This window comes from Lynx canadensis, chromosome B2 (assembly GCF_007474595.2).
Source record: "Lynx canadensis isolate LIC74 chromosome B2, mLynCan4.pri.v2, whole genome shotgun sequence".
Taxonomy (NCBI): domain Eukaryota; kingdom Metazoa; phylum Chordata; class Mammalia; order Carnivora; family Felidae; genus Lynx; species Lynx canadensis.
Window position 1 is genome coordinate 152,154,812 of NC_044307.1, and position 70,157 is coordinate 152,224,968.

Here is a 70,157-nt window from a genome sequence, read left to right on the forward strand (position 1 = left end):
AGCAGCACCACCACCAGCAGCACCAGCAGCACCACCGCACCACCAGCACCACCAGCAGCACACACCAGCACCAGCAGCACCAGCAGCAGACACACCAGCAGCACCAGCAGCACCAGCACCCCAGCAGCACCAGCACCAGCACCACCACCACCAGAAGCAGCAGCACCAGCCGCACAGCAGCAGCGCCAGCAACACCAGCAGCACCAGCACCGCAGCACAGCAGCAGCAGCACCCAGCACCACCACAGCAGCACACCAGCCCCAGGAGCACCAGCCCACACAGCAGCACCGCAGCAGAAACAGCAGCACCAGCAGCACAGCACCCCACCCCCAGCAGCACAGCACCAGCAGCACAGCACCCGCACACCACCAGCAGCAACAGCACCACCAGCAGCACCAGCAGCAGCGCCACCAGGAGCACCAGCAGCACCAGCAACACCAGCAGCAGCACCAACCAGCAGCAGCAGCAGCACAGCAGCACCAGCAGCAGCGCAGCAACACAGCAGCACCAGAAACCAAGCACCAGCAGCAGCAGCACCACCAGCCGCACCAGCAGCAGCACCAGCACCAGAGCACCAGCACCAGCACCAGCAGCACCCAGCAGCACCACCAGCGCACCAGCAGCACCAGCACCCCACCCCAGCAGCACCAGCACACGACAGCACCACACCAGCACACCACCAGCAGCAGCAGCCACCACAGCAGCAAAGCAGCAGCGCCACAGGCGCACCAGCAGCACCAGCAACACCAGCAGCACCAGCACCACCAGCAGCATACAGCAGCAGCGCACACCAGAGCAGCACCAGCAACACCATCACCACCATCACCATCATCACCATCATCATCATCACCACCATCTCACCATCATCATCACCATCAACACCATCATCATCACTACCATCATCACCATCATCACCATCACCCCCATCATCACCATGATCATGACCATGAATCATTGTCATCATCATCTTCATCATCACTACCATCATCACCACCATCATCACCATCACCACCACCATCATCACATTATTATCATCATAAAGGCTAAGAGTTTTGAGCATGTAAATTAAGTTCTTTGGGGAGCGCCTGGGTGTCTCAGTCAGTGAGCATCTGACTCTTGATTCAGCTCAGGTCATGATTTCACAGTTCATGAGTTCAAGCCCCACATTGGGCTCTGCACTGACAGTGCAGAGCCTGCTTTGGATTCTCTCTCTTCCTTTCTGTCTCTGCCCCCTCCCCCACTTGTGTGCGCTCTCCCTCTCTCTCAGGATAAATAAGTAAACTTAAAAAAACTACTTTATAGGTCAGGTTCTGTGTTAAGAACATCACATGCACAATGTATTCAATCCTCCACAACTCCATGGCAAAGATTCTGTATGTTGTTTCCATTTTAGATGCTGGCACTTGAGTTCAGATAGGCCATGTGACTTACCCACAAGTGTATCAGTAGTAGGTGGGGAGTGGGATTGACGCCACACTGTCCTATGTGATACTGTCTTTCTCAAAGTGCTATTGTCACAATCTCACCGTTTGAGGACTGAATCCCAGGTAAGTTAGGCACCTTGCTGGCTGGTTGCACAGCTGTGAGGTGATGCAGCTGGGATGAAGGGCAGCTTGGTCTGACCACAGCACCCACAGTCTTTCTCCCTGACCTCCTGTCTCATGCAGCTCTCATGAACTCCCTGAAGCACCCGTCTTGCCTCTTAGAGCTCTCATGAGCTCTACTCCTCTCTGGCTCACACCGGCCCAAAGAGGAACAAAGCCTGGACCGGCCCGATGTGGAGATGCCTGGGGTGGTACCAGGGCTCTGGGAAGGGACTATAAGGACCATGCTAGTGACAGCTGCCGTCAGAGCTGTGAGTCTGGCTCTGCATAAGGGTAGTTATGCGTATGTCTCACCAAACCATCCATTCCTTTGAGGTAGATTTTTAATTTTATATATGAGAAAGTGAAAAAAAAGCCATCCTATAGCAGGGCTGGGATGCAAACCCAGATCTCTCTGATTTCAACGCCTGTGCTCTTAGCTTCCAGTTCTGCATTTTTAACCCGCTGGTAAGTACCACCACTGGGTCCTCTAGAGGCCAGGCCTCCTGTTTGGAACCATCCTCATGGAAGGGGGAAGCAGGACTGCATCTTGCTGTTAATTTCCCAGAGAGGTGTCTGGGGTAAACCTCGTGTTGCCCTGTGACGTCTGAATTGGGCATTTCTTATATCCGCCATATTGTCTCAGTCCGCAGGAGGACCCTTTGGGTCCTATTTGTCCAACCAAGAATCTGAGATTTTGAAGTGAAGACTGAGTCCAGCCCGGATTTTGGATCCTTATCTGGGAACTGATACCCCACCACCTCGCCCAAATCTGGACCCCGTCCCCTGATCCTTACAGCTGCTGTTGTCTGGCATTTGGCAAAGAGGACAACAGGTCACTCAGAGCTTTGCTGTCACTGCCCTCCAGACACACCACTATTTCCCACTAATCGCCTCTCCCATTGCCTGCCCGTGGTCTCCACAAACTCTCCCTGCAGCCTGACAGAACCATGCCTGAGCTGGCGACAGCAAGCCACTTAACACACACCCTTCAGAGCCAATCCCGCCCTGTCCTGGCTTCCTCCTCCCCCACACGCCCACGTACTTTCACGTGCACGTATCACCTCTCACACACGGCCACTCACACGTCCACACACGGCACTCATTCACACACACGCAATCGTATCATACCCACTCACCACATACGCTCATGCACACAAATGCACAGATGCCCACGCACATACATGCACACGCGTACGCACACTTCTCTAGAGCACACACCCCTAGAGGGGAAAGCGGTGCGTCTTAGCCATATCCCCCAGTGGTTAGACTCAATGCCAGGCATATCACAGGTGCTTAGGAAGCATTGTTAGCCAAAATGGCTGAAGTCCTGAGATTGTATCAAACATTTATAAAGTTAGATGTTCCCACGAGTATCTTTCAAAATACTGTCTTTGTGAAGTGTCAGTTGTTTGGCTCAGTGATGGACAAAACGCTTTTGGAATTCAGGAAGGGCGTGATTGCTATACGTGCTGGGCTAGCTATCGATGGCTGCCTCACCAAGTCACAAACGTAGGCTGAAAAAGCCGTGTCGTTGTCTTATAGGGTCTGTGGTCAGGAATCTGGTCCCGGCTCAGCTGGGCCATCCGCGGGGCTGCCGTCGAGGGCTGGGCTCTCCTCTGGCAGCTCCTCGGGCTCCTGGCAGGATTCAGATGCTTGAGAGATAGCAGACAAGGGCCTCACGCTCTCGCGGTTGTCGGCCACAGGCCGCCTTCAGCGCTTGGCCATCTGGACCTCCCCTCTCGGCTGCTGTGGTTAGAATCAACAGAGAAGAGAATATCTTAGCAGGAAGGACATTAAGGTGTCACAGGGGACTGTCACATTCAAGGAGATTGTGTCCAAGAGAGCCAGAGCGGTTGACCTTTGAGTCCCCACCCTACGTAGCCTGGTACCAGGAAGGAATTCAGGAATGATGCCAGATGTGCTTCTGTGAACAGGCTGCTTCCCACTGGCTGGGTGACCTCAGATGAGGTCAGTGGCCTTTCTGCCCTTAACCCTGAAATCAGGACAGTGACACCTGGTTTGGGGTCAAGCCACGTCTAGGCCGGAGTCCCCACCTTCAGTGGGGTGGGTGGTCCCCAGGATATCTTCCCGGCGCCTCTGGGTCTGTCTCTGTCCCAGCCCCTGTAGGGGGCTGCTGCCCCCTCAGGCACCCTACAGGGACTGAGAGTCAGGGGTGACCTCCATCGGTCACCTGCTGTATGCTCAGTGGTGATAGCTGTCACAGGCTCTGCGAGGGCTTTGGTGACCTGAAGCCGCCCCCTTGGTTCTCTCACAGGGCATCTTGTTTATTTAGCAGACACTTAACTCATCAACGGTGTGACTTCTATTTTTTAATTAATTCATTTTTGTGTCCATTTTTTTTTAAGGTTTGTTTATTGAAGTCATCTCCAGGCCCAACATGGGTCCTTGAACTCGCAACCCTCAGATCAAGAGTCCCGCGCTGTCCTCACTGAGCCGGTCAGGCGCCCCAAGAGTGTGACTTTTAAAACAATTTTCTTAAACTTGTCAGTGTGACTTACACATTTTATTTATAAATATAGTAATTTCACGTTAGGATTAAAAGTGCTCTTTTTCTCTGGGTAACACTTAGCTCTACGGTTTGAAGATAAAGTTCAAATAAGTGTTCTATCGCAGTTGACTGAGTACATTTCTCCAGATGCTACATTCCAGACCATCACAAGTTTGACATATCTGATTTTCTTGGGTACCTCAAACACCTTATAAGGAAAACTTAGAAATCTCACAAAATATTCCTAATTAAACCATATTTGTAACCTGCTTGATTTAGCAAAGCTGATTCCTTAAACTGGAGGTTTTCAAGCACAGTACTACCGTTTTGGGTGCGTGACAGTCTGCGGGGGGGGGCGTCTGTCCATCGGGGGCCATTTGTCTGTCATGGGATGTTCAGCAGCATCCCCAACCTCCACCCTTAGATGCCAGTAACACTCCGGGTTGTAACAATAGGAAATGTCTCCAGACATCACCAAAAGTTCTGCCTTAAACATTTAAACACGATTAAAATCTATTAGCTAGCCCCAAGTATTTTCTTAAAATCACAAGTTTACTACTTCAAATGCTTTCAACAATCAAAATATCAACCCCCTATGATTGCAAAGTTTTGCTGCCGCTCATCCAGGCGGGGAGACTGAGGTCGTGATGCTCTGTATCTGGGCTCCATCCGGCTGGGGTCCTGCCGACCAGCGGTGGCTGGTGGCGTCCCCTGTAACCGAGGACCTTCGCGGGCTTCTGGTCAGTCTCGGGTCTGATGGGAATTCAGGGTAGAGGTGAGAGATCAAGCCGAGACAGGACGGCCCTGGGCTCCTGTGGGGACGACCACGCCCCCGACGCCCCCAGGGCTGTGCGTGCCTATCGCCTGGGCCGACCCCACCCAGAGTCCTGTTTCCTCCTTAGTCCTCTCACCGCCCATTTGACCTGGCAGGTTTGCAACCTTCTGAGCCACATTTGTGCTGCCGGGTCCACAACATCCCAGGAGAACGTCCCCGAAACCCCTCGTCATGACCCCTTGCTCCTTCTGGTGCCATTGGGGGTGGGTGACTCTGCATGGCTCCGTGTGGCCCGGCTGTTTTCCCTGTAGTGTCACGTTGGCCACCTGCTGGAGGCGGCCCTCTCCAGCTGGACGCCTGCTCTCCACCCCAGTCCCCTGGAGGCCTCTTCCCTTCTGGGACAACATGCTATTCTAGGCACACTCTCGGGAGCCTGGTGGCTTTAGGGGACGCCAGAGGAGAGGCTCATGTCTGAGATCCGGGCCCACGTGGCTTGTCTTGAGTGAGGACTCATGCAAGGCATCTCCGGTGTAAACCAAATCAGATACCTACTTCTTCTCAGATCATGTGTTTATTCTGATATTTTACTTTGACCCCAATTGCACCACCTTTCTTCATAAAATACTGTTCCAGTGCAAGATACTTTATGCCAATTCCCTCCCTTGTGAAGTACGAGCTTCCCTGCAACGTTCTTTTTACTCCAGTTGGCATCGAGTGTAGATTACGCTGTCGCCTGGCTTCTCTGTCATAGTTAGACCGTCACTGACCATCACTCCAGAGCCGCCTTGTCCCAGGTCCCTCGTGACGGCGGCCTCTCTCCCCTCTGCTGCAGGTCTGGGATTCACAGAGCACGGGCGCACGTGCTTGCTGGAATCAAGCCTGGTGTGCGGGGCTCCAGGCAGGGAGGGGGCGGGGGAGGAGCCACGGAATCCAGGGTCGCTCCTCGCCCGTTGCTGGGGTCCACGTCCAGCAGCAACAACCTGGTCCTGTTCCAGCAGCCTGAGCTTAGCTCCTCAAGTCCCGATCTTCTACCGTGACCAAAACCAGGGTCCCTGCCCCCAGACCCTGCATTTCCCGTGTGAATCTGCAGAAGCCAGCAAGACAGGAGGAAGCAAGTGCCCAGCTCTGTAGCAATGCAGACCCACTGGTCTTGGAGAACTTTACACTGATGACCGTGGCTGTCCGTGGGACATGCGCCCCATCAGGGCCACGGCAACGGCCAGAAAAGCCTGGTGTGAGCAAAGAAGACGTCAAAAGGAAGTCTCTGTTCACGGCTGCTACAGACTGAATTGGACCCCCCCTACCCATCCCCCAGAATTCATGGGCAGTAGCTCTTGGCCCTGGCGGGACAGTGTCTGGAGATCTGGGGAGGTGATCAGGAGTATGTCCCAGTCCTTCTGCGATAACACGGTACAGAACACACTGGTGACTTCTCTTCTCCGTTCCGGGGACTGGAAGTCCCAGATGGAGGTGGCGGCCGGGCCGGGGCCTGCCGAGACCCCCTTCCGCTGTCATACTTGGTCATCTTCCCGCTGGGGCCTCACACGGTGGAGGGGCGGAGGTTGTCTCTCTGGGGCGCCTTTGCAGGGACACCAGACTCGTTCCTGAGGGCTTCTCCTCACGGCCTAATGGCCTCCCCGTGCCCCGCCTCAATCACCTCGGGGTTAGGGCCTCCACATGAGAAGGTGGGGGGCACTGGCCTTCAGTCTGCGGCAGTTCAGATGAGGCCATGAGGCTCGGCCCCTGATGGGACCCAGGTCCCTGTTAGATTTTCCGGAGAGCTTGCATCTGTCCCTCTGCCCTGGAGGACCAGCAAGAAAGCAGGGTCTGCAAGCCAGAAGCAGGTTCTCCCCAGAACCCACCATGCCAGCCCCTGACCTTGCACTTCCAGCTTCCAAACTGTGAGAAACAGGTGCCTGGCTTCTTTTAAGTTTGTTTGTTTGTTTTTGAGAGAGACAATGTGAGAGTGGGAGGGGGACGGGGTGGGGGGGGTGCATGCAGGGGAGGGGACAGGAAGAGGGGGAGAGAGAACCACAAGCAGGCTCCGGGCACAGTGAGGGTCCCACCGTGTGGCTGGATGCCACGTCTGTGAGATCATGACCTGGGCCGAAGTCAAGAGTCAAACGTTTAACTGACTGAGCCCCCCCAGGCGCCCCCACGAATGCCTGTTGTTTAAGCAGCCAGCCCGTGCTATTCTGTTACGGCAGCTGAGCTCATGGAGACCACGGTTCTCATCAGCCTGGAGAAAAGCCGGAAAGCCAAGAACCCACTGAGCCCACGATGCCTTAATGCGCGTGGTTCTGCTCGGAGCATGTGACCTCTTCCCCGGTCAGCAGAGACCTTGCTTCAGGACAGCTGAGAAACCCGTGCAGACATTCAAGAATAAAGACAAGGGTGAGCTCTCTGTGCTGAGGGGAAGGGCATGACCAGGGCTGGGGGGAAGAGTTGACTTCCTCCCGTACCTGGCTGGGAGTCAGGCTCCGCCCCCCCAGCAAAAAGCCCGGTAATCCTGACAGGGTCAGACTTAGGAAGCACTTCCATAGCTGCTGCCGTGGTCCACAGTCCTGGTAAATCCCATTGACACGGCACAGAGCCGCCTATAGCCACACGGCGTCTTCGTGATGCGCAGTCACACGGCGGTCGCGGGGGGTGCGGGAATCTCCTTTCCTTCTAGGAAGAAGTCCGTTGTCTGGGCGCCCCGGCTCCCAGGAGTGGCCTCCAGAGACAGTCACGGTCACCATCATCGCGAATGCCAACTGGGAGGGAGGCCCTGCTCTCGTGCCGCACATGAGAACAGCACGGAGTAAAGTGTTAAGTAAATTCTGATACATTATGTGTGAACCAACAACCCCTGAAAACATAAAAACCATGGCAATGAATTTCTGAAGTGTGTGAACACCAAAAGCCATACTGTAAAGACAGTTTTTCTTGTTTTTTTTAAAAATTTTTTTAAATGTTTATTTATTTTTTAGAGAGAGACAGAGCGCAAGCAGGGGAGAGGCAGAGAGAGAGGGAGACACAGAATCCGAAGCAGGCTCCAGGCTGCGAGCTGTCGGCACAGAGCCCGACGCGGGGCTCCAACTCACAAATTGCGAGATCACGACCCGAACTGAAGTCAAGAGTCAGAGGCTTAACTGACTGAGCCCCCCAGGCGCCCCAGGTTTTTCTTCGTGTCTGAAACACAGTGGGTCTGAGCGGAAACGTACCCACTGCTAGCTGTACGCACCCCTGCCCACAGCCAACGGGGGCGTCGAGGTGGCACGGCCGGAACCACGCGGGAGGGATCACCGGATGCAGTTGTTCTCCTGAGGGCAGCAGAGCGTGAGGGCGGAGGGTGCTCCAGCGTCACTGTGGCAGCTCCAAGCTGTGGACGCCATCCATCGAGCTTCCCAGCCCGCCTTCCTTGGCCGAGGTGGGTGTTTGGGTGCCGACAGTAACACTCCGCGGCGTCCGCGAGGCTGAGACGCAGGCCGTGGTCTGGGCCCAGCAGGGCTGTCTGACCCCGTGCGAGCGGGAAAGGAGGAGGTGCACCGCGGCTTGGATGCCGAGAGCCTCCGGCCTCTGGGTCCCACCCTCCGCACCGCCTCCCCGCCGGGCTGGGAGGCCCCGCTGGCATCTCCACCGACTGGCCCCCCGAGCAGATGAGTTTCCAGGGCGGGGAGGGAGGGCAGGATGCGAGACTTCCCGCCGGCCAGTGACCGGCCAGGCCCAGGCTCCAGGAAGCTGGGACCGAGCAGACCTGCGACTGGGGGGCTCGGGCACAGGCTGGAGGCTGACCCTGACTCTGGTTTGCAGGCCTGCTTTCCGTGTGAGCACTGGTCTAACGAGTTAGCGGCGGAGCGGGGGACGCGTTAAGAAGCGTCTGGCAGGAGCTGTCAATACTGTGCACCGTGTCCCCGTGGACTTGATCGTGACTTTGGGGAGCATCTACGGAGAGTGTAGCGTGTTCTTCGGGCCGCCCCTCGACCCCAAGCCTGGGTCCTGGCCCTGCTCATTCTGCCCCTTCCCTGACCTTGCGGCCCGTGGATGTGTGACGACTACCTAGTGGAGAGGAAAGTGGGCGGGACGGGGGCGGAACCGGGCGCAGGGCCTGGGCAGGCTGAGCGTGGCCGCATCGCAGGAACACCCTGCAGGAGCACCCTGGAAGTCCAGGGACGTGTCTCCAGCAGCTGGGCTGCGTAGCACACGTGGGGACGGGTGCAGGAGGGTCGTGGGCAGACAATCCACAGCCGAAAAACGCGAGTAAATGGGGCGTTCTGAGCCTAGGAAGCTGGAGGTGTCCACCTGCACGGCAAGCGGGCGCTGACCAGCGAGGCCGGTGCACAGAGGGCAGGGAGCAGAGACAAGGAAGGGAGCTGGGCCTCCAGCATGAGGGAACAGGAGAGGCGCCAGGCGGTGAGGCCGTGCCGGGTTTGGAGGCCTGGGGCCCGGGGCAGGTGCCGTGGCTCTGGGCACAGGTCTGTTTCCTCATCTGCAACTGTCCTCACTCGTGCCCCGCTCACCAAACGCCGGCGCGGACCCCACTCTTCCTGGCAGGGGCTCCGGGCTGTGGGCTCCGCTGGGGGCGGGGAGGGGGGCCGCCAGCCCGCCGAGGGGGCCGAGCTCCGTGCAGCACAGACCCTGCTTCCTTCTGGGGGCGCCGGGAGCCGAGGCCTCTCCTCCAGGGTCTCCGGGTGCACATTCGCGGTACATGGAGCCAGGCACTTCCCTGAGCGCCAACCCCATCCCCAGGCTCCGAGGGGCAGCGAGCGGTGGAAAGGGGGCCTCCAGAGGAGGGACGAGGTGATGAGGAGCAGCCGAGGGAGGCAGGGCGGCCCCCCCGCACCCCCCGGTCACATGGAAGCAAAAACCTTCCCAATCCGCACCGGGCCGACCCTGAGAGGGCCTTTGGGCGTCACACACGGGGGTCTCTTCCAGCACCTCTGGCCCCTCCTTCCCGTATCTTCTCTGGGTCCCATCCGGGGTGCAGGGTTACTCAGGGGCACGCGGGTGACATCCAGGGGCATCAGACACATTTATTTTTATCTGGTCACTTACTCGTCCACGGCCCGGGCAAGCGTCCTGGCTGACACAGCCCCACCCCGGCCGGGTCTCTGGTATGGGGAGGTGGTGGCCGAGCCGGCCGCCCCAGCCACGTGCTCTCGGCGCTCGAGGCCGGAGGGGACAGCAGAGATGTGCTCTGGGCTGGCCTCAGCTCCCCGCTTCTGGCGTGACGGGCAAGTGCCCTGCCTTCTCTGAGCGCAGAGTCTCCTCTGCAGAGGGAGGAGGGCGGTGGGGCCATCTTCAGCGGTTCTGGGACTGAGTGGGTGAGCGCTGGGGGTGGCCCCGTGAGGCCTGATGCACGTGTGTCTCTCCACGAAGGCAGGACGTGTGCCTGGTCCAACGGAGTCCGTGGGGTCCGACCCCATTTGTGAGGGGGGCGCCGTGCACCCCGGGCCTGGCCGGCCCCCAGCAGCCCCTCTTCTGGGCCCCAAGCGCTCTCCCCTGGGAGCTTCTGCTCTGGGTCCCGGCCCCTCCCCTGGGCGTCTGGGGAGCAGGCTCACCTCAAGAAAGCAGGAAATGAGGCTGTAATGAGGAAGGCACAGCCTCTTCCCTTGCCGGCCACGGCCCCGGGGCCGTTTTCCGAGGGTTCTTCGGGGCCAGCAAGAGTGGGCCTTCCTCCCTCTACTATGTCACCGTCACCTCCAGAACCGAAGGCTTTGCCAAGGAAGCCCCTTCCCTGCTCTGGCCCCATCACCAGCCCCGGGTCTTGAGTGGGTCCGGGGTCTCGGGGAGCACCTGCTCTGGCCTCCCCTGGCCTCCCCGACCCCATCTCCTGACGGCTCCTCTGACGATGTGTGTGCTGTGGAGACGTAGGCCTCCAGCCTTCCGGTGAGTGAATTCTCATTATCCCGCTCTTGCCAAGCGCTGGCCCCCAGAGTGGGGGGGTGCAGCTAGGAAGCGCCCAGCTCTGTCTCACAAACACTGCCCTCCGGGGAGACACCGGTGCAGGCATCTGGGAGGCTGAGGGCTCTGGGTGGGTGCCCAGAGAGGAGGGGACAGCAGGGTCATGGGGTCAATTCTATCTGGCTTTTCGATCTCATGGCACTGTGTCCCCACCACTGTAGGGGATCCGGGGATGTCTGTCACATCTGTAGGGTGTGGAAGAGCCTCCCAGGACCAGAGAACATCATGTCACAAGTGCAGGTGCAGAAAATAGGGAAATGTGGTGAACAAGCGGGAACCAGGCAGAAGTGAGGCTCTTGGGGAGACAGGGAGACAGGCCGGACCCGCCCCCGTGGACAGTTCCCTGTGGGCGGCTCCCCCGTGGGCGGCTCCCCATGGACAGTTCCCTCGTGGGCAGTTCCCATGGGCAGTTCCCCGGGCGTGGCTGTGGCGGGCGCTTGCTGGTGTTTCTAGTCCGTGCCCTGGGGGGGTGGACGTCCACCCGGCCTCTTGGGCGACACAGAGAGACGTCTCTCTCAGGCTTGCTGTAGCGCCCAGTGCGGGTGCCTCTCCCTGCACAGGGGTGCGTGGTGGCTGTGCTGCTGGGTGCACCCATCCTGCAGGCGGGGCCCCGGGTCCCGGGAGCCCGTGTGGAAGCGGGCTGCTCTCGGAGCTTGGGGGGGGGGCCGCGAGGAAAGAAAGGCGAGCCCCGAGAAGTGTGCACCGGGGGGCAGAAGGGGTGGGCGGGGATCGGCAAGCAGGCCTGGGGCCACGGACACAAGCATGACACGGACCCAGGGCGCAGACACATGTGCGAAGAGCCCAGAGCTTCACGGAACGACACCGGCCCCGACCAGGGGGGCACGTTCTGGCGTGTTCTCCCCTGTTTTATTTCATAAAAACACAAGATAAAACCGAATGTCCACTGGTCCCAACTGCTCAATTCATTGCACGACTTACCAGTGGGTGGCAGCCACTGTTGGAGTCGGTGGCCTAGATGTCCTCTCGGAGGACGCGACGTGGGTGCTGATGGGTGGGGCGTCACGGGAGCCCTGCCCCTGCGGACGTGTGTACAAGAGCAGGCAGGTGTGTCTGAGGTTCGGGCGGCTGGTGCGGGCAGGCAGAGTGGCTGGGAGGTGCCGGCCTCCCCAGGGAAGGGGTCACCTTCCTTTCAGTCCCCACAGGTTACCGAGTGCTTTCTCATGGTAGGTGCAGCTCCAGGGACTCGGGCAGTGGGCCGGTCAGCCGGCCCCCTGGGAAGCGGACAGCCTCATGGGGGACAGAGACATTACAGAAGCAACGTAAGGAGGATGTCGGGCCTGGTACATGGGGATGAAAGAAGAGAGCAGGGGGGACGGGCACGCACACACTGGGGGGTCTGCCGGGGGGGCCGGGAGGTTCTGGCGGAGGGCATGGCATCGTCGTCCCCTGCACGGTGACCCTCCCCACCCTGGAAATCGGGAAGGTGCAGGCTTCGCTGCCCTCAACTTCACTTGCTCTCTGGGTGACTGACCTGCTAACCCGGTGGAGCCCTGCCTGGGAGCCTCCTGATTCTCCCCATCCTGTGGGCCGGGACCCTCCCATGGGTGTTGGGTGGCTCCCCTGCTCGTGCCCCACAAGCCGCTCTGGGCCGTCCCGGCGGCTGTGGCTCTTTGCTCCGAGCCCCAGTGGCTACGGCACCTGTCGTGGTCCGGCGGGCGGCCCAGATCCGGCGGGACCCGCAGCGGCCTGTCCGCATCACCACTACGGATGCCCTCCTGGGCTGGGCACGAGTCTCTGCGGGGCACCCCCACCCCCCCTCCCTGGGGGACGACCTGGGGGTCTGAGGAGGGAACCTCCCCCGGATGCCCGCTGTCCCCGTAGCGCTCCCAGCACAGAGGAAGGAATCTGGGGTCCTTGGTCGTGGCCGCTGTGAGCCTGGGAGCGAGGGTGCCCCGCCACGCTGGGCTCTGCCCTCCCGGCCTCCCCAGGATGTGAGCTGCTGGGGGCACTTGCTGATTCTTGGGCTGCTGGCATTTATGTCTCCCTCCGGGGTCTCCCATAGCCAGTGTGGGTAGAAGGAACACGGGAGTCATGAGCGAGACCCGTTCGAGGGTTTTCTTGTGGCCTTGCTTCTCACACTTGAGACTAACGGCGCTGGGCTTATCCTGGCGTCTCGGTGAAGGTGGCCGAACGGCCCGTCCCCGGGATGGCGGTCCTCTGGAGCAAGGGTGAGATCGCCTTCATGACACATCTTTAAATTATTCATGCTCAACTGCACAGAGGGCCCTGTATGTTTTCTCTCTCGTGTAGTTTCCAGGAAATGGGAATCCCTTTGTTCTTCCCCATAATAAAGACGTACACAGACGTCTGTCAGTGGCCTCTAAGACACCGGTGCAATCCCTTTGCCGAGGCCCTGGAAGTCTCCGGATGCTGAGGCAGCCAGACTGCGTTTGACGGTCGTGTGAGGTCACGTGGAAGGTCATGCACGGTGGTCCTGAGTGGCGCACAGAAGTCTGGGCCAGGCTGGCTTGCGGTCGCTCCCCCCAGCGCTGCCTTCCCCGCGGGGTCCACTCACTGTTGTGTGGAGTTTGGCCGTGGTTACCTCCACTCACGGCAGCTTTCAGGGTGGTGGCCACAGGGCGTGAGGTGGCTCCGGGGGACAGCCTGCCACGAGACACCCAGCTGGGGATGTCTTCTCCAGACCCGTCTACCTGATTTGTTTTCCCAAGAGAAAGCCAAAGGGAAAAAAAGAGTGGGGGAGGCAGGGCTGAGACCACAGAAGATGCAGGCACTGGGTGGAGGCCATCGGGTGTGACCTTGCCAGCCAGCCTCCTGTAGGGCGATCGCACCAAGAAAAGAAAGCCGGTGAGTCTGCAAATCACAGTGTGTGATGACAAGAAGGGCCTCATAGAGGTCGGCGCCCTGTGCCTCTAGAGGGCAGAGCAGGGGCTGGGACGGGGCTGGGAACGGGGCGGGGGGAAGGTGAGTTACGGCTGGGGTGCGCGCGGCAAGCTTTCTCTGGAATGGCCTTGGCTCGCCGACAGCACAGGGAGGGCGCTGCGGGGACGGCACAGAGGAGGGACACTCAAGGCAGGAAGTCTGGGCTTCCTGGTTGCTACCGTGTTGGAGACCAACGCTCAGCGAGCCGGGGTCCTGAGCTGTGTTGGGGAGTGTCGCTCTCATAACCTCGCAACTGCAGTCTCTGGAAGGTGCCTCCCAAGTGCTGATCCGTGGGACCTCGGTGCCCCGGCTGGACTACTGAGGGTCCCCAAAACAGGTGTCAGAGGTCAGGAACTGCTGTGCCCTGGATGCATTAAGACGTTAAACCGGGAGAAGAAAGTAGCTAGAGGTCCAGGTGCAGTAAAACCTCAGCTTGCGAGTGACACTCGCGCGAGCGTTCCACAAGACAAGCGAACGTTCCTGGTAAACCTAACCTGATAAACGAGCGATGTCTTGCAATACGAGTCGTACCTGACGCCAAACATCACGTGATCACAGCTGAGCCGATGGTGCTTCCGTCTCTTCTCTCGCTGCGGGACGGTGGGTGATCGTCCCCCACACTCGGACGCTCGGTCTCAGGCCACCGGGTCTGGCAGAAATCGGTGATTTTTCGGAACGTGGGAAGGTGCCCGCAACTGGCACTAGTGTGTTTTTTGTCACTTCGAGGCACCTGTGAACAGTCCTTTGCTTTTCCGGACAAGAGTGAGCTTAGGAGCACTTTGCCTCATTCCGCGTCAGGCTTCCCGCAGACACACACCCTTTCCTCTGCTGCCTTGTTGCCGCTTACATTAAATACCGTAGATGACGAGAGTTTATTCATACTGTACTGAGTCAACATCCGTGTGAGCGTATACAGCGGCCCCCATGCAGAAAAACGTGGAAAAGAGAGGCGGTGGGAAGGAGATGCTTACTGTGGAAGTTGAGACGGAAATCACCGAGAAGTACGAACGAGGTATGCGAGCGGCCGAAATTGCAAGAGTTTACAAGACGTCTACGTCTGCGTCTCGTCTGCAGAGGAGGAGGAGAAAAGGGCGGGGGAATCCCTCACTTCAAATGAGGTCAGGGAGATGTGTAAAATGTGGGAAACGGTGCAAAATATTGTAGAAAAGCACCACCCGAATACGGCTGTAGCAGTGAGAGTGATGGATCTGTTTAACGACGATGCAATGTCACATTTCTGCGAAATCCTCAAAAGGAGGCAAAAGCAAACGTCACCCGATAGGTTCCTTGTTAAAGTTGTGGGAAAAGAAAAAGATTCCTTTGAGCCAACAGACGGCAGTGATTCCGTGAGTGATAGTGAGAGTCGTCCTACGCAGTAACCCTCCTCTCTCTTGTCTCCCTCGCACCAGCCACAAAGGTTTTCAAAGGGAAGTGCAGGTTCACTTGTTTTTCTTTATATTTTGTATTTTCTTATTCTTTTGTATTATATTACAGTATAATCATTTTTATCCAAATATTTTTGGGTTGTGGAACAAATCATCTGAGTTTCCCTTATTTCTTACGGGGAAATTCACTTTGACAGGCAAAAGTGCTTTGGGTCACAAGCATGTTTTCAGGACGAGTGATGTTTGCAAGCCAAGGTTTTACTGTACTTTACTGTCTGGTGATCTAACCGGTTTGGTCTAGAATTTGCTCAACTGTCCTGACCCTCCACTTTTCTCAAAGGATAGTCACAAACGTCCTACACATCAATTTAGGACCATCAACCCTAGTGCAAACATACTATCCTGCTACTTAAAATGCTACACAATTTTTAAAACTCTTTTTCAGTTTGAAAGTAAAACTTAAATTACTCAACATACATTTTTGAGATGGAATTAGCATATAAAATTATATTAGTTTCAGGTGTACAATGTAATTTACTTTACACTTTAAATTCACACTTTTAATTAAATTTAAAATTAGTTCAATATTAACTCAACTTTAAGGAATGAAAAAGTAGGAAGGACCTAAATTGCACCCTGTGGTCAGAGAAGCCAATAGGAGGGGTGTGTGTAAAGACGAAGAGAGACAGAGAATTTGAAGAAATAATGCCGTAAATTTCCCAAATACAATGCAAACAAAAACTTACAGATCCAAATCATTCAACAAACTCCAGGTAGACTCCAAGAGAAGAAGACCACAGCAAAGCACATCACCATCGGATCGCTGGGAATGGCGGCTGGAGAGCAGGACGGGCACGTCTTGAAGAATGAGGGCAGGGCAGGCAGAGGCCGTTTAACTATAAATCTTTATCCAAAAACAAAAAGCAAAAAGCCTTCCAGAAGAATAAGTGAAATAAAGAATTTTTTTCAGAAAAATCAAAGCTGAGAAAACTCCACAGACCTGTGCCCCCCTGAGTGTTAATGGAAGTGCTTTGGTCAGAAGGAGCATGATGCCAGCTGGGGTCTTGGGTCTTTGCAAAGGATTCCAGAAATAGCAGACATGGGGGTAGATAGGAAAGGTATCCCTCTCAGTGTTACTCTTTTTAAAAAGGTCATTGGTATTAATATGATTGCGGTGGTTCTACCTTTAACAGAGTCAACGAAAATAAGTTATAGATAAGATTTAAAAGATAATTGACTGCTTAAAGCAATGATAACTGTATTGCGGCATTTACAGAATTTATGGAGATATAGCATAAGAAAACAGTAGCACGAAGGGCAGGAGGTGTAAGAGGGAAGAACGCTCTTGTGAGTTTCTAACTCCTAACATGAAGAGTTTTGTTCTCTTTGGAAAGCAGACTGGGATACATTAAAGATTCATGTCATAAGCCTTAGAGCCACCACCAAAAAGTAAAACGAAAATGTATACCTAATAAGAAAACAGTGGATAAAAAAGGAATGATTATTTTTAATAAAGTCTCAGCTAAAGAAGAGGCAGAAAGAAAAAAGGGCAAAAAACAGTTGGAACACACGGCAGATTTAAACCTAACCATAGTGATAGTTATGTTAAGGTGGAGCGACACAGGCACATCAGACAAAAGTCAAACCTTTTCCGATTGCATAGAAAAATAAGACCCAAAACAAGACGCCAAAATTTAAATGGAAGCCTAGGAAAGTAGAATGATTGTTGAAAAAGGGTTTTTACACTACCTGGTTTCAAAATGTTCTGTAAAGCTATTGAAACAAGACGGCATGGTGCTGGCATGGTACTTACTGGCATAAGCCAACGGAGCAGAATAAAAAGTCCACAAATGACCCTTACGTCTATGGTTCATTGAATTTAGACAAAGATGCCAACCCAATCCAATGAGGAAGGATAGTGTTAGGGACAAACGGATCTGGGGTAACTGGGTGGCCACATGCACACAAACAAACTGAGACCTTTACCTCACACCGTATAGAAAAGTCAATTCAAAATATGTGAAGAACTTAAATGCAGGAACTAAATGTACAAAACTTCTAGAAGAAAACAGAAAACAATCGTTGTGACCTAGGCTTAGACCCAGATTTCTCATATACGCCAGCAAAAGCATGATCCGTAAAAGAAAAGATGGATAAATTCGGGTTCATCAAAATTAAAAACTACTGCTCTCTGAAAGACAACGTCAAGAAAATAAGAGAAAAAGAAGCTGTAAGTTGGTAGAAAATATTTGAAAGATACGTATCTCAAAAAATAAGAATTTTATCCATAACACGTAAAGAGCTCTTACTACTTACTAATAAGATAAACAGCCTTTTTACTGATTTTATAAAAATGAGTGAAAGATTTTTTTTTTTAATTTTTTTTTCAACGTTTTTTATTTATTTTTGGGACAGAGAGAGACAGAGCATGAACGGGGGAGGGGCAGAGAGAGAGGGAGACACAGAATCGGAAACAGGCTCCAGGCTCCGAGCCATCAGCCCAGAGCCTGACGCGGGGCTCGAACTCACGGACCGCGAGATCGTGACCTGGCTGAAGTCGGACGCTTAACCGACTGCGCCACCCAGGCGCCCCGAAAGATTTTAATAGAAACTTCACCTAAGTAGATCAATAGACATAAGCATATGAAAACATGCTTAACATCATTAGTGGTTAGGAAAATTCAAATTCGAGCCATGAGATTCCATGTTCACTAGGAAAAGGCAATTTAAAAAGAGATATGACAATAGAATTTTCATATATTGCTGATGAAAATGCAAAAGGTGCATCTATACCAAGACGCAGACACTTTGGAAAACACTAGCAGTTTTTTGTAACGTTAGGCATGCATGCCCAACCCAGCAATCTCACTCCCACATATTTACAGGAAGCAAGTGAAAACGTATGTTCACGCGTGTCTTGTACTCAAATGTTCACAGTGAATGGATCATCACATGCGGTATATTCAGTGAAGGGAGTACTACTCAGCAAAACACAGGACAAAACAGGAAAGAAATGGGGGCCCCTGGATGGCTCACTCAGTTAAGCGTCTGACTTTGGCTCAGGTCACAATCTCAAGATTTGTGAGTTCGAGCCCCGCGTCGGGCTCTGTGCTGACAGCTCGGAGCCTGGAACCTGCTTCGGATTCTCTGTCTCTCTCTCTGCTCTTCCCCCCACTCACACTCTGTGTTTCTCTCTCTCAAAAATAAACATTAAAAAATTTTTAAAAACACAAGAAAGAAATGAAGGAATGAACTGATACATGCAACACTATTAACACATCCTGAAAACGTTATTCTAGACACAAAGGACCCCTTCCTGTTTGACTCCATTTGTGTCACATTTACCGGAGAAGCAGGTGCCCTCGGTCGGGGAGGGAATTAACTGCAGAGGGCGGAAGGAGACGGGGTGACAGAAATGTTCCGTGTATTGGTTGTGGAGCTGATTCCTTTGCCGTGTGGTTGCATGTCCTGAAACTCTTCCAATGCTTCAGTGAAACTTCTGAATCTCCTTGTATGTGAGTTACACTCAGTAAAGTGGGTTGTTTAAGCAGTGAGTCATTTGTGTGAGTTTAGCTTAGTTCTGGGTTCTGCATCAGCTCTTTTACTACTCACTTCCTTCCGGACCTGCCACAATTTCTGAGAAAACCCACAGACAGCCATCAGGCCTGAGCTCCAGTGGGATTTCGGCCCTCCCATCCAGAGACCTGGCAGAAGGGCCGAGAGTTGGCACCCAGCAGTTAGCAGCGACATGATAGAGTACATGCATAAACGTCTTCCTGTCTCTCCACGTATATGTCTGTGTGCATGCATGCATGCATGTTATGTGGGTGTGTGTACATATGTGTGCTTGCACATGCATATGTGTGAGTGTATATGTGTGTATATCAGTGTGCATGCATGTGCTTGTACATGCACGTGTATGTGTATGCATGTGTGTAGGTGTTGTATGTGCACACGTGTATACATGTGGATGGACATGTGGGTGTGCACACGTGTGTACATCCACATATGCATATATGTGTGTAAATGCACGCACATTCATATATGTATGTGTGCATGCATATGTGTATGTGTACACACGAGTATACGTGTGTATACATGTGTGTATGTGTATATGTGGATATATGGGGATAGACACATGCGTGCACATGCATGTGTGCATGTGTGAATACATGTGCACATGTGTGGAACATGTGTATACATGTGTGCATATACACATATGTGTACATGTGTGCTTGTATGCATATGCACAAATGTATATGTGTATACATACGTGTATGTGTCGCATGTGTATGTGTGGATATATGTGGATAGACACGTGCATATACATATATGTATGTGTATGTGTGCAACGTATGTGTGTATATGCACTAGTATGTGTGTGTGTATGTTGCATGTGTATGTGCGCATGTATATGTGTATGTATATGCACGAGTATACACTGGTGTATGTGTTTTATGTGTATGTGTGGATATATGGGGATAGACACATGCGCGCACACATGTGTGCATGCATGTGCATGCACGTGTGTATGTATGGACACAGGTGTATACATGTGTGCATATACACACATGTGTACATGTATGCTTGCATGTATATGCACAAATGTACACATGTATACATGTGTATGTGTTGTATATATGTGTGGATATATGTGGATAGACACATGTGCATATATATGTATGTGTATGCATGCATGTATGTGTGTATATGCACTAGTATACATGTGTGTATGTGTTGCATGTGTATGTGCGGATATATGTGGATAGACACGTGTGCATATACATTTATATGTGTGTCTCTACACTGCACATATTCCATAGAACTGCTGAATAAATACTGAATGCCTAGTGCAAGTTACTCATCGAACCTCTCCTTGCAGGCTGCCCAGTGCACTGAGGCCCGCCCATCTTCAGTCACCAGAGAATCACCTTGTGTGTGGACCCGTTCCTGTAACCCTTCGAGTACTGTGTAGTGACTGGCCATTACCCCTGTAGCCTCAAGGTCAAGGAAATGCCAGATGGACTGAATCAGCTTCACCAGCAGGAACTGGCAACGTGAAGTGACGGACAGAGATGGGGTGACTCAAAGGACTTCTTGGAGCTTCTGGGTGAGGCCATTCGGCTGTGAGCACACACTCTTCTTTAAGACGGGGGAGAGAGGCTCCGAGGATGCATTCCAGATCACAGGGCTCCCTCCCCATTTCAGTGGGTGGGGGCGTTGTCTCATTCCGGTTAGGCAGTGGCCACTTGCAGCCCTGGGGACTCAACCCCTCAGACGAGCCGCGGGGGCAGCGCTGGAGCCACAGAGTCTCACTCACAGGCTTTCGGATCTAACAGAGTTTTCCTTCCCAGGTTTGCACTTGCTTGGGACCCAGCGGCCCTTTTCCCCTTCTGGAATGGCAGCGTGTACCCCATGTGTGTCCCGCCACTGTATTTTGGACACATGTAACATGCTGGCTTCACAGGGTCACTGCTGGAGAGGAGTTGGCCTCAGGATGAACCTGCCCCCAGCGTTACCCACGGCTGACATGGATGGTGTTCAGACAAGACCTTGGAGTTGGATGCTAGAAGGAGCTCAGGCTTTGGACTGCTGGGCTGGAGTGAACGTGTTTGGAAAAAAGGCCGTGAATCTGGGGGGCAGCGGTGGAATGTTGTGAACTGGATATTTATGTCCCCTTGGATTCAGACGCTGAAGCCTCAGCTCCCAGCGTGACTGTGTTTGGAGGCAGGGTCTTTGGGATGTGATGGGGCGAATCTGAGGCCCTGACGGCAAGACCTCGTGAGGACCTCAGTGCCTGTAAGAGGAGGAGCGAGGTCTCCTTCTCTCTCCACGTGCCCAGGAAGAGAAGGCCTCTGCCTGCCGGACAGTAAGAGAGCCACCAACAATCAATTCTGCCAGGACCTCCACCACAGACGGCCTCCACACTGTGAGAAACGCATGTGTGTTGTTTGAACCATTTGTGATGGCAGCCGGAGATGTTGGAGACACAACCCAAGGGCTCGCCACGATGGGCGGATGAGTGAAATGTGGCTCGTCCACACGAGGCAGCACTACTCGTCCACATGGGGGGGCAGGGCACCGTCACACATGACGACAGAGTCCTACCGTGAAAACACGATGCTCAGGGAGGGAAGCCAGCCACAAAAAAGCACACGGGGTGTGATTCCATTTACAAGAAATGTCCAGGCAACTCCTCAGAAAGATAGATTAGTGGTTTCTGGGGCTGGGGGAGTTGAGAGGGAGAAAAGTCATGGGGTTTCCTCCAAGATGATGGGAATGTTCTGGAATCAGACAGAGGTGGTGGTTTACACAGCATTGTGGATGTGTGCTTATGAATTTCATCTCAAAAAATTATTTAAAAAATTTTAATACATGGGTCCGTAAATCCCGCAAATCCCGGATTTGCTGTCCGCTGACCACGATCTTTGGCCATTACGACATCTGACCGTGCTCGTCCCTCTGCAGTTGGACGCTCCGGACACTGGAGCAGAGTGTGAAAACGCCTGCGCATAAAAGACCTTCAAGAATGTTCCCTCTGTTCCCGGTTTCACCCCTGGCTTGGCTATTTCCTACAGGGAGAAGACGCTGTGCACACCTACAGCCCGACAAGCAGGTCAACCAACAGCAAAGGCAGTGTCTCAAGTCAGACCTAGAGGGAGAAATACGCCTTCGTAAATCCAAGGCGTCTGGGAGCACTGACTCCCTGCAGGGAGATCATCTTGCGGCCATCAGTGGGTTTTAGTGCAAACCTCACCTACACGTGGTCAATCTCTTCCTGCCTCCCTGCACCCCTGCCTGAGCTCCCCCTCCACTGCTGCCCCTGCCCTACCTCTCTGCACCCCTGCCTGAGCTCCCCCTCCACTGCGGCCCCTGCCCACCTCCCTGCACCCCTCCTGAGCCCCCCCACCACTGCTGCCCCTGCCCCGCCTCCCTGCACCCCTGCTTGAGCTCCCCCACCACTGCTGCCCCTGCCCGCCTCCTTGCACCCCTCCTGAGCCCCCCCACCACTGCTGCCCCTGCCCGCCTCATTGCACCCCTCCTGAGCCCCCCCACCACTGCTGCCCCTGCCCCGCCTCCTTGCAACCCTGCCCGAGCTCCCCCCCCACTGCTGCCCCTGCCCCGCCTCCCTGCACCCCTGCCCGAGCCCCCCCCCCCCCTGCTGCCCCTGCCCCGCCTCCCTGCACCCCTGCCCGAGCCCCCCCCACCACTGCTGCCCCTGCCCCGCCTCCCTGCACCCCTGCCCGAGCCCCCCCCCCACTGCTGCCCCTGCCCCGCCTCCCTGCACCCCTGCTTGATCAAGCTCCCCCACCACTGCTGCCCCTGCTCCACTTCCCTGCACCCCTTCCTGCGCTCTCCCACCACTGCTGCCCCTGCCCCGCCTCCCTGCACCCCTGCTTGATCAAGCTCCCCCACCACTGCTGCCCCTGCTCCACTTCCCTGCACCCCTTCCTGCACTCTCCCACCACTGCTGCCCCTGCCCCGCCTCCCTGCACCCCTGCCCGAGCTCCCCCATCACTGCTGCCCCTGCCCCGCCTCCCTGCACCCCTGCCTGAGCCCCCCCTCCACTGCTGCCCCTGCCCGCCTCCTTGCACCCCTCCTGAGCCCCCCCACCACTGCTGCCCCTGCCCCGCCTCCCTGCACCCCTTCCTGCGCTCTCCCACCACTGCCCCGCCTCCCTGCAGCCCTCCTCCCCTTCAGAGCCTGCTCCATACTGGTGCGCAGTTGGAGGTTAATGCCGGATCGAGTGGACTATTTGGCAACGTCTGATGATCCTGTGTTCGTGGTAACCCTCGGGCACCCTCCAAGCTGCAAAGCCCCTTGGATCCACAGAGCTATTTAGGGAGGTCTGGGAGAGAAGGGAAAACAGCTGTGCCCAGTCTCAAAAAAGACATTTCTATGAAAATCGAGTACAAAGGCAAGGCTGGGCAAGTCAGGCTGGCGAGAGGCAGAAAGGGGAGGAGCTGGCTTGGGGCCTCCTTGTAGCCTCATGAGGTGGCCCAGACACCCCGAACCCAGACGACCTCGGGGCCCGGCGAGTCCAGGCCGCATCTCCATCCAGCACTGGAGGTGGTTCAAATGTCACGTGAGTCGGTCACTTGGAGGGAGGGACGCACCATCAGTCTTCAAGCCCAATCATTGACTAACCTCTGTGACCTCGAGGGAGAGTTCAAGATGCAGGCTCCGGATGTGAATCTTTAGGCCATTCTGAGCTCATCACCCGGGGCTGGTGGAGTCGCTAGCCTGTGGGCCAAAGCTCTGTGCTGGATTCTGTGAGGAGCGTCACCAAACACAGAAGAAGGGGCTGGCCTCAGAAATGGAGGGTTGGGATGAAGGCTGCCCGACGGTGGGCCAGGGCGAGCCTGTGTCCCGCTCAGGAGACTTTCCGGGAGCGTCTGAGAACATCTGCTAAATGGAGGGATGTCTCAGAGCGCGTTAATTGCGTGCGTCTTGTGTGTGTGTCCTAAAACACTATCAGCTGAGTGCAATTAAAGGGAATTCAATTTAAATCAATTTGGCAAAACTTTACCGAGTGCCCACTCCAAATGAGGTTCTGAAAAGGCCACGATTGGTTTGGTATTAGGAACAATGGAAATTCTGTTATCGCTCATCCAAATAATCAGAACTAATTTAGGGTTTGATGGCAAATAGTCAATTGGTAAGCAGGAAACAGGGAGAAATAATTAACCATGACAAGAAATGCAGTTACATTTAACTTGTGCTGGTTTTTTGTTTGTTTGTTTGTTTGTTTTGAAGTAAGCTTTATCTGGAAGGCTCGGTAATTCTAAATTGTCAGTCAAAAACAGTGCCTTCCCATGGTCCTGAAGAGCCTTCCTGCCACTCCCCACCCGCATGGTCGTGCCCGAGCCCCTTCCCCAGAGGGAAGCCGGGCGGTGCCCGAGAAGGGAGCAGAGGGCGTCCTGGTGACTGACGGGGGACAAAGGGGCCACGACCCGCCTCTGGAGGAAGGCCACGCGGAAGCGGGACGGAGCGCGTCATCCACAGCTGCTCTCGCCCGTGCTCGTCTGAGATTCATTTTTAAAAATAAGCTTGAGTGAAAAACGTTTCTTTGTCCATTCAGTTTTAAATACCAGGAATTTTTCCTCCTAGAGGTAGTGAAGGTGGGGAAACTTCAAGGTTTACCTGCTATGTTGACCGGGGAAGGGGAGGCCAGACGGGCAGCGACGAGCTCGCTGTAGGAGCAGGAGGCCTGTGGGCACAGACATGCGGTCCTCGGTGGCGGCATCCGTGACCATCTTCCCAGCGGCACCTGGGCTCCCACCTGGGATGGTCCAGCCGGGGCTCGGGCCCCGCCTCACCACCGGCCGGCCGATGGTGCCATCCCAGGACTCGAGCATGGGACTCGGGGCACCCCAGGCTCCTGTCTCAGGGTTCCCGAGCCTTCCTAGAGGAGCCCACCCACGCGATCCCCTCGTCTCCTCGGTGTCCCAGGTGCACGGTGGAGTCTGTCGCACCTCGGAGCCACATTCTGCTCCACACTCACCCCTCCACCCACCTGCACCCCAAATACGCACCCCGTGGTTTCTGCAGCTGCAGCGTTTTCCTCCGGGAGGCCCCGTTTCTGACCTCGGTTCCGCGAACTGTCTGAGACCCGTGCTCAGCCGCCATCTCCAGGATGGCTACCTTGCGTGTGCCTGTGTGGGTGCCCATAAAAGCGGGTGCACACGTGCCCGAGTGTGCGTGAGCACGTGCACGTGCAAGCATGTGCGCACGTGTAGGATTCCTAGCCGGGGTGAGGCATCGGGCCGAGCAGGAAGCTGACGGAGCAGCCGTGTGACCAAAGGCTGGTGGCTCTGCGGGCGTTGCCTTGTGCCACCAGGGCACACGTGGAGCCCGGTCCTCTGGATGCCCGCCCTGCCCAGACTCCAGCTGCCCTCCGTCCGTTCTCCCCGGGGCCCGTTTGCTGCCTTCACCAGTGCTCTTTCTACGATGCCTCGGCCTGTCCACGGCCTCCTGTGTGGCCTCCGTGTGCGCTGGGCTCGGCGCGTGTCTGAGGGGCCCCAAGGGGAGGGCGGGACACAGCCTGGGCCCCGACCCCACTGACGGTTGTGGCGGTGGAGGGGGGGGGGGTCCGCGGCTCCCCTAGGGCTCTCTGCCCCAGCTCATCTTGCCTGATTGTTTCTGAAAGGCATTTTGTGGACTTTATTTTGGGAATTATAAAACAATAAGCTAATCTAGCACAGAAAAGCTAAACCCTCAGGGTGGAAGAAACTGGCTCGCTTCAAGGTGCAGAAACACAGACACCTCAACATACAAGCGGGTCAGTGAGACGGGGGTGCCCTTCTGGGCCAGCCTCCCTCCCTCTGAATGAGGGCAGGCACTGGGAACGTGTGCCCCGAGCATCAGCGCCAACATAGCGGGGGCAGAAGGCCCCACAGGCGGCAGGACCTGGGGGAGGGGGAGGCCAGGCAGGGTGCTGTGTTGGTGTCTGTGTCCCGGGCCCTGCGGCTCTCTGGGGGAGGCCTTGGCTCACTGCCCACAGAGCGCGGAGGCCAGAGGCTCCACCAAAGCCCAAGCCCTGGACACAAGCCTGTCGTAGGAGGAGAAACGTAACTGCTTCTCCCTACATGGACGCACGAGCTTGAGCAGAGCCGGCCGCACGGCGGTCAGACACCCACTCACTTGCCCGATGGAGGTCGCCGCAGGCACGGGGCCAGGGGCACAGCCCGGCCCGCCGGGGGCCCGCAGGCAGGGCAGGCTGGTGAGCCAGCCTAAGAATGGGGCGTCTGCACAAGAGTCAGAGTCGAGGCGAGGCACCAGAACTCAAAGGCCGTCTCTCCCCGACGGCTGTGAGACCTCCCAACTTGGAAGACACCACGTCTTCTCAGGCCACGTCCGCCTCCCCTCCCCTCTCACCAACTTTTCCAGGACTGGGCAGGGAAACGCAGGGACAAAGGGGTGTGGAAGGGGCCTGGCCGGCTGGAGGCCGGGGCTTAGGAGGAATCCCCCAGGCCTGGAAAATAAGGCCCTTCCGGACACGCAGGGCCCGGGGAAGGAGTCTCGTCTCAGGGCTCAAAGTCCACACAGGGTGTTCCTGGTCCTCAGACACAAGGGGAGACGGGGGCTGGGGCTGGGTGTGCAGAGGGCTGGCCCCCAAGGACCCTGGTGGGGTGTTTCCTCCGCGTGTGGTGGTGTTTCTGCTCAGCGTGAGCCGCCAGGATGTTCTGTCATCGGGTCCCCAGCTGCCACGTCACAAGGACACCGGGGTGGCCTTAGACAGGCCCTCGTGGTGAGGACCAAAGGCCACTGGAGCCACGTGAGTGAGCCCAGAAGTGGATTTCCTGCCCCGTGTGAAACTTGAGGGGCGGAAGAGACTCTTGGGTGATGGCTCCTCGAGCTGGTCCATCGCCTCACTTGGGCTCACAGGTCAGTGACCCCCAAGGGGGCTGTCGGCCCGGGGTGGTGGGATCAAGGGGGAGAAGATCACCTCCCCCGCCCCCGCCGCAGGGACTCCACGGGCGGGGTCCAGGTGACGCGACACACAGGAGTTAAACTCCGCAGGGCGCACGAGGCGGTCCTCTCCCCCATGGGACTCAGGGTGGGGCAGGGGGACCCCGCTTGCGGACGCGGCCTGCATGCAGAGTCAGCGGCTGGACTGGAGCAGCGAGGTTTGCCTTTTGGAGGATGGAAAGGAGCCAGATTCCCAGATGGGACACTTGGCTGTGAGCGGCGAGAAGAGACAGAGAGGCAGAGGGCAGAGAACATGCTGGGGGCAGTGTCTGGGGCCCGGGGCTGAGAGCTCACGGACAGGGTGGGCGGGGTCACGGCCGGCAGACCCAGCAGGGGAACGCGGGTCGCACCCTGCACCTGCCTGTCTGTCCTCGGGCTTGGCCAGCGAGCCTCACCGGGGACAGCAGCCTCCCGGAGAGGGGGCCGCCGTGCAGCCGAGAGCAGACCCACCTGTCCGTCTTCTGCACCGATCCCCGTGCACGAAGGCTCTGTCCCCGAGTCTTTCGTGTAGCCGGGCCTGTGGTCTCTGCTCACTTTCGCCTTCCTGCTGGTCTGTGACCCCTTGGGACCCATATCAATCACCCCCCAGAGGGCCCAGCACAGGAGCGTGTAGGAGCCATTGGTACCAATACTGAGGATGTCTCTGGGGGCGAACGATCTCTTCGCCTGGAAATCTGTCCCGCTACCGTTCAGGTCGTGGAATATTGCGTTTATCGTCACTACGATTTCTCACTTGCACACAGGTGAAGGTTTGAACTCTGTTGCACCAGAACACAAGCGTGAAAAATGTAGAGAAGTGTCGCAGCTCCTGAAATAAAGCCAGAGGCACCACTCGCTTCGAAAAAGTTTAGTCACGGCTAAAAGCCCGTTTTTGAAAATCCGTGGCTTCTCAGGTTGTTTGAAAGGAAGCTGGTCTCGGGAGACACTTTACTTGCCTGTTGGGAGGGGAACGTTGTGGAGGAGAGGGAGGTCCGGGCCTGACTCCCGCTCTCTGGGTCCAGCTCCCCATCCAGTCCGGCCTCCCGCTGAGGCCTCCTGCCCTCTGGGGCCTCCAGGCCCACGTCCCCCTGGCCCGGCCGTTCATTCCACAACCTCTGACCTCCCACCCGCACACGCGTGCCTTTCCTCTTGCTGTGCACGCCCACGGGGCCGTAAGCTGTAGGGGAGAGGGTCAGTGGTGCCGACAGGCAGCTGCTGGCTTTGGGAGGCCTGAGCAGGCGTGAGGCTGCGTGGAAGTCTCTGGACAAGCAAGAGGCGGCGAGCGGAAGGGACGCGGGGAACCCGCGAGCCTCAGAACCTGGTCACTGGAGGTGCTTGCTGGGGAGGGAGGGCTGTGTGCACCCTGGCGTCAACGCCGCCTGGAGCCCCTGACTTTGCTCTGTCTTTGCTGAGACTGGAGAAGAGGCGTTCGTTGGGCCCGTGGGACGGGCTCAGTGTCAGTGAGACACTTGTCTGAGCTCCCGACACATCAACAGATGCTTTATTCTCAACACCCGGGAGATTCTCTCCACGAATCCGTCATCCTGCTAACAAAACGAGACGCCGTGGCCACGTTGCTGGGGACCCCTGGCATAGGACACGCTCCCAGACGGGGGTCCTCGAGCCGCGGAGGTGGGCCAGCCGCCCTCACTCATGCACAGCGCACCCGTCCTGCCTCGACAGGCCTTCCTGAGCTTGTGTCCCCATCTCTCCTCCTTCAGCCCCCGGTTTGTGCCGTGCGCCCTGAAGGAGGCTGTGTGGGGCTGGTGGTGTCCACGTGCTGGGTGCTGAGGCCCCCAGGAAGGCAGGCAGGGGTCGAGCGGGCGTCTGTGTCCAGGACGCAGGGGACCCTCAGGCACAGCCATCCCAGCACGGCCCCCACCTTTGGGGAGGGCATCTGGAAAGGACCCTCAGGGGTGCCCTTTGGGAGAGGCTGACGGCCCCAAGTTGCCCACTTTCCACAGGGGAAGGCGAGCACAGCAGGGGCATGACCGTGACCACACTGGGCCACCAGCCACCTTGCTGTGCAGGCTGGTTGTTGTGTGTGTGTCGTTACACGGCCCCCAAGGAGCCACTGCGCGCGAACCTCAGCCGGCAAAGTTAGGGCGAGGCGGGCTTCGCAGCCTGGACGGCAGGCCAGGGCTGATCTGTGAGCGGCTGTTTGGTGGGGCATTGACCGTGTGTCTGCGGGAAGAAGGGTCTCACCGGGAGCTGGACCCTCCCCCCCCCCCCCCCCCCCCAGACTCCAGCGGTGTTTCGGGACATTTCTGTCGGGCTGTCTGCAAGCAGGTGGAAACCTGCTGCCTGCACATCGGACGGGGCTGTGCCGGGGTCCCCGACAGCCCACTTCCTGCTGCTGTGGCTGGCGTCGGCCGCCGCACACCCGCCCGTGGCCCTGACACACTGGTGTGAACCCCTGTCCTGGGGGGACACGGCGAAGCCACCTTCTCCGGGGGCTGGGCGCGACGGGGGTGGGGCTGTGGACCCCGGAACGGCCTCTACTGATGCCGCCACGGGCCTGCTGTTCTCCTGTTGTTCTTCTTTCAAGTTTACTTGCTTATTTTGAGAGAGAAAGAGGGCACGGGAGGGGCAGAGAGAGCGAGAATCCCAAGCAGGCTCTGCACTGTCAGCTCAGAGCCCGACTGGGGGCTCGGACTCATGGCCACAAGATCACGACCTGAGCTGAAACCGAGTCTGACGCTTAACCGACTGGGCCACCCAGGCGCCCCCCGGTTTTCTCTTGTTCTTGACGCTTTCGTCCTGTGTCCAAGTCTGAGGACAAATCTTGAGATTCCAGGGGACTACGATTTCTGTGCTTTATCTCCGAACTTCCGACTCGTCCTGCTTCACCGAGCACCCTGCCCCCGTCCGTGCTGAGGCTGCCACTCCCCGTCTGTTGCGGCAGAGGCCCTGCCCCCTGGGGGGCAACGATGGCGCATCATTGTCTGGCAGCTCGGGCCCCGGACCCACGTCCACGCCGCACCTGCCGGAGCCCCCATGACCCTCAGTGTGGGGCCGCCCCCGCCGCTCGCTGACCCGACGGCCGGACGTGAGCAGGCTGGTGAGTGGCCTGCACCCTGTGCTGAGCTGCCCTTCGGTGACCCTTCCTCCCACCGGCCAGCGTGGGCACCGGCGCTTGGCCTGGAGCGGCCACCCTCCGCTGTCGGGGCAGGGCGGTGCGGCTCTGGGCTCTGTCAGAGGGAAGCCTACCTCTCCCCGGTTCTCACGGGGACGCGCGGTCTGATTTGTACTTGACCTGGAGGGGAGTGTGGCAGGTCTACGGTGAGCACCGGTAGGAGGGCCGCGAGCGAGTCCCAGACGGCTGCCCGGAGCAGCTGCCTCTCTTCGCAAAGTCTGAGGCCTCGTGCAAAGACCGGGCGTGTCGGGGCCCCGTCCACGTGAGAAGGCCGCCCGAGGAAGCGCGGGGCCACAGACGGACCCGCGGCAACTGGCGACGTCCTGGATCCTGGGTTCGGTGGGGGGCACACGGCTGTCCGTGTGCCACTGGCACAAACGTGTGGAGGGGCCGTGGAGGCCACGACCCCAGCTGCTGGGCTGAGCCCGGCCCCAGCCTGGAGATTCCCAACAGGAAACACCTGCGTTCACCCCCGGCCTGGGGGCGGTTGGGGCAAAGGCACACGTGGGGTCCAAGGAGCAGGCTGGACTCTGGAGGACACGGGGACGGGCGTCCAGGTGGCTGGCCCCGTGCAGTCTCCCCGCCTCCCCACCGTGTGGTGCCCCCGCTGGCTGGTCGGCCAGCGCATCCCAGGGCGTGAGCTCGGGGGCAGAGCAGGGGTCTGCCTGCGGCAGGCGGGGGCTGGGATCGGCGCCCTCGGAAGGAGCACATCACATTTACTCTGCCGGGAGCTGTGTGCTAGGGGGCTCTGGGGAGCAGGTGTGGTTGGGGGGCAGGTCTGTGCCTCTGGAGGTGACAGGTGGCAGCACTCAGCCCGCCTGCGGACCTTGCTCAGGAGCCTGGCGCCGGGTCTGGGTGCGGCGCTGGCCCAGCTCTCAGGGAGGGCGTCTGGAGCCCGCGATGCCACCCCGCCTGCTGTGCCAGGGAAGAGGGGCCACCATCGTGGTCTGCAGCCCTCTCTGGGAGAGGAGGGCTCCTTGCGCTCTCCCGCCCAAGGCCAGGGCCTCTCGCTTCAGCCAGCCCTTCCCCCAGCCCTGTCACCAACCCCCCGCGTCCCCTCCTGGCTCTTCGGGTTCCTGACCTCCTTCTGGAAGCCGCTGTCTGTCTGAGTGACAGAACTGGGGAGATTATTCAAGGAAGGGAGGGCAAGAGAGGAGCTCCCGGGGCGAACTACTGACCTCGAGGGCAGTGTCCCCGGTCCCCTGCCCACCCACGGCACGCCTGCTCCCAGGAAGGAGCCAGGTTCCTTCGGGGGCCCAGGGCCACGCCGCAGCGCTGCTGGGGCGCCGGGTGTCTCGGGGTGAGCCCCGCCCTGTCAGGTGCAGAGGCCTCTGCTGCCACCCGAGGGCTCCTCTGCACTTTCTGTGCTGATGGCGGTAAAATAGCACCTGGGGAGGGGGTGGCCGCTCACAGACCTGCCCTCACTGTTGTTAGGCTTTTCCAGACTCCTTGACTGGGTCATCATTTCTCTTCTCAGGGTTGATTTTTTCTTCATCAAATATGATGATGGTGTAGCACCTGGAGTGTGATGACTGGACAATGGACAAGACACTAAATCAATACACCCGGGGCCCGGGGGCAGGTACCATCTCGGTTCCAGGGCGGTGAGGTCGACGCCACCCTCGGGGTCCCCAGCGTTCCTGCAGGTGGCCTCCCCCTGCTGCACGGAGCCCGGGGCCTCATGGCTTCAGCTGCGTCTCCGGGGCTCAGTTCTCGGCCGTGGGGTCGTTGCCAAGTCACCTTCCCTGCCCTGACACCCACCACTCAGGGCCAGGTCCCAGGTCCCAGGCTTTCTACCAGGCAGCTGACCCTTCATCTCATTCAGCCCTCAGTGTCCCCACGCGGGGAGACTGGCGTGACCTGGTTTGCACGTGGGCATCCAGGCAGTGGCGCCTGGCGTCCTGCCCCCGCAGGGCGGCGTTGCTGAGCTGCCTGTCCAGCTCCCACGGACTGAGTCGCCGACAAGCCACCGCGGCCCTTCCACCGCTGTCGTTGCCACGTCACCGCCTTTATGGCTGAGAGGCAACTGGACGGTGGCCGCCCGCACGGAGGTCAGCCCAGCTGCTCACGTGGACGCCAGCAGCCAAGGGCTGGCTCCCTACCCGGGCCTTGGCTTTCTACCTTCAAAGAAAAAGATATTTTAAGAAGGAAAAGACATGAATCTATGGCGTCTTTGTCTTCTGGAAACTCATAGGTGGTTGTAAGCGTGAGACAGTGAGAGGATGCGCTTTGGAGAAGAGACAGACACGAAACACTCATGCCCCCTGGGGAAAACCCAGGGAGCAAAGGAGCCTGCTGCCTGCATGCTGGTCTCAGGGACGGGGTCCAGGAGGGTGACAGAGGAGGTGAGCCAGCCTGGCCCGCATGGCAGGGCGGCCCCTCCCTCAGGCTGAGTAGAGCCAACGCCTTGGGCGGGGGGGGGGGGGGGTGGCCCAGGTGTCCAGGTCCTCCAGTGGGCCAGGACAACCAGTACCTGGATGTGGGTTGTGTGGGAGGGCAGGTTGTGTGGGAGGCCACAACCAGGTGGCCAGACAAAGGCCACAGGCGCTGGGGCACCACCCATGGGCGGGCCCACAGGACAAGCCCGACTTAGGACTGGTGAGTGCATGCCAAGTGGCCCAGTGTCTGCACACTGCTGGGGACCGCCAGTGCCCAGAGCCACCTAGATGTGAGTCCTCCCTATGTGGGCACCCAAATGTCTCTGAGCCACACCCACCTAACAGGTTCATGCCATTGATTCCACACCCAAGGAGCTGGTGCCAAGATGCCTACTTCACTCCCAGGGCTACTGGGGAAGGCTGTGCCCAAGATCCACTGTGACTGTGCAGAGAGGGTGTGTCCTGTGTGATTGTGTAGGGCGAGCGTGTCCTGTGTGACTGTAGTGCATGTGCTCTGCTGGGACCGCGTTGTGCTCGTAGAGAATCTGCAATTGGTCTTTCTGCTTGTCACCTGTGTCCTGCTGTTCTCCCATCAAGGTCCCAGTCTTCTTGGGGTGCACCCACATCTAGGAGGAATGTCGGACGGGGACGTGGGAACCTGGCCTGAAATTACTGAATCGTGTCCCTTCAGACTTGCCTGCCTCACGGCTGCGCCCGTGTCCCTCCAGCGTGTTTCCGAGCATCGGATGCTGGTCCCTGGAGGAGTCTGAAATGCTTTGGTTCCGAAAGTGTCTCTCACCGATTCGTGGCCCTGGCGTAGATCGTGTTTGAATCACGTCATGAGGATGTGTTTCCTTTTTCTCATTCTCCGTGCTGGCGAGGAAGAAAGTCACCGTCAGCGATATAGGGTCATCTTAATCTCTTATGTGGCTTCAGCAGGTCCTGTAGGCTGCTGGGTCTTGCTCATAATTAGTAGCCGGCTTATGTTTACGGTTGCTTTCTGTTTGTGGAAAGATGAACTTTTGTGGTGATAATGTACGATCAGTTCTTAGCATGCTTTGATTTAAGCAACATACGTGCGGTGATGAACATGTACCAGTTGGGGATGATGGTGGACGTGCCGGTGGGGGGTCAGTGAGGACAAGAAAGTGTCCCGGGACAGCCTCAGGGGTGTGTGGGTGCGGCCCCTCCCATCCACCTGCTGCTGTCCTGGCCACCAGCGATCGTGAAGTGCTTCCTTTGGGGTCCCCGCGAGTGTGTGGACATCCTCGGAGAGCACAGTCCTTCCATCAGTCTCCCGTGTGGAGGCTCTGAGGGCCCAGGCATCTAGATTCGAGGCCGTGGCCTGGAAGAACGTGGGTTCTGTCTGAAGACGCCCACACTGGCGGTTGTGTGCGCTCAGTGCCACAGACACAGACATAAGCAGTTACTCTTGACCTAAGAGAAGCCGACACGAAAATGCTCTTGGGGGAAGCGCTGACGGCAGAGCAGACCCTGCGACTGCGGGGCCCTCCGGGAGGCCCCTGGCTTCTGGTCTGTGTCCACACTTGGATGACTCGGGGGGGAGGGGGAAACGGGGAGCATTGGGGAGGGCACATGAGGTGGCCAGGGCGGGAAGGGGCAGTCTCCCGATGTCCTGCGCCCACGCCTGAGCCCCGACCGTGACCGAGGGTCCCCAACTTGCCAACAGCGTGAGGCTCGGTCCAGTGGGGTCACACTGAGCCGTGTGGCCTGGACTCCAGGTGTTTCCGAGGCTTGCACGTTGTGGTGCCGCCCCCTAATTTCTACTTATTACAAGAGGAATATCAGACACTTTGGTGAATTAATAGAAATTTGAATTTGCAAAGAAGCAGTGGAGATTCTCGCTGAAGTTGTGTTTCCATTGAACTCTGTTGCATCTTTAGGAAAAACTGAAAGGAGTCGTGCGGCCTCTCTCCTAGGGCTGCCCCGGAGTCCTTAGTCAGTGAGCAGAGGAAGCTCGGGCCGGGGTCGCCCCCAGCCCTGGCCTGGCCCTGTCGCACCCTCACATGTCACGAGGCTTCCGGCTACCTTGACTCACAGAGGCATGACCGACAGCCTTCCCACACACAGGCTCCCCCTCATCCTGGCCCGGATGCCTGGGCCTTGTGGGAGGCTCCCCTCCCGGGTGGGCGATCCTCAGGGCCCACAGGTCCGCATCCAGCCTCCCCAGACCCCCTTCCGAGGCCCCGAGGCGCCGAGCTGGGGGCTGTTCTGGTCTGTCCTCACCCTGCCGCCTCGTTTCTTCCGAACGCCTCCACGTGGCCTCCAGCCACACCCACGTCTTCCTGAGCCCTCTGCACAAGCCAGTGGCGACAGCCAGTCCCTCCGTCCGAGTGCCCCCACATACCGCCGTGGAACAGGTTCCAGAACATCATGTGGGATGTCTAGCTGACACACAGGCTGGGACGCCAGAGCAAGGGTCAGTGAGGAGAGGAAGTCCGCACGGGCCCCACACTCACTGCTCCCATGCCAGGCGTGTGGGGCGGGGCCCTTGCTGGACCGGCCCTGGACGCTTGCCCAGGAGGCCCAGGCTGCCGACCGGTCTTCCTAGGGGTCTCGACCTGGATGGCGTGTTCTCGGAAGGGTCTTGCCCGGCACGCGGGGACACTTGGGGCCCCGGAGAGGCTCCACCTCTGCTGGGACCAGGGGCCACATGTCCTCACGAGGCTGGGTCTGGGTGCAGCCTCCCACCCCGATGAGCCCCCTCGTCCCTTCCGAGACTTCCCTTTACCTCTCTGCACAGTGTGTGGGTGAAGACTTTCTTTGCAGCGTTGTTTGTAATGGGAAGAAGACGGAAACCCACAAAATCCGTGAGTAGAGAGGTAGACTATGGGGCAGATTATGGAATGTCCCACAGCCCTGGGGACTGGACCTAACAGAACCACCGGGACAGCCTGAGATTCGTGTCCTCGTGCTCGGTTCTGCACATGGAACGTGTGCACACGCGCCTTGTGGCTGCTCCCCAATGGGTCCAGGGTGCTCCTTCCCAGAGCCTGTCCCTAAGGAGCACATGTGGACCCTGGTTGGACCAGGAGATCACACACGATCTCGTGGACCCTGGCTGGACCAGGAGATCACAGGCGATCTCGTGGACCCTGGCTGGACCGGCAGATCACACGCGATCTCGTGGACCCTGGCTGGACCAGGAGATCACAGGCGATCTTGCTTGTACACCTGCAGCTTAGCATGAGACACGTATATTGTAAATTTGAATTACTGGCCAGCATTAAAACTTTGGGCCACTTCAGATGAAAGTTTGGATTTCTTGGTTGAAACTGTTGCAGCTGTGAGGGCACACTACTGCCCGAGGACAGGCCTCTCTGTGCGATGGGCTTAGCCGTGCACCCCCGTGTGCTCACACACCAGTGCTGGGCTGGAAACGTCTGCACTCACGGCTCTCCTGGCGCCCCGCTGGCCGGCAGATGAGCCAAAGGCAGCGCCTCCTTTGGGATTAGGGCAAAGGGGGCTGAAGGCTCTGGGTTTCCTGCGGGACCCAGAATGACGGAGACCTCCGGGCGCTGTTCCCTGGGCTCCGTCCTGGGGCTTCAGAGGCTCCTGCGCGTCTCGGTCTACGGGGAGGGGCGCCCCCAGTGGGTGGCGTCTTCCCTCTTCTCTGGGCACCGGGGCTGCTCCCACTTCCCAGGCCTGGGGGCCTCCCGCAGGACAAGGGCAGCCCCGGGCCGCTCAGAGGCTGAGCCACCGGCGTGCGTCTCGAAGTCAGAGTAGTGGAACCTTGCTCCGTCCCAGGAGACGCAGGGGACACGTGGGCATTTGAAGTGAGTGGCTGGCGGGGGCAGGGGCGGGGGGTGGTGGGGAGGGTGGGCAGGAGCGACAGCTGGTGAATTGTGGCCACCTCTGTGGAAGCCATCAGCCCGGAGGAGGGAGGTAAATCAGGATCCCTGAGGTCAGACGCCGGTGCGTCCAGGAAGGCCAGCAAATGCCCATGTGTCCTCGTCACTCAAAGGCCCCTGGCCCCTGGAGGCAGCGGGGGACACAGCGACTGACCGCCTGGGAACACGAAACCCGCAGGAAGCTGTCGCAAGTGGTGGCTGAGTCCAGGGGGATTTAGATCAAAGTCCTGCAGCTGGACGCCGGGGCGGGGCAAGTGTGTAGCAGCTGAGCTGGGCTCGGCCAGGGTGTGCCTGGGAAGCTGCCCCACGGCCTCTTGCTGCTGGGGGGTCCCTAGCGTGCGTCACGTGGGGCTCGTTCCCTGTGCCGGAGCCTGAGCCGCTAGGCCCACGTCCAGGCGCCTCCTGGACGCCCAGCCAGCCCCACAGCGAGGCGTTTGTATTCCTGGGACAGCGGCAGGACTCAAAAAGGCGACACTCCCCTTGTGGAAAGCGAACCCCCTGTGAGGAAAGGGCACCCCAACCCCCCTGTAGGGGTCGGGGTCCCTCCAGGCCTCGGACACCGGGGTGGAATGGGGCACGGGGCTCTGAGCACTCCGTCTAGCGCCCGAGAAGGGGCGTCGGGGAGGAAGGACATAAGTCACTTCCTTTGAGACTTGGTTCCGGCCTCTGTGAAATCAGCTAATCGGGACGTATCCAGTGACAGCCTGTGTCCTCCCGGGAGCAGAGAGCAGGCATGGGGCCACGTGAGAGGGCGCAGGGCAGGGCCCCCGCAAACTGAGGTGGCGCCTCGGAGCCGTCTCAGACAGGGCTGCGGGTCTGGTGGAGACCCTGTGTCTCTACTGAGGAGCTCCGAGGTCCTCGCAGGGATTACGTGAGGTCACGTGCCCACACAACTTGGAGCCGGGCTCCAGGTCTCAGGGGCACGGGGAAGCAGTGGCTGAGGGCTCCGTCCTTGGAGGGCTGATGGTCTGCTGGAGGCTACACCTCGGCCGCGGTGACAGCGGCCTCCCTGAGCCACGGTGTGTAAGGTGATCTGTGACCAACGGACGCCGTGTGGGGGGACGGGGGCCATTGGAGGCCGGGGCTCAGGGGAGGGGCTCCAGGCAAGGGTCCCTCTGTGTCTGTGTTCAGGGGACCTGGTGTCTAGGGGGATAGGGTGGAAGGCCGGACTCGGAGTGGGGGGGCAGCTCGTGGGGGTGCTGGCAGAGGCCATGGGGGACTCCTGTCTGGGCCCCAGGGGTCTGGAGGCTCAAGGCTGCTACAAAGCCGCCTCCTGGGGGCTCTTCAGCCTCTGTCACAGATGAGGGGCTGGGCCGGTGTGGTGGGCCACATTCTCCCAAGGCCCCTAGGAGCCTCCACTGTTGGATTAGGTGATAGAACGCAGCCAGGAACACCCCCTGGGGCCTTGTCTGGACGGTAGGGCGGGAGACGGGGAGTACTTTCCAGGCCTGTGCCTGGACACCACGAGGGCCGAGCTGGCTGGGGACGCACGTGCAGCAGGATCGCGGGCACCAGGCACACCCGGCACCTCCGGACGGCTCTGGGTAGACGGCGGCGGCCCAGCGGCCCCTCCACACCCACCCGAGGCCCGACCGACAGTCCAGAGCCGGACATCTGGGAGAATCTCTGCTTGTTTGCTGGGACTGGTCTCCAAGCTCACGCCTGAGGACAGACAGCTTTCTTGGCAGTAACTGCCGAGCTGATCTGACCCCAAAGGAGTCCCCAAAGCAAATGTCTCCCCACCTGTGTCCCCTGAAACAGGAAACCGTGGTGGAGCGTCAAAGACAGACACCGCAAAACTGAGATTTCGCAGTGGCCCCGTGGGTGGGCAGTCCAGGTGGACAGCTGGCCTGTGGTGCAGACCATCTGTGTGTTCTCGCTAGGGAGCCACCGAAGCTCAGCCCTCTGGGCCCAGAGACCCCTCCCTGTGGTCCCCGCTGTGTCCACTGAGCCCCGGGCTGAACCTCAGTTTGCCCCCTCGCTGGGCCGGGAAGGCTGAGGGCGGGGGCCATGTGTCCACTGGAATGGGGACTCATCACTTCTGGCCCTTGCCTTCCTGTCCACCTTTTTCCTAGACCTGCCTCCGTGGGTGTCTGGCGGGACAGAGGACCTGGGGCTCAGAAGCCGCCACCTGGCAGATCTGAAATTTGAGTCTTCAAACTCTGTGTCACTGCTTCCATTACAGTCCTGCGGTCTTCCCTCCCCAGTGGCCGTGGCCGTGGCCGTGGCCGTGGCCCACCCACCGCAGTGCAGGGTAACTGACCCCACTCGGGTGTTGTCCTGCGGCAGGGTGTCCCGGGAACCAGGGCGGGGGTCGGTCTGAGAGCCGCTGCTCCTGCTGGCGGGCCACAGATGGCCCGTGACCCACATCCCCGTCCGAACGGGGCCCTAACTCAACTCCACCATCAGGGTTGCCGGCCCACACAGACGGGGGACCTCAGGTGATCTTGCCCCAGAAAGCCCCCCCGGACCTCAGGCAGCCGCGTGGTCCTGGCACCACAGCTTTGGACACTGAGCCCTCCCGTCCCGTTTGTTTCCAAAAGCCACACCCGTGGGAAACCACACCAGCGGCCGCATCCCCGGTGTCCGCTTTCCCCACGGAGAGGGCCAAGCCCTGGACTCAGGCCGGGACTCCGCCGCGGGGCCTTGGGCGCACTCCGCTGCCCTTGGCGCCTGCGGCTCAGGGCGCATTTTCTTCCGAAGCAGCAGGAGGGTGCGGGGCCCAGGCCCACCAAACCTCCGTGGGAAGCAGGCTTGCCCGGAGCCTGTGGCCCGGCCGTCCGGCTCACGTGGTGGCCCTGGGCGCCGGCCACGTTCCCACCTGCCGGCTCGGCGCCTCCTTCACGCCTCCTTTGAAGAATGCGCGGCAGGAAGCAGATACAGCCAGGCCAGGTGTTGCCACGGACGGCCTGTCCTCGCCCACCGGCCTCTCAGCCAGCAGACCGGCTGCGTGCCGAGACCACGTCCCTGCGCCTCACGCCCGCTGTGTCCGCGTGGGCACTGCCCAGGCGCCCCCCCCCCCTCCTGCCGGAGACCGGCCAGCGTCCTGCGGGCTCCACCTTGAGGACACAGCCAGTGCCGCCTCCTGGGCGGAGTTCAGGTCCTGTCGCCCCTCCACGCAAAGCTCCTCAAGGCTTCTGTCACCCAGACGCCAGATGGGCGTGTCTGTTCACACGTGTGTGCAATGGGGGACTTGCACGTGCTCTTCATGCCGGGCTCCCGGGACGGACAGAAACGTCCGCGGCGATTCTCTGCAGTCAGCCAAATAACGTGGCCTCCTGCAGACAGAAGCGTGGCCGTAACGCCACACAGCACGACACGGCGTGGCCCACACGTAACGGCCGACAGACGGCCACCACCGCACGTTCACTGAAACCAAGCGCCCAAGTCAGGAAAAACAGATTCTGAGGACGGCCACCCCGTGGATCGTGACACAGACCCTTCCAAAGAGCATGGGGCCCCGTGTCTCCTGGACCCGACACCACAAGTGAGGCAGGCCTAGAAGGTTTGGGCTTGTTCTCACCCCGATCGCGCCCTTTCTTGTCCAGTCCGTCCAGGAGTCCTGGCCCCTCTTCCGGATGTGGGAAGGCCAGGGGCTGGCCCGTCAGCTGCCCCCCCTCCCCCGCCCTCGCGGCCCCAGGACCTGCTCGGTATCGAGGGGCTGCCCCCGAGAGTGCAGTTTTGCTCAGCCTGTGCCATCGGAAGCAGGAGGGGACGGGAGAACCCCCGTCCCGACTGACACACGCCGGCACCCCACCGCTCAGAGACGCAGCGGGAAACCGCAGGACGCGGTTGCCGAGGACGCTAATTGCCCCGGCGACATTTAGCTGTTTGTCCGAGTCTTCCAAGGTAGCATTGACGCGGACCGTCTCATTATTTCCCTGCGGCCCAGGCCAGAGGACTCCTGCGGAAGGAGCCGGCGGGCGCTGCGTCTCCATGGCAGCGGGCGGATTTGGCAGGAGGGCCGCGCAGCAGAGAGGTGGTGACAAAGGCATCTTTGATACAGAGGCCGTGCAGAGGGACGTGGTCCAGGAAGCCCGTTTCTAAAGGCCGCCCGACCTCCGAATGGAGGCCCTTGGTTTAGCCTCTGAGTTAGCTTTTGTTGCCGAGGCTCCGAAGGCCCTGCCGCCCGGTCACGTGGGGCTCTGCACTCTGTCCGTGAGCCAGGCCTTTTGTCCGGGTCACCTGCCCGGCTCAGCTGGCTCGGCCCGTAGCTGCTGCGCACAGAGGCCAATTTGGCTCCGAGCGCGCGCACGGCGGAGGCCCTGCCCGTCCTTCCGCCGCAGGGCCGGTGTGCCCACCGACGAGACCGGGCACCGGCGGCCGGCGGTGGGCGTGCTCCTCGTGAGCCCTCAGTGTCCCCCCTCGGCCAGGGCGGCCCCTCGGTTCCCGGGTTCAGATTCCACCCCGGCGCCCCGCTCAGCCCCGGCAGCGCGTCCCGCACCGTGGACCCCGGGGCCCCCGGTTCCCTCCCCAGCTCCCTCCGTCCCGCCGCACAGACGAGCCGCTGGCTCTTCCCTGTCTACGAGGGCTTCCCCGCGGGAGCGGGTGCTGGAGCCTGGGAGCCGTGGGCAGGGAGCCCTGTCACAGTGTCTCCGGGAGGCGGGACACAGCCGTGAAGCGCTGTCCGTGACGGCCCCCCGAGCAAAAGGAGAGCCCCCAGAGGCGGCGGGGTAGGTGTCCACCCAGGACGCGTGCTGGTGGGGACGTGGCTGGGCGGCCAGGAAGGTGCCCCGGGGGGCCGTGGGGCGGAGGCTCCGGGGTGAGAAGGCCTGGGAGGCAGAAGCCCTGGAGGGAGTGTGCCCAGGGCCGGGCTGAGCAGTGGTGGGGAGCGGGCTGGACTCACCGTGGGCTCCCAGCCTCGCTGGCACCAGAAGGGGAGTGACGTGGGGTTGGGGGGAGAGCCAGACACACGTCGGGCCCTGAGCACACAGCTGGGGGAGCAGTCTCTCCCAAAGAGTCTGGGGGCTCCGGGCCACGTGAGCGGGGATCCTGGGGCCAGGCGGTGGGGTGGGTGACCCAGGGAGAGGCATCAATACCCCGGGCTGAGCTGGTGCCCAGATCCCAGAGGTTCCTAGCTGGGATCCTCTGGGGCTGGGGGAGCATCTGGGGTGACAGGCAGACCGGGACGCACAGAGGGAAAAGGCTGGGGGGCACCTGAGAGAGGGGGGCCCAAGAGAGGGGACGCCCGGCAGGTAGCCGGACAGGCGCACCCGCCCCCAGAAGAGAGGCTTGGCTGCCGTCGGAACGGAGGAGGGCGAAGCATCAGTGAGGGTGGGTCCAGGAAGAGAGAGAGCCAGAGACAGACTCCGGCAAGGGCAGACAGAGACAGAGAGACAGAGAGAGACACAGAGGGAGAAGGGCAGACAGCCAAGAGGGGCACCTGCAGGCAGATGAGCCTTCAGATGGGGCAGAGGACGTGGAGGCCGGAAGGAGCCGTGGAGAGTGGTTCACGGAGGACGGGGCTCCCAGGAGGCCAGTCTCTGCAGCGCCACGGAGCGTGCAGCGGCGTGGGCAGCCGCGAGATGGGCACGCCCGGCTAAAGCAATGCAACGGCACGGTCTGTGTGGCGCGGTGGGGCTTACGTCTCCGGCCAGTTCGGTGGGTGGCGTTGGCCCTCATGCCCGCGGCCCCCGGGTGCGTCCCCCCCCTCGGCGACGTGGGTCTGTGGAGCCCGTGTGGGCCTCTCTCAGGCCCTGGACAGAGGTGATTGCCCTCTGAGCCACCCCACCCACCACCACGTGCTCTTATGGACCCTCAAGTCACGCTGGGCTAAGCCCGCTTTTTCCAGAAACAGGAGACATCACCGTGTAGCTACAAAATGCCTGGGCTCAATGCCTGTTTTGCTATTTGCAGTGTGAACTTTGAAAGGTCAGTCGGCCTTCCTGAGCCTCAGTTTTATTCTCTATAAAATGGGAATAATAATAACAAAGATCCTCAAATACCGTCAGAGGCACTTGGCACTACGCCTTTAGTAAACTTCAGCTCCTGCTGTCACAGAACCGCCGGGCCCACGAGGCCCCCAGGCCGTGCCACGGGGCCACGGACAGAAGTGGAGCCCCGACCGGGAGAGCCCCCGCACCTCCCCTCAGCCTCCCCTTTAGAGAACGTGTCTCCAAGTACGACGAGCGTCAGCATTTGCTCCCCTCGCGTGTCGGCCCCTCTACCAAATTACCGTAAGCCTGGCCTCTGACAGCAGCCCGAATGTACCTCCTCACACGGAGGCCTCAGAAGTCCAAACGGGGCCTTGAGGAGCCACGGTCCAGGTGTCCGAGGGCTGGTTCCCCTGGAGGCTCCTGGGGAGAACCCATCTCTGCTCCGCCCTCTTCCGGCCTCCATGTTCGGAGCCTGAGACGCTGGCCTGCCGCCTCCTGCCACCTGCACTCGGTTCTCACTCCCGATCCCTCTGCCACACGTGGGGCCCCGTGGTGACGTCGGGGACAGCCAAATCACGTCCCAACACGACATCCTCCCCTAGAAGGCACTGCGGGGTCCCTTGGCGCCTGAGGTGACACATTCACAGGTCCCGGGCGTGGGCGTCCCGGGGGGCCCTTATTCTGCTGGCTGTGTTTTCCCCAGGCGGCCGCGGGGCTCCTCCAGGCTCCTCCTGGACCACCAGCCGCCTCCGCCAGCGCTGAGGAGGAAGGCACCAGGCACCCTCCCTCGTTTCTAGCCTACTCATCTCCTTCCTCCCTAGGCTGGCTCTCTTCTCGACAGTTTTTACTTTTCGCCTTTAAGTTCACGCAACTAGTGATTTCGAGACCTGGGTGTTACGTTGCAGATACTATTTGGGGCAAACCTCACGGCCCCCTGGAGACGGGAGGCAGACCCACGTGTGCGTGGGGAGCGCATGGCCCCGGGTGCAAGTGTGACGATGCCTGGGGACATGAGCCCGTGAGGACCTCTCCCTGCTGACCGTCCCCTCTGTCCCACAATCCCCTCTGAAAAAGCTAAAGAGCAGAGGGCCTGGCACGAGTCACCGCCACCTGGGACGTGTGGGGCGGACCCGGCACGGGCTTCAACCTGAAGTGCTCGGTGCGCGGGAGTCCCACGGGCCCGGGAAGGCTGACCTGCCCTTCCAACCGTCCCTCTCGGAAACCTGTACCAGGAGAAACTCCACCTGCATAGGCAGCTCTCTCCTGTGTCCGCTGAGCCCTGGACGGGAGGAACTGAAATGTCAGGGACCCGGCGCTGGGCCTCCGGAGCTGCCTGCACGCACTTCCTGCTTTGCAGAGGTCAGGCGTGTTTTCTGGGCCAAGCCCGGCGCACTCGGCGCGGGGGAAGTGACCTCTTTTCCCTCTGCTTACCTACTGACGGCTTCGCTGTGGAAACGGGACTCGCCTGGTGGCCCCTGTTGGCGCAGGGTGAGCTGCTGGGAGTAGCAGTGGAACTGGGGCTCATATAAACTGTAGAGTTCTGTGTCCTCCACGGCCTCTGCCCACTCCCAGTCGTGGTCCCAGATTTGCCTGCCTCTCCCCGACACTGAGGGCCGGCAGTGAGAGGCTCAGACACGGGCAGGGCCCAGGGGTGGTTCCTGCTCAGGCCCCAGGCTCGCATCCTGAGGCCCAGGCTCCCCACCCTCATCAAGGCCTCTTCTTGAGGTGAACAGAGCAGACATCGGTCCTTCTAACCCAAGGACGGCCATGTGGGAAGGGCGAGGCTGTGGGTATCTGGGCCGTGACCTTGCCCCTCCGGATGCCCCGAGCCCTGGGGGCTGCTCCGAGCTGGCCTCCACCCTCGGGGACCTCAGCCCCCAGTTTTCCCTCGCTTCTGCTTCTAGGCTGGGTCCCCGTGTCCTGTGGGGCTATTAAAATGGACAAAATGGTTCTGTCCTCAGCAACGTGGGTACTTTGTTAGCGACAGTAGTCAGAGTCCCCAACCGGAGAACCCGATAAAGCCTCCGTCCATACCCTTTCGCTCTGTTGGGCTCCCAGGCAGGGGCCGAGCTGGGGTTGCCCATTGGGCATCAGGCTCCAAGAGGAATCCCGCCCCCTGACTACCCTTACCGCTCCCCTGAGAGAAGGAAGGCTCCATGGGGTTGGCCAAGGCCAAACGCAGCTGCACGGAGGGGCGGGAACCCGCCAGGGGCCAGTGGGAAAACATACGCCCCGGGACGTGGAGCTACAATCCCTCCAAGACAACAGCCTGTGTCCTTCAAACGCCGGGCTGGAAACGAGGACAAGAAAGCTGCTGTCACCTGCTCCTCGGCAGAAGGTCCAGCGGCTGGCGAGACTGGAGCGTGGGCTTGGCACAGGCAGACTCGCAGGTGAGGGGCAGGAGCGAGGGGCCCCTGGGCTGGGCGCCCCAGGCCCTGCTCTGGAGGACGGGCTAACGCTTCCTGAGGAGGGAATTGTTCCCTCAAGAGCCTCCCCGTCTGGCTTCCATCCTGCACTGACGGTCCTCCACCGGTGGTCAGGGCCTCCTCTCGGCCCCCGCGGGACCACCAGGCCTCGGCCCAGATACAGAGTCTGTTGGGCAGAGCACCGCTCCGCGCTCCCTGCGGGCTCACACAGCCTGTGAGTCACTTCTCTTTGCCTCGGTCTTCTGTGGTGTGCTACAGCATATTAACTTTTATTTATGTTACAGCATTAAAACCAGATGAAGCATCAATTGACCCAGTGGGGTGTCCTTTGGGGTTACATAGAAAATATTTTGAAAGGACTTTTTAAATGTCTTTTAACTAAAGCTCCAGATGGTGGTTAAAGATGTGGAGGGTATTCTGTACAAATCAAAAGGAATAACGGCAAAAACAAAACAACAACAACAAAAGAAACACATGAATGAATTTGTGTCAGGATCCATTTACTCATTAATGCAGAGAGCTTGGCTCTGCCTGTGGAGGAATCCGGTGAACACCCTCCATCTGGTTCCTACTCACTCTTTAACCTGTGAACCTCACGCTTCTCCTTCGTAAGACGGCGGAAACGGTCGTTTTGCAAGGTTATTTGGACACTCAGATAATGTCGATCTAAAAAGGGAGAAAGCTTGTATGCGTAGTATCAGGCTAGAAATGGAATAAAAGGGCTTGGCACGTAAGTGTTCAATACACGTTGCCTCCTGTTACTTCCAGTAAGACCACTGCCAGTATGATGTTTGTTTAAGAATTATTGAATGTGGGTCCCGCAGAAAAGTCAGAACTAAGTAATGTATTCAGAGGTATATGAAATCAACACGCAAAACTCATTTGTGTTTCCATGCTAATAACGAACAATTTGAAAAGGAAATAAATCAGAACATCCATACACAATATCACCACAAAGGAATAAACTACCTAGGCATAAACTGAACCAGGGAGGCCAAAGAGTTAGACACTGAAAACCGCAAACGTCTCCCAAAGAAAGAGAAGCTATAATCTACATGGACGGAAAGCCACCTGCGTTCACGGGTCTGAAAAATTAACATTGTCGTGATGTCAATACTACGCAAAGCAACCTGCAGACTTAATGCAATCTCTACCAAAATCTCAGTGGTAATTTTTTGTGTAAATAGAAAAATTCATCCCCAAATCCGTATAGAGTCTCCAGGAACCCCAAAGAACTAAAACGATCCTGGAAAAGGGCAGCCGGAGGACTCACACTTCCTGGTTTCAGAACTTACTATAAAGCTGCGGTAATCAAAACAGCGTGGCACACGGGTGCAAACAGGGGAGCGACAGCCCTGAGGACGGCGGCCCCGCAGAAGGAGCGCTCCCTGGCCCCCCTGTCGGTAGCGCTGAGGCCAAGGACCCTGGGCAGGAACAGCCTCGTGAACTGGGAACAGCCACCAAAGCAAGGTCGCCCGGAAGGATTTCCCGCAGGAGGCGAGGCTGAAATTCCTCCAGAGCCTGGCAAAAAAACGTTTCAACCCGCTGTCCCTCGGGCAGAGGACGGGCTGTAGCACACGCAGAACTAGCATTGTGCGGAAAAATGCTTCCGACTGGGTGGCTCCCAGCGAGGCTGTTGTGTCCCTTTCAGCCCGTGCTGTTTTCACAAGATGCGAGGAGCCCGTGCAGCGAGGAAGCCCAGCGCCACGTCTTAGAGACGGCGGGGAAGGAGGCGCCGTCTGCCCCGACAGGACGGCCTCCTCAACGCCGCTGCGTGGCCCCCGGACGGGCACGGTCGGAGGAGGGGACGCCGGCAGGAAGCGTCAGTGCACCGCCAGGACCAGGGATCCGCAAGAAAACCACCGGTCTCGTGCACGCCTGCTGTAATTTTAGCGATAAAAATTTTGCAAGTGCGACAAGCAGATGGTCACAAACAAGTCAGTGCACCTCGGTCCCCGAGTCAGGGTCCCTGGCCGCCTGGGATCCTCCAGGGTGGCATTTCTGTGGAACAATGGCCCCACAGGAAGGGGAACCTTCGGGCGAAACCCTGGAGGGCTGCCTGGGCGAACGTTCACGTGACAAAGGGTCAGCCCCCCGGGACTGACTGGGCAGACGCCAAGGCCGCTCTGTCTTGTGCTTCAAGAAGCGTCTTCACTCTGGCTTGTGACTAAGCAGCAAGAGTTCATGCCCCAAAGAGACGTTGTTTGTAATCGTGCACCCCGGTTACCCTAGAAATCTCTCAAATGGTTTCTGTATACCAGCAGATGCCGGACCCCATCCCCACTGCCCACAGGCCCTGTTCCGTGAAGGGTAGGAGGCCAGGATCACCCGCGTCCCTCTCACTGATTACTGCTAATTAAGCTGCAGCCAGGAGCCTATCTTGTGTCTGCCCTCAGCCTTTTAATCTCCTAACGGGTGTGTGCCATGCAGACGGCCACAGGCAAATACCGATTTGCACGGCACAGCCGAGGGGCCAGAGCAGCTCAGACCTGCCTGGGGACAAGGGGCTGGCGGGCCACGCAGGCACAGAAGGGTCAGGGAGACACCAGGAGAAGCAGAACGCGGTCCGTGGTGGACACACAACTGGGGCGCCCGGCAGCTCTAGCGTGGCGGGAGACGGGTCTGGGACGGGTCGAGACCGCTGAGTGGTGGATTTCTAGAAATGAGGCTGGGGTGCGTAAAACACAGGAGAGCCAGCCCGCGACGTTCAGGTCTACTCTGAACATAACGTGCGTTACTCTGTTCTCCGTATGGCTTCAGGTCAGCAGGTGTCCTGCTCTCAATGCCACGGACACGCCAGACAAGTCATTTCTTAGAGGATTTGTCTCCAAACGTCTCTCTCTCGGGCCTGCCGGCTTGCTCATCTAAAGAGTGTGGTATAAGGGGTGTAAGGGATTTGAGTTCTTGGTGTCGCCTTCCTGGGAACCCTTGAGGGAAACTCACAGGTGTGGTGTTATCTAGAGGTGCGGGACCCCGACACACACACCCCGCCCCCGGCATTATCAGACCACCGCACGTGTCCACCGCAAGGGGCAGCCAAGAGCTTGTCAGACGCCCCACTTGGGGGAGGATTTGGCCGTGCACATTTTTAGCTTGGTGGAATGTTGAGGGTTTCATGGGCTGAGTCCGGAAGACCTGCGTGAGAAAGTCCCGGAAGATACTGAGCCTGGGGTAGAGAAGATTAGCGTTCCTGGGAAGAGAGGGTCGCCGAGAAAGAGAAGCCGGTAACGGAATGGGGGCTAGGTGCAGTTCAGTTTGTTCCCACATCTGGTATGTTTCTAACGAAGTGAGAGAAGCTTCTGGAATCCTGGGAGTCAGAATGGGCCATGCAGGCTGGGGTGGGAACCTTCAGCTTCCTGAAGCTCCGCCCGAATCCCAACCCACTCCCAGAGGCCGGTTTCAGTTAAAACTGGCCTCCAGGCAACCTTAGTTATCACTTGGATCTCTGAACTTGTATTAGGTACAGAATCAAAGTTTTTAAAATTAAATTTGCGTGAATGCATCGGATTCAGACCACAAGAAAAACGGGTTTTAAACGGGGTTAATGGGTCACTTTCTTTCAGGCGAAAATCAGGGATTTAGGGACATTTTGAACGAATGCTCCGAAGAACTGATACATGGGAGCACGACATCGTCGGGCACGAACGTTCGGCTGCTTGTACACGGGCCCGTTCTGTCACCAATATGTCTAACGTTATCTGAAAGCAAACATGTTTGGGCACCAAATATATTTCTCTTCCTTGTCATTGCTATGTCCAGAAATGGCTGGATTCCTAGCTAACGGGACATCATCTTCATGAGAACAAGAACTTTGCCGTGCTCATTCAGACATGTATTCTTAGTTCCTAAAACTGTGGTTAACACCTAATAATTACTCCGTAAATACTACTGAGTAATAAATGAGGCACACCTACCAACACACACACCGTGAGACTTGTCTCTTGATGTCTGGGAGGAGCAGAGAGTGACCGTAACCTGTCTGTCCTCCCCTGTGTAGACTTTTATGGGATAGAAGCGGCTCTTTGGCTCCCTTCTACAATTTCTTCCCCAAAAGCCGTAGCTATAAAGTTGTTCATGACATGCCACCAAGGGAGAACACTAGGCCACACCATAGGATAGAAGGTGCAATCCCGCATTGCTTTAAACACACACACAGCCCGGAAAACCACTGGGAGAATAGACACCCAGGTGCTGGCAGCGTTAACGGTTTTCTTCCCCTGATTCTGCATATCTGCATTTTCTAACTGTTCATCCACGCGAATGCGCCGCTTTTGTCTCGGGAAGCCAACCGTGTGTGATCACAGAGGTGGGTGTGGGCGTCGACGGCAGCCGTGCCCTCTCGGATGCCCACAGGCCCAGCTCTGAGCCGCGCGCTGCCTGCCCCAGTGTCCCACCTTTTCTCTTCAGGGATTCGGCTTCCCCTGACTAGGAATTCAGCTGGGTCCTCGCCCCTGCGCTCACAGAAGCTGAGCGGGCACACGAGGCCCCGAGGAGGAGCCCCCCTCTCCCTGTGCACATGGCTCCAGCTGCCCTTTCCCGGGGTCTCTTCTGACCCCCCAGCCCCCGCCCCAAGGATCGGACGCCTGCTGTGGGCCTCACACCCTCTGCTTCCTCTGCTCTGTGGGCACCTCCTTGTCAGCAGGGTACTCGGCAGCCTTCCCCTGAGCTGAATGACCTGGGTCAGGCAGAGGAGGGAGGAAGAGGGAATAAAAGTGGGGGGAGGGGAGGGCAAGGGAGGGGGAGGGGAAGAGAGGAGGAAGGAATGAGCCGCAGAAGAAGGAGGAGGGAGGCGGGAAACTGAACAGGATTCCTTCCCTCAGCGAGTCCTCTGAGCCGGGCTCTGGGCACGCAGCACTGAGTGAGACCCCCCCGGCCCCGGCCCGCAGGCACCGGCAGCTTTTGACCAACGATTCACACCATCGCTCCTTCACAGCGCAGTGGAAACTGCCCCAGAGAAGAGGGCTGGGAGGCCGGGTGGCGAGGGCCTCTGCCCGGAGGGGCTTCTGCACTGAGCCGAGACCCCCACGCTCTCTGAGCTGTGCCCAGGGGTCACTTTGTCCACAGGAGCGTCTGAGAGAAGGAATAAGGAGTGGACTCACCCCTGCCAGCCGGGACAGCCATCCAACGGCCGGGGACTGCACATCCCCCCTGAGGGTGTGGCCTTCCCCACCCACTCCAGAGTGACGTGGGACCTGTTCTCAAGGACGCACAGGCACACCGGGAAGCCATTGTCAGTGGGCAGGAGAGGTCACAGGGCAACGGGTGAGGCCCTCTGGCTGCACCGGAGGCTTCCCTGATGGAGGAAGCTGCTCCTTTCCACCGCGTCTCCCCAAAGAACATTCCTAATTTGCTCCTGGCAGAGAGACAAACAACACATCGATCCTGCCAACGGGGAGGAGAAGAGGCAACACCTTGAGGTGACAGTGGACCCTGTTTGCTTGGTCGTGAATGTGAGCGCCGCAGCGGCAGCTCTCGTAACCCAAAACTGGAACACGAAGGACAGCACTGACTCAGCCTGTGACAGCACAGCCTGTGACAGCAGCGCCTTGCTACCGAAACGGCCACCAATAAGCCAGGACGTGAGAAGACCCGCCCACAAAAGGGCTGAGCCAGCAGCAGCCACTGTCATCCCCGGCAGCGACATCACCCGTGTCCGCGGGGGCAGGACTGGCACATCCCAGGAGCACGCACAGGACTCGGTGACACGTCCTAGAGCGTGAGCTGCCTGGGCCGCAAATGGTAATAGGAATCTACATGGTCACGTGCGTCAGCCACCTCAGGCCATGAAGTAAGGGTTGTCCTCCCTCCGTGACTGTGGAGGCCGAGGGTTTCTCCACCCAGAGTGACTGGGGAGGGCAGGGATTCTGCTCGCTCAGTGACTGGGGAGGACGTGGGATTCCCCCCCCCTCAGCGACTGGGGAGGACGTGGGATTCTCCCCCCTTCAGCGACTGCGGAGGCCGAGGGTTTCTCCACCCAGAGTGACTGGGGAGGGCAGGGATTCTGCTCGCTCAGCGACTGGGGAGGACGTGGGATTCCCCCCCCTCAGCGACTGGGGAGGACGTGGGATTCCCCCCCTCAGCGACTGGGGAGGACGTGGGATTCTCCCCCCTCCCCCTGTCATCTCTGTGTAGGATGAGGATTTTTCTCCACCCAGAGTGACTGGGGAGGACAGGGATTCTGCTTGCTCAGCGACTGGGGAGGACGTGGGATTCTCCCCCCTCAGCGACTGGGGAGGACGTGGGATTCTCCCCCCTCCCCCCGTCATCTCTGTGTAGGATGAGGATTTCTTCTCCCTCGGTGACTGTGGAGGCCGAGGGTTTCTCCACCCAGAGTGACTGGGGAGGACAGGGATTCCCTGCCTTCAGTGGCCGTGCAATACGAGGAAGTCTCTTCCGTCGTGACTGTGGATGAGCCTGAGTTTGAATTGTAGCTCTACTAGCCCCCAGCCCTGTGGCCACGGGCAAGGCGGCGCGCTCCTGCCTGGCTTCAGGCTTCTCATCGACGACACTGCCGTGATGCGAGTCCTTGGCCGCAGGCTCCCGAGAGAGGTCGTGGAGGCGATGCGGAGCGCTGCAGACACGACAGCACACGTGCGGGGAGCATTAGTTAGACAGACTCCGTCCACAGAACAGAGGTTGGTTAGATCACGGCGAACCGAAAGGCAAAGGCGTCTTTCCGTGGCGAGTGTCGTTGGAGGGCCGGCCGAGGCTTCGAGCGAAGCCAGCGCCCTGGCAGATTCGGTTGAGGTCTGCTCCGTCATTGTCCCGCAGCAGAGTTGGATGCATCTGGGACGTCTGAGAGACCGATGTTGCCACCGCTTTGGGGTTTTCAGGAAATTCCCTCAGAGACCCGGTGCCTCGTTTTCCTCCGTTACCTCTCCTTAGCTCTTGGGTCTGTACCCCGTACACACTGGCATCGCGGGGTCCACGACGTTGTGACTCACGAGGAGGCCTCTTGCTGCGCCTAGAGAATCGGGGAGGAAGAGTCACTTTGCCGTCCGATTTTTTTCCCTAATGGTGCTGAAACCCTCTCCCTTCTCCTTTCTCCTTTCTCGTTCGGACCCTCGCCGGTGCTTCCACGCTTTCCCTGTCTCTCCCGCTGCTTTTGGGGGGGAGTGCTCTTCCTGTCCTCTCCCCCCAGCCCCGTCTCCGTCCTCCCTCTGCAAATGTGGCTCCGCGCCCTCCGCGGCTTCTCTCCCCCGCTCACCTCTCCGCGCCTGCCGAGTTCCGGGGCTGAAGTTGCGCATTGTCGTGTCCTCGGTCCGCAGGTCAGTTTTCTAGGGTGCAGGCTGGTTTGAGGCCAATCTGGCCGCGTTTCAGGGACGAGAGGAGCTGAGAGCGTACATGCCTGCCGCTCAGCCATCTCCTTTTTTTCTTTTTTCTTTTCTGCGATCCCTGCCATCGCACAGGTGGCATGGGGTACAGGTGACCGAGAGAAGGCGTAGGTGACTTCCTCAGGAAACCCACGGGCAACGGGAGAGGCAGTGAGCTTACAGGACGCGGCAAGTGCCTGGATCCTTGCCATGTTTGCAGGCACCGGGCCCAGGGTAAGGGAGGGTGGCCCCCGAAAGACCCAGCCGCCAGGATCAGAGGAGAGCCAGAGGGTGAGGGTATGGGCTCATCTGGCACGCAGGGAACTGGAGAGAGTCCCGGGGGCTGACGGTCGCTTCTCGTGGAAAGAGCCAGCCACGAAGGACCCCGCAGACTTCACTTTATACCTGAGGACCGCGGGGGCTGCGGAAGGGTATTTGTGGTGAGGAGAGGCATGTCTGGGTCTAGGTCAACTGCAGTGAGATGCCGTGCAAGGTGACAAGGCAGCAGCTGAGACCGGCAGTGACGCAGAGACGTGGGGCCGAGGCAGCAGGAGCTGAGGGATGCCGTGGGGATGACAGACTCAGGGGCCCCAGGTACTGACAGGGGTGCACTGAGGCCACCAAGCCCGGGGTCCCCAAGGGCAGGAGAGACTGGCAGGGCCCACAGGGAGCCTTTCAGTGGAGGGGGGGGGGGTCAGGCCCTCTGACCTTGCCCTCCCCTCCTCAGGCGAAGACACTCCCTCGTCAGTGCTGGCCGACTCTCGGGTGCCAGCCCCCAGCTCCCTCACCAAGGCCGCGCCCCGGGGCCAACCAAGAGGTCAGGGCCCCCGCCCTCTTGGCCACCGGGCTTGCTGCAGACCTCGTCTGACCCCCATTAGGCCTGAGGCACAATTCTCAGAACTATTCCTGCTTCAAGTCCCTTGTACAACCGTCCCTCACCCGGGACATTCAGCCCTCGGTTCCCCACCAAACGCTTGCTAACACTTCAGGTCTTCGTGAATATCTCTCTTCACGAAGGCCTTGCCCTGCCCCAAACCTAAATTGGGTCCCCCGTGACGAAACCTATACTTGGCCTTCATGGCGCGTAAGGCAATGTGCAATTATGCCTTTGGGTGTGTGGTTATCTGTTTTATATTTAGCTTCCTACTAGACTGCTATGTGCACCAGGCGGGACCCCTGAGCCCGGCTCCCAGCGCCGACTTCCCACAGATGCTGGGTGAACCCTGTGCAACACTGGAGGCACGGGGGCAGGTGAGGGAGAGGAGGAGCTGGCGCCCAGGTTCCGGCGGCTGACGGTGCCCAGGCCGTTGGCACGTGGGGGACAAGTCTGGAGGGAAGACGCACCGAGAGACGAGAGAGGTCCAGACTGCTGAAGGGCCACGGGGTCCAGTCTCTCCGTCCTGTTCGTGCATTTTTGTGATAGTAAAACCACATTTGGAGGGTAACACCGAAAATGAAAATCGGAGCTTGCCCTGAGGGCACGCTGCCCTCGCCAGTCCCTGAGGCCCTGGGATGGCGTGGGGCCGTCTCTGCCCCGGAGAGCAGAGTTCCACAGGCTCCAGCCCCTCCTGCTGAGTGCACCCAAGTGTGCTGTGGGGAGGTTGGGGCCTGCGGCGCACTGCTGCCCCCAGCAGCGAGTCTCAGAGACCGTGTATCTCGGGAGGTGGGCCCGAAAGCGCGGCAGGTAGCGAGGGCAGCGGCCGCGTCGAGCGCCGTCCCTCTGCCCGCGAATGCTGTGGGGGTGGAGGGCCGGCGGTTCCTGCACACGCCTGCTGAGTACGCAGCTTTCCTTGAGTCCGCTGCAGACTACTTCGACATGGGAACGACATTCCGGTCTCTCTGGAGCTCAGTCTTCGACAAGAGAAGAACGTTGCACAGGTTTTGGGGGAAGATACACAAAAATAATTACGTGTCTCTAGTGAGTCCGAAAAGTACAAATGGTCCAGAATCTGAGACTGGTTCTGCATATTCTATAATACGTCATCTGGGTGCTGCAGGACTGGGGCACCGACAGACTCCATAGGCATTGGGGGACCTCACTTCACAACTGCTTGAGAAGATAGCAAACTCGCCTGCAGTGGTTTTCGGTACGGATCTCATGACCGTGCTGTCCCCGAACAAGCACCACAAACTACTACACCTGGTCTTTCTCCCCATCTATCCATCTCTATGTCCACTTATCCACCCATCTATCCATTACCTGTCCACCTACCCATCCGTACATCCACCTACCCATCAATACATACGTTGACCCATTGTATGTCCAGCCACCCACCCATCCATCCATCTATCTATCCCTATGTCTATCTACCCATCCATATATCCATCTACCCACCATACATCCACCTACCCATCAATACATACATTGACCCATTGTATGTCCAGCTGCCCAACCACACAGCCATCTCTCCATCATCTGTCCATCTCCCTGTCCGCATGGCCATCTATCCAGTCCTATGTCCATTGACCCACCTATACAACCAGCTACCCATCACATGTCCATTTACCCATCTATACAACCATCTCTCCATCCAACACATACCTATGGAGCACTTATTATGAGTGGTGCTTGCTGCTTAAGACCCAGTGGAGAACTTCCTTACCCTCAGAACATACATTCTAGTGGGAGAGACAAGGAAGGCCAGTCTGCTTGGTTGGAGGATGAGCAGGGAACCACAGAGCCCTGAGGAACTGTCTACTGCAGATGTCAACGAGGATGTGACTTGAAAGACAATTGAAACAGATCTGTGGATGGTCCCGGAAGGTCACACAAATGGTCAGGAGAAAGAGAACACAGCATGTTGTCTGCTGCAGACACTGCCCCTCCCGCCCGCCTCCCCTCTACTCTGCTCAGGTCCCCTCCTCTCCCACCACCTTCTCGAAGAGTGGAGGCAAAGGCTCTGCGCATTGGTCATGGTTGGCGGAGGAATGAAGTTGGTTGAGCACAGGGAAGTATTGCAGGTACTTGTCTGGAAGCTGCGGGTCTGGTCCCTATGCCAATACTTTCCCCAGCAACTGCTGTGTGCAAACATGTGTAATCATCCACACTAGATCCCGCCTTATCGGTGTCTAAACCTTTCTAAACCGATAGATGGCACGCCAATCTGGTTGGCCAGTCAGCTAGGAACACACAAGGCCATCTCTGCAGCAGCAAGCCCAGCGGGGATCGTGACTGTAGCGTAGACAGACCCCAGCCCGGCGCTCACAGTGGTGCCGCTGGCACTGGCCTCCCTCTGTGCGGCTCACTCGCTGCAGAGCAACCGTGTGGAAGGCAGGTGTCTCGAAAGTCAGCAGTGCTGATGGCTCTCAGCTGAGCCCTGGAGGAGTTTATAGAGCAAAGCAGCTGAATATTGACAGTTTTAATTTATAGTTCATGTTGTTTCGTCTAAACGTAAAATTCTAGATTTGGTAAGAAGCTTCCTGGTAACACTGTCTCTTTGCTTCAGAGGTTTGGAGCCTCGAACGCCTCACGTGCCTAATCCTGGCCGGTGTATTTCTTCCCACCTTGCAAAGAAACGGGTACTCGAGCCACCTGGCTTACACGTGGTAAGATGGACTGAGGTGTCCTGATTCCAGACGCGGAACTCTGCTCTTTAAGGGGTTGGCAGCCTCTGCGCTTTGCTCTCCTTTGGTGGCTGGCTGACCTGAATGCAGACTCTGGGCAGCCCTTGGCTCCAAGGTCCGAGGGGTCCCGGGAGGATGAGGCAGGGCCTAGAGCCGGGCAGGGATGCAGAGAGAGGCCAGACAGAGGTGGCGGCGGAACCTGGCGGGTGAGGACGGGTCCCGGGACCTGGCACAAAGCTGCTGAGGTGTGGAGAGCCCTAGCTTTCTCCTCTTCGGAATGGCGAACAATCTCTGCCACGTACCCACGTGCAGGCTCCGCGAGACCTCACGAGCACACGCCAAGGGGGGTGGTCCTCCCGTCAGCACGTCAGCCGGTGACAACGTTGCTGCAAAGCCAAGGCGCAAGGCCCAGCGCTTGTCCCTCTGAACCTGTCCAGGGGCAGCTGCTGCGCAGAGGGGCACCCTCGGGCCCGACCGTGTCGTCCCCGTCCCTCAGGAGCCGCCTGTCCCTGGATCTGCCACTTCTCTGAGCCAGGGCGCCATGGCACCTCACGGGGCCGGGTTGCAAGGCCCGGACGGGCTCGTGACGGCAGGCCCCGCGTGGATGTGCTTCACTCTCTAATCCGCGTCTTCAGAAATAGTGAGAAACTGGGGTTTTGTTTTTACTCCTCTGTCCTTCATCCTGTCAGGCTGGCGTCCCAGACCCGCGGAGCGGGCAGTGGTGGGGAGGGGGTGCGGGGCTGTGGGGGTGCGGGCATGCGGAGCTGCGGGGCAAGTGTAGCCGGCATCCCACCCACCCTGGATGGCGATGCCCGCCAGGGGTGTCGGGCTGAAGGATGGGATGGGCTACGCGGTGTGCTGGGGCTGTTTACTTGGGGGGGGGGGCGGTCTGCATTACAGTGAGGGGCCAGGTTCCTGCTTCCTTAGTCTGGAAGCTTCCAGCAGCTGGAGGAAGCGTGCCTGGGTGAAAGTCTCAGGACAACAGTGCCTGCCCAGATAGCCTCCCTGCCTGAGCGCCCGGACGCGGGGTCCGCCCTGCAGGGCCCAACTCCACTGCCGCGCTGCCCGGCTCCAAACACCTGCCTGTTCAGGTGAGGGTGTCCGAGTGTGCACACACTCGAGTGTGGGGGGAGGCAGCCAAGACGGAGGCGGTGCCCCGCGTGTGTGTGAGTGCACGGGACATGCGTGTGGTATGTGCTGTGGACGTTCGTAACCGTAAGCTAATGCGGGACGCTACCTGGAGCTTACACAAAGCGCTAGGTCTGTAGAGCACTTTCCGGGCCACGATCTCAGCATCTTGATCTTTTCCTCCGGGACTTCGTCTCGGCCACATGGCACGCTGGGCCCCAGATGTTAGCAGTGACACTCACTGCGAGCCTGCCCAACACGTAAGTGCCTTTTCTCTCTTGACGCTTGGGGAAACTGAGGCCCAGAGGGTGCGCACAGCCCTCGGCCACACGTCAGGGGCGGTGGTGCCCAGAGGGACGTGGTGGAACCCGGATGGCCCCGGGTGACCGGACGTGTCCTTGTGCCGTGTTGCGAAACGAGTGCCATCTGCAGATACGGCCCCATGGTGGCCAGGCCCGTGTGCAGAGCGTACCTGCCCGGACGAATGTTTCAGGAGGGGTCAGATTCCCCGGCTCCCAGGGACCCTCACACGGCGTCCTGCCGATGCTGCAGGTGTAGCCGGGAAGGACCTCGGCCTCCAAAACAGATCCGTCACTGAAAAGACAGCTTAGATGAGATGCATTTCCCAGGTAACCGAGGACACTCACATCCAGCATTGCAGGAACCAGCAGGGCCGACCCTTGTCTTTCACAGGAAAGAATTTTTCTAAAATGAAAACACACCTGTTTATACTCCAGGCCAATTACAGTTCATTACTGGGACAAAAATGCTGTAAGGCTGTTAATGGGGCTTAATGAATGAAAAAGACTGAGTTTCACAAAACTTATATTTTGCACTAGAGGTTTGCCTCAATCGGCACCTTTTGTGGAGGCCTGATTGAGACAGAAAGCTGATCTCGTAGAAACTGAGATCAATACGTTTTTGTCACGTTTCTTTTTCAGCTGGTTGTTACATGCAACTGTGCGTTTACAGAACAGGGGTGAGGTGAGCAGAGCAGTCACAGCGACAGGAAGGTCAGGCCTCCCCCTGCAGTCCCCGCTGCTCTCCTTGCCTGCAGAAGGGAGAGGCCTGGGCGGGCGGTGGTGGTGGGGTGGCCACAGAGGAGGGGGCCACGCGGGGTCAGGTCCTCAAGGTCAACTCATCCGGCTCCGAGGAGCCCGCAACACAGACCGGACAGCCAGGCACACGGACACGCTCGCCTGGCGGGACCTCCTCTGCTCTGCCGGCTCTGGAAGCTTCTAGACGCTGAGGTCAGGGAGAGGGAGCGCCCAGCTCTTCTCTTCTGAGAATCAGGCCCTCTCAGGACACTATCGTCAGCAGCCCCGAGGACTGGGAATTGGGTGATGTTTTCAAAGGAACTATTTTAAGCTTAGGGGAAACAAGGCCTGGGGTGCCCTTGCGAAATGAGGGAGGCTGTCAGAGGTGGGGCTTCGATGGCTCCAGGGGCTGAGCCCAGTTTCCAGGGCGGGCGGGACACCCAGCTCCTCCAGCTCCGCCCAGGCCCTCCCCGACCCTGGCGACTGCTCGACTGCTCGGGAACGGCCGCTTCCTGCCAGACAGCTGCCCTCTGCTCTCCCGCCCGCTCAGGGCCCATCACACGCCGTCCTCTCTCCAGGGTCCCAGGTCGTGGTGTTCTGCTGGGCACACGTGCACACACACACGTGCACGCGCGAGCACACACTGTCGCATTGCTTACCCATACACTCGTACACCCACCTGCCCACATACACACGTGTGCAGACACACAGGTGCACACTCACACACCCGTGTGCACACACACCACCACCACCAGGCTCTCATTACAGGTCCTGAAGGACGGGCAGTTCCTGGACCCCACGAGGACAACCTCCCAGCCAAGCGCCCGTGTCCTCTCCCGTATCCTCTCCCACCAGAGCTGCCCTTCCAGGGCCTGCTCCCTTTCCCCTCAGGGGATGGTGCCCGAGGACCTGTGCACCCCAATGCGGGGGCAGCTGACCTCCCATGACTCCTTCTCTAAAGGGGACGCTGGCCAGGAAACAAACCGGGTAGCAGTGAGGCCTCCAGGCCGCCGGGGCTGCAGCTGGGGCTCAATCTGCTCGGCACCTGCTGGGCCCCTCCGCCCCCTCACGGGGCCCATCCCTGCCAGGGCAGCCCCCGCCCCATCCGTCACCCCCCTGCGGCCAGGAGGCAGAGGCCCAAGACAGGCCTCCTCCCTCAGATGCCTGCACTCCAGGCCACCTCTTGATGCTTAATTTTCTGGAACTTGCCACCTTGTTTTCTTGCTTGTTCTGTGATGTGGCAACAGCCCGGCGGCCCGGACAGCGGGTAAATATTTACATGAGTTGGCCTGATGGCGCTCGCCTCTGTGCAGCTGGGGGGGAGGAGGCCGGCAGCCAGCCCCGCATAGACCCTCTTCCGGCGGAATCGGGCCCGGCTAGGGCGGCCGCGGAGTCAGGGCTTGGAAGACCAGGCGGCAGGGGTGGGGCGGAGCAGGGTGGGGGGGAGGGGGGGTCTGCGGCTACCTCCGAGACAGGGCCCTTAGACTGCAGGCTTTTCCCCGAACAACACCAAGGCCTGTCTCCCCGCAGCCACGAGGTCCCCGAGAGGCCCTGTGGGCCTGAGCGTCTCCTGCCAGCACTTTGCTGTCCTGCATCCATCGTCATTCCCGCTTCGGAACATTCTTTGGTTCTCACATTAGTAATGTCACATTCTCCCCGGGAGCTGCACTCGGAGACACCTCAGAAAGGCCCGTGTTCTAGTCTGTCAGGGGCCTGTGTGCTGTTCCCCGCCCTGTGCTTTACTCCCTGCTGCAGAGCGGGGCCTCTGGGCCCTGGGTTGTGCTGAGGTAGCTCCAGGGAGGGCCCTCTGCCGTCGGCCTGTGAACCCGCATTTACTGGGGCATGTGGGACAGGCGTGTGCACGGGGCCCCGTGCATTGAGTGGAAAGCCAGTGACTGTCATCTGTGAGGGTGGTGGTCGCCCTGTCACTGGGACATCTGGAGGAAGGCCTCGAGGACACTGGAGGCCACCTCAGGCCCCACCGGGCAAGGGAGGAGGACAGTCTCCCCCAGGCTGGACGTTGACCAATGGCCCAGGTCTGTGGCTCTCCGTCCAGGTGTGCCTAGCCACCCAGACCCAAGGGGATTGCTCATGGCGTCCGGAGCTTGAAAGAGAGCAAGTATTTGGGGAAAGCAGAAGGATCCCACCAGGCTGACAGCTGCCGCTTGTGTGCAGAAGGAAGCAGGCTTAGGACCAGAAACGTGGGGACCCAGGTGGGCGAGGGGACACCATCGCCGAGGCCTCCACCCGCCTCTCCCAGAGAGTGCAAGTGTCAGGGAGGAAGAAGCCGGAGGGAAGGGACAGCCTGTCTCCCGGGCGTGACCACGTGGCCAGCAAGGACCCAGAATATTTTGGGATCTGGCCTTCTCCTGCAGTAAGTCAGGTAGGGCCCCACAAGCACTAACTTCCACTCGGAGAAATAAGGTAGGACAGGGGTATGGCTGGGCCCAGGAGGGGCTGCAGCTCCTCGCCAGCTGTTTCCAGGGCCCCTGACTGTTAGGTTGTGAGTTTTTCTCTCCCCTTGCCTTCCTAACTCAGAACAAGTACCCAGGAAAAAAAGAAAGGGAGGGAGGAGGAGGCGGGAGGGAGGAAGGGGGGGAGGAAAGAGGAGGAGAAAGGGAAGAAAGAAGGGAGGAGGTAGGAGGGGGGAGGAGAGGAGGGAGGGAGGGAGAGAGGAGGAGGAGAGGGAGAAGGAGGGAGGAGGAGGAAGAAGGAGGAGGGAGGGAGGGAGGGGGAGGGAGGAAGGAGGGGGAGGGAGAAGGGAGTGAGGGAGGGTGATGGGGAGGGAGGAGGAGGGGGGAGGGAGGAAGGGGGGAGGAAGGAGGAGGATGGGGAGGGAGGAGGAGGAGAAAGGGAAGAGAGAGGGGGAGGAGGTAGGAGGGGGAGGAGGAGGGAGAAGGGAGGAGGAGGGAGGGGGAGGGAGGAGGAGGGGGATGGAAGAGGAGGGAGGAGGAAGGAGGAGGGAGGAGGAGAAGGAGGAGGAGGGAGGAGGGAGGAGGAGGAGGAGGAAGAGGGAGGAGGACGGAGGGGGAGGGAGGGGAGGGAGGGAGGAGGCAGAGTTCACGCCCTGTCCTTTCCGGTCTGGCCCTGTGCTCTGGCTGCCGTGTTCTGGAAGTGGCTGCCCTCCAGGCCTGCCCAACCCCCGCTTCTTCCCTGTTGTCCCTCCTCCTGGATCTGCACCTGTGGAAAGGAGCCCCTCTTCTCAGGTATCGGGGACATCTGCCTTCCAAGAGCCAGCGTGGCCCGCGTGCATGGCTCCTGGCCTTCCAGACGGTCTGGTGCTGTGCCGTGTGGTGGCCATGTGACTGGAGCAGCACTTACTGGTCTAAGTGGATGGTCTCCCCCTAAACGTGTAATCGAACGAGTGAGTGTATTAATCTCAGGCAACTCTAACCCTTTCCAAGGTCTTGCTTCCACTTGGCTCTTCAGGCCCGCTGGGGCTCCCTGTCCTCTCTGGAGCCTGGCAGCGTGCAGAGAGGACAGTCCACGGCCTGATGCGGCTGTTGGGTCCCACCTGGTGGTCGCCCATGCCGCCAGCTCTGCACCAGCGTCCCTGGTCTGGGGCCAGAGGCACAAAGCTCAAAGCCTCCCAGGCCCTGAGAGGCACTTCACGCTGGAAAGCGTGGGCACTTGGGTCGGGAGCACCGATGGCACGCACTTGACCACTGCGGGGCATGACCCGAGCCCTGGACGATGGAGGACAATGTGTGCGCTCCAATCGTCCAGCAACCACCTTCCCAGTGATCGGAGAGAAGCACTCACTGGGCTTTCGAGCCGATCAGGGAGAGATGTTCCGAAAGCTTGCCCAGCTGTGTTGCTGACTGCACACGTGGGTTCCTCGGCAGAGAATGCTAGGGGTGTGGAGATAAGATCCCATCACCCCGGCGAGATGACCGGCTTCCAGAAGGTTCCAGAGAGCTATGGTGCCCTCCTAGTGCTGGGCCCTGGATCCCACAGACAGCACTGCATGCGGAGGCTCGCACCCCTCTCTGGGTGGTGGGAAGGGAGGAGGGGAGACTCCGAGTCTGGAGGTGCCCCTGCCCCTGCCCGTGGTGCTCGTGGCTGGCAGCCTGTGAAAGAGGTGTTTCCACGGCTCAGGCCGTGGCCGACCGGGCTGCTGGTGCACGTGTCCAACCGTGGGATGCCACTTTGGACTTGGGTGATGGGCAGGGGTAGCCACAGACATTGGCAGTGGTTCCGGTGGGGACGTAGGGGGAGGAGGCGGCTGGAGAGAGAGCCTCTGTCATCCTAGAGAGCTCGCCTGGGCCCCGACCCAGAGACTGACGGGAGAGTGAGGCCGCCCTGGGGAAACGGGGAGACCCCAAGGCCCTGCCCCGCTAGGGTCTCAAGCCCCAAAGTGACAAAGGCTAAGGCAGAAAACAAACCCCAGCAGAGTTCTGGCTCCCTGGGGGGTGAATCACACATGCACACACGCACACACACGCACACCGAGTGGGGCCCGGCTGCAGCCCTGCTCACACACCAGCCCTGTGGCCGGTGTGGCTAGAGGGCGGCTGCGGGACACCCAGAGGCTCGTTGGCCACGCGGTACCCTGCTCTGGGGGGACAGGATGGCACAGGGACACCCCGGCCTGCCCCCAGCAACCCCAGTGTGTCAGGCAGGCTCTGCCTTTACCCCACCAGGGAGGCATCGGGGTTCCGGGCGGCCTCTGAGGGAGCACCTCACTGAGGAAGGCTCCTGGCCCCGCTGGCTTATCCCTTGTTTCCACGTGCAGAATCGTCATTCCAGTATCTTGTCTCCTGGGACTTAGTACAAAATCTATACATTCTCAGTGCTCTTAAGTAATAGGTAATTTCTGTACACTTATTACATATTGTATCATTAAGTTCACTTAAACATGACCTTAAGAGTGTTCCTACGAGTTCCTCGTTTAGCAAGTGACATAGAGTTTACACGGCTTTCAATTAATGTGACAAAAACTCATGCATCGTCAATAAATTTTAAGTGAATTGTGCTGTGTTTAATTTAGGGGCTGGATGTATATTAAAATCTGGAATCATTTTCGTGTAATATGCCCTCAAATTACTGTTATGATCTGAAGTTAGGACTTTTTTCACTTAAAGCTTTTAAAAGCCCAGCAGACCTGCTTCTCTGTGGATATTTGGCCCCCCAAGTGACACACGGGGTTTGGAGACACTACTCTTCCTTGCAAACAACGTGCTGACAGTGTGAGAACGAGAAAGGAAAAGCAAAGCTGACAACAAATCTTATTGTATTTTCCTTTTCTTTTATCGGCTTTCAAGGGAAAACGGGCCTCTGCTGTGTTTCTTGTACAGAGATTTTGGTGAACAAATGCCACCTGTGATCACCCTTCAGCTCATTTGCAGAATCGCTACACTTTTTAGAAATGTTTGCCAGTTTTCCTTACGCTTCCTGAATAAGCACCATTGATTTACGTTAAATAGTACATGACTATCATAGAAATTCCTTGAAATTGAAAAAAGGTGAAGATAACTCTGGGGCCATGGTGGCCCCATGCACAAAGAACTCGGGAGTGATGGAGCCACACACACTTATCAGATCCCCAAGAACCTCTGCACTCAGGGGTTCTCAAACTGGCCCCTTTGAAAAGGAAAACAGTATTTTAAATTTTTTTTTTTTTTCAACGTTTATTTATTTTTTTGGGACAGAGAGAGACAGAGCATGAACGGGGGAGGGGCAGAGAGAGAGGGAGACACAGAATGGGAAACAGGCTCCAGGCTCTGAGCCGTCAACCCAGAGCCCGACGCGGGGCTCGAACTCACGGACCGCGAGATCGTGACCCGGCTGAAGTCGGACGCTTAACCGACTGTGCCACCCAGGCGCCCCGGAAAACAGTATTTTAAAAAATTATGTGTAAGTAGAGATTGCAACAGTCCTCTTTCTCTCTTTGAAGCACCTTGACCCCCTTAGCGCATGTAAGGCACGTCCCTCCCCTTCCTGAACTCCTGGGGATTTACAAACACCTCCACGGAACAGTTTTCCTTTCGAGTAGAGTGTAACCCAAACATTGAGATGTGGGCACCGTGCGTGCGTGCAAGGTGAGGGACATAGCTGGGGTGCTGCTCAGGGCTCTTGAGTTCCCTGCTGTCGCCCTCTGGCCCTCCCTCCTGCCCCAGGACATTGGAATCTCAGGCAGCTCTAGCACCTTCTCTCCCACCAGCTTGATGTCGCCTTTCAGCTCTCCAGGATCAAATCTCTTTGACCTTGGACCTGCCAAGGGAGCCGAGGGTGAGAGTCCCAGGATGCCACCACGCCTTCCCCCAGGTCCCAAGGGGCCTCGGCCGGCTGCTTCTTCACACCCACACCATGCCCTTCTTAGCCCAGTCGGTTTGGTGAGTTCGCTTGTTACCCCATCTGCCAAAGTTTTTCAACATCCTAATTTTCCAGCAAATGAGACACTATGAAAAGGCTTGTTTATCTTAGCTAAATATCTCAATTAAAACATTCCATTCCAAAAACATGACCCGGGGCTTGGCACTTTCGTGGTTGTATGAAACAGCTGGTCCCCTCCTCAATAGCCACCAAGAAGCGGCTTCCTGCCACTTTGTCACTGTCCGGGGGAGGGGTGACAAATGAGCCCAAGCTGTCCCCACATGCACTGGAAGCCAGCGCCTCTCCCCTAGAGGAGCAGCCACGGCCTGTCAGGTGTTCCGGGAGCTGGTCGAGCGGGGCTCCGGACGGACGAGCCTCAGGCCGCCCGGGGCCCTCCAGGGGCTCACACCGCCAAGGCCCCGTCCCTGGGGCGGCAGGCATGCGCGTGTCCTTCCTGTGAGTCACGGCCCCGAAGGGGGAGCTGTGCAGCTCAGCCAGTGCCCGTGCAACGTGTGGAAGCAAAACTCCGCACGTCTGTCTCGAAGCTCTCGCAGAGGACGTAAAGGTTAGGGTCAGATGCCCCAGAGGCACGAGGACACACAAGACAGGGTCCCTGCCCCAGGGGGCGGCTGTCCCCAGGGGAGCCCACAGCGTGGCAAGCGCTGTGATATGGGGTCTGCAGCCGCGAGGTGGCCGAGGAGGGGAGGGTCTTGGGCTTCGTCTCAGGCACAAAGGGAGGCATCCTGCACTTCTAATCTCTCTGGCCTGGGGGTTGTCGGGGGTGAGGGCGGCCTTGGCTTAGCGCGTGGCGGAGGACGTGGGGCAGAGGGCACACGAGGGGCAATCAAGGAGGGGGCAGGCAGCTGGCCTCCTGCAGAGACATGAGGGGCGAGTGGGGGCCTGAGGGTCTGTTGTGGGCAACCGGGTGGACGGCTGTGCTGACCCTGAGGAGGGGAGCCAGACGCGGAGCTTCAGACAGGTTGGGCCGACACCCTGGAATGTTCCTGAGTTTCCGACGGTTGCAGCCCCGGGAGGTGGATGTGGCTCACGGCGCTGATGAGGGTAAAGACACCCAAAAGGAGGAGAGGGGGTCTTGAGCCGGGACCCCAGGGGGTGGGGGGTAATGGAAAGGGAGCCCCAAAGTCTGAGGGGAGAGAAAGCAGGAGAGGGGGCCCTCCATGGGGGAGTGGCCAGCGGGGTCACACCCCCTGAAGACGCCAGGCGCAGGAGAGGGACCAAACGTCACAATGGCTCCTGGACGGTCACGGCTCCAGGAGCTGGCTGTGAAGGGCAGCTGTCCGTGGGTGACCGCTGGCCCGGATGCGGGACCCGAGGGCGGTTTGCGTGTGGGCCGTGTGGTAACGGCGGGCTCGGGGGCCGGGCTCGTGCTGAACCCCGGGACACCCAGCTCACCACTCAGTGTGAGGGGTCTGGGGTCTCGGGTTCTTCAGCTCTATGCTGGGGCTGGGGGCTCCTGTCCACATCCAACTGGGTATTGTTTACACAGAAGTGGACATTTCTGGAAACGTGTGTGCAGATCACCCCAATTAAGCCAGATCTTAATTCCTCAGTGAGTTTTCTCAAAGACTTAGGGCATATTCTCTACGCCAGATGCTCTGCCCCCGTGAAGCACCCTGGGGACCCAGGCTCAGGGTCGGGGAGGAGGCCCAGGGAGGCTCAGGCAACTTCAGGTCCAGAAAAGCCCCGCAGGCCGTTCACACGAACTCAGAGTTGGGCCAGGAAGGAAGCAAACACTTCAATTCGTGTTTTGTGGATTTGGTCCTTCACGAACCAGGTTCACATTTAAAAGGCACCAAGACTTTGCTTCCAATTGCTCCCTTTTCGCTGGGATTGCGTGTACGTCTTTCGGTTTCCAACTGACATGCAAACTGTTTCAAATGATGTCAGACATGCCTTTTCTCCCCCACTTTTTATTTTGAACTCGCTCAGTCTTACAGAAGGGTCTTGGTGCTGACACAGTTTTCCCTGCAGCCCACACACAGCCTCCTTATGGGGTTTGCATCTTACCCGGCAACCCGCAGGGTCAGGAACTTACGACATATCCCGCCCTGCCCCGCAGACCCGCATTCACCCTGCGTGTGGCCTCCTGCAGTCGGGGATGTGACAGCCTCTTTGCTTCCCTTGCCTTTCTCCAGCTTGACCCTCCGGAAGAGTGAAAATCACTTATTTTGTCCCCCTGCCCCTGATATGCCCGTCTGATGCTTTCTCACCGTTGGAAGGAGAAGACGCAGAAACGTGTCGTCCCTGCCCACACGTCCCGGGCTCGTAGCATCCACGTGGCTTGTCACTGGCGATTCTGACCTCGGTCTCCGGGTGGAGGTCGTTTCTCCACCGTGTGGCTGCAGACCGGCTCCGCAAAGTGGTCTTAGCTAGCTGCCCGTCACACATATCCCTACTCAGAACGTGACAGCTCGAGTTGGACATCTTCCCCCAAATGAAAACGGCCCACCCCGTCACCCTGCAAGTAGATGGTTTCCTCAGAAAACTATGATTTAGTGAGATCGGGTGGGTGGTGGCCACACATCTCGCAGACGTGGGTGTTACGTGCTTCTGATCTTTACCGGACAAGGCTCCTGTGAACATATAGGTTAAGTTCAAACAGAGATCGGTCTCTCTTTGGACAGGGTTCCAGAGAACGGGGCCGGGGCAGGGCACCGCGAGGGCGCAGTGTCAGTGCTGGGACAAGAGCGAGGCGGCAGGTGCCGGGAGGAAAGGGCTCACCACCCCTGCAGACGGTCCATCGCAGGTGTGCAGCCCAGCGGCGTGGGGCCCTTCGTGAGGAGGCTGCTTACGGGCCGGGTTCCTTCCTCAACTGAGGAGCCAGCTTAGACCCTGCTCGCTCACCATCAGTGACACGTAGGACAGATGGAGATGCCTTTAGATTCGGTAGGACCGACAAGAGATGTGGGAAACAGCGGTCCTATTAGCAGAGACACTGGGGTCCTCGGCCACGGGGCAGCGTGCCACCGGGATCCCAGGCCCCGCTGCGCGTGTACGAACCACACCTGCCCTTCGACGAGATCTGCGAAGTGGGGGGCTGCTCTCCACCTGGGGTCGGCCAGCCTTTCAGGCTCTGTGGGCCACGTGGCTCAGCTCTGCTCCTGCCACGTGGGAGCGACCGTGGACAGTAAGTAGAGGAGTGAGTGTGGCTATGTTCCAGGACAACCGTATTTGCCAACAGGTGGCCCTCGGGGTCGGCCACGGCCAGAGTAGCCGGCCCTGCTCTCGATGGGTCACCTTCCAGAAGCAGCTCCGTTCCACCTGCAGAGCGGAGGGAAAGGGAAGTGTGGCAGAGGGCAGTGTTGAATGGCACGGAAAAATGTGATTAGAGTATAGCTGAACCCGGTGACGGCGGCCAGCACCGCCACGCGGGGGTCTGCGACGTTGGTGCCCCTTCCTCCCCGCCCCCGCCCCGCCTTCTCTCACGTGGTCCTCGCCGCGACCTCAGGGATGCGCTGTATTGTTTCCTTTTCTTCTTCAGACAAAAGTGGGGCTTGAAAAAGTTTAATTACTTACTCAAATCCACGTTTGTTTTAATAAGCGGAACTGGGATTTAAACCAAAACCCTCTTCATCGTGTGTGAATTTTAGACTCCACTTGGTACAACTAAAAATCTTAGAGTTTCTACCGAAGAAGAAAACTTACTTGAACTCTACGAAAGGCTTGGTTCAGTTCTGTATAATTCACTGCGTGCGAGGCGGTATCTCGGTGGGGAATGGGAATGAGTGAGGCCCCTCGACCTCCCTCAGAGAACCACGCTGCCCTAGACGGGGGGGTGTGGGTCCCCCAGAACTCATACATTGCAGCCTGACCCCTAAGGGGGTGGTATTTGGAGGTGGGTCCTTGGGGGTGATTGGGTCATGAGGGGGGAGTCTCCTGATGGAATCAGGACCTTTACAAAGGGACCCCTGAGCGCCTCCTCCTCCCTTCTGCTGTGTGAGGACATGACGAGAGGACAGTGTCTATGTACCAGGAAGCCAGCCTCAGATCTCAGACCTCCAGCCTCTATAACCATAAATGAGCCACAAATCCCCGTGGTTTCTGAGCCACTCCGTCTAGGGCATTTTGTCGTAGTGGCCTGAGCGGACGAGGACGCCCCATCTGCGCAGACGCTCCCGGTCTGTCCTTGGCGCTGGGATGGCAGGTGGAAACCGTTCTCTCCTGTTTTCATTCCTACACTGCTGACCTTTCCCCCCAACCACATCTGCGCGCGCTCCGAAGTCCCGATGCTAAAGAACGTCTCCGGCGGCATGACCGCCCGTGCCTGGCACAGGCCAGACTTGTCGGGCCCTGGCTGGGTGTCAGTGCAGAAACCGGGGGGGATGACCCTCCATGAGAAGGTGCTGCCTCTCTCTCTGCAAAACCACAGAGGCGAAGGGTCCTCACAGTGACCGGTCCTGGCAGCGTCCCAGTCGTGAGCTCGTGTGGACCTGTCCTCGTCAGCCTCCTTTGTGCCGAGAACCACGTTTCAGACAAGGTTGGCCATCCTCCGCGTTGCCAAGAACGCTGCAGAGCAGAGAATCCGGTCTGCGCAGACTTGCAGTGGAGGGACAGGAGCGTGGGCTCCCGCGACAGAAGCCTGGTCCTCTGAGAGCAACTGCAGCACCTGTGTCTTCTCAGGGAAAACGCAGGTGCTGGTGTCCACACGGCAGTGTGAACATTAATTGTGAAGTTCCTGGCACTCTACCTGGTGTACAAGACGCTCAAGAAACAGCAGCCATTATTTCCTGAGAAACAGTGAGAATCCTTTCGCTGCCCTCATTTCAGGGTGAGGAAGCCGCCTCCAGGCCAGCCACAGGCCATACTGGGAAGGAGGGGACCCTGAGGCGACATGGGGCCCTTACTCGTCTGGAGCCTCCGAGCTGGGGCAGCGGCCTGTGGCCAGGCCTTGGGAAAGAGCTGAGGAAGGTCCCAGGAAGCTCTCTGCGGGTGGATTCAAGTAAAAAACTGGTGGCGCAGCAGGTTGTGGTCCTACTTCCAGCCACGTCTGGAGACCAGCGTCAACTGCCAAGTGACATTCTACCTGAAATGTGGCCTCCAGTGCCAAGGGGGAGGGCCGGTGGCGCTCCGGGGATCCCGTGCTCCGTCTGTCTCCCCTTCCCGGGCCGTGGGTGTTTCCTTTGGACTTGCTTGTCCTCGGTGTTGGGGCTGCTGGGCCTGTGGCCCCTGGTACCCCTGCCTCGGTGGAAACCCTTCCCCTCCCGGGAGTTTAGTGGAAAGGAGCCCTGAGCACAGCTGGGAAGCGAGAGCTATACCAGGAATTCGTGCGACGCTCGGCCAGCAGCTCCGGACTCCGGCACCAGACAGGCTCAGGAACTCGCGGTGACGCAGAAACCACAATGGGCGTGAGTGGCCGAGGCTGGCCACCCGCCTGTCAATGTCTGGCCGAGTGTGTCTGGTCTGTCATGCCGTGCTCCCTGGAGCCCGAATCTGGGGATGGCACAAAGAGAAAGCGGTCCCAGGTCCACACTCCTGGCTTTGCTGGCCCGGTGCCCAGAGTTTCGGTTCCTACACGTGGCTGATAGGCGGGCACGGTCGGCTCCGGCTGTCCTCGTGGCCCTGGCTGGTCATGGACATTTGGAGCGAGCGAGCGTGAGATGGCTCGCCGTCCCCGCTCACGGGAGGCCGACGCAGCGTGGCTTCAATCTCATCCTGGAGAACCTGGAGGCCTAAGAGTGTGCCGCTGGTGCGCGATTTTTGTCTCCGCCTCCGGCAGTGAACAGAGTGGAAGGGAGATCTGTGGAGGCCCAGGACACCCTTGAGGACTCTGGCTTTGGGCGGAACTAAGCTAATGAGAGCCCACCGGGTCTGTGCCCTATTTCACTTTCTGTCGGAATGTGCCTCTCCGTTATGATTGTGGATCGTGCACTTGTGGGGCTCCTGGGGGGCTCAGTCGTCGAGCATCTGACTCTTGATTTCGGCTCAGGCCATGATACCAGGGTTGTGGGATCGAGCCCCGAGCTGGGCTCCGTGCTTGGGTGGGGCCGGCTTAAGAGTCTCTCTCTGCCCTTCTCCCCGGCTTCTCTCTCTCTCTCTCTCTCTCAAATAAACAAATGATAATAAAATGAAAAAATAAATAAAATAAACAATTAAAACATGGTGCGCTTGCGTTAGTGCTGAGAGGAGAGGAAGGCATTCCGGGTGCTGTGAACACATCTCTCATCAACTCCCTCTGTCGTCTCTGCTTTACAGCTGAGGAGACTGAGGCTCGGACTCACTCCAAATGAGGTGAAGGCAGATACAGACACAACTCTGTCCACACTTCCCTCTCCTTGCTCTGTCTTCCTGGATGATAGGAGGGTCGAAGGTAAGAAACAAGTTAATGGAAACCCTTTATGTTTTTCAAAGGGGCGAAACATCTAAACAAGAAGGCCCTGTTCTCTGTGTCCCCAGGCCCTCCCTCCCCCCAAAGACACACAGCGCCCCTTGTATTAGTCGGCCGGGGCTGCCGTAGCAAATACCACAGATGGGCGACTAGGCAGCAGAAGTGGCTTCCCCCACGGGCCCGGGGGCTGGAGGTCTGAGATCAGGGTGTCGG

The 70,157-nt window shown here is 58.7% G+C and overlaps 1 long non-coding RNA gene across 2 annotated transcripts; it reads left to right on the forward strand.

Annotated features, from left to right (window-relative positions):
- Positions 1–10,429: 10,429 nt before the first annotated feature.
- Positions 10,430–24,159, forward strand: LOC115514682. 2 transcript variants are annotated; one of them, XR_003969069.2, is made up of 5 exons: positions 10,430–10,741; positions 12,005–12,096; positions 19,985–20,212; positions 20,457–21,836; positions 22,788–24,159. It is a non-coding gene; the product is annotated as an uncharacterized LOC115514682 (long non-coding RNA). The 2 variants fall into 2 exon arrangements; XR_003969068.2 differs by lacking the exon at positions 12,005–12,096.
- The last annotated feature ends 45,998 nt before the right edge of the window (positions 24,160–70,157 follow it).